Genomic DNA, 72,089 nt, shown 5'->3' on the forward strand with positions numbered 1-72,089 from the left:
GGGTATGGTCATTTTTCAAATCTAATTATTCCTCTATATTTTCAAATTCTATTATTTTCGAAGAAAAAAAATCACCCAATCGGGCTAGCAAAAAAAAAAATTACAAGTACCGGGCAATTACAACCCGGCCCTATACAGTTGTTGGAATATTCCATTTCAGTGGGCGTTCATTATAGTTCGAGCAACCCACAAGTCCCAAAAATATCGATCGAGTACACCGCATTCCGACCAACATTTCTAGCAGGGCAATCACACAAAATCGACAATTGCCCAAGAAAATCCCACAAGTAAGAACTGACGACCAAGGCTCCACCCTCTATGACTTCTTTTATTTCACCATTGCGTGGTTTGACTTATAAACAACTCAAAATCCTGTAGTGCACTTGATGTGGGACTAAAGTCCCAAGCACCGGCGACTTAAGACCTTTTTCAGCATTGCATTTTCACCGGCTCCCACCAGCATTCCTGCCTTTTCAACACCCCGTGATCATGACTCTGGCAGTGGTTTTAAAAAAAAGGCCGTGACTATTCTCTGACATAGAAGATTCTCCCGCCAATCCTTTTTGATAGCTATGAAAAGATCCCAACTCCGCATTGTATTTCTTGGCTCGTCGCAGATTTTCTAGCCCAAATTTGTCTTTCCCGATGGACAAATAAACCCCACCCTCCGTGGACAAGCGATGACCACGAAAAATGCCACATATCCTGGTCCAGACACATGGACCCACACCCGAGCCCATCGCCACGTAGGAAACAAGTCTACAACATGGCCTCAAACCCTTCTAACATGTCTACTCACCTGTACAATCAGCATGCATGTTGATTGTCACAAGGAACACTGTACCTTTTTCACATCATCGATCATACATCCTAGTCAGCTGCCACATCACCTAGGCATTTTTCACTAATGTCAGTTGGACACAAGGTTAAATTTGACAGTTGTTTGATCGTCATTTCCAAGCATTTTATAACTGTTGCGATAGTCATTTCACCATCAAATTTAAGCTCGCAATTTTCTACCTAGACCCCTCTCCATATGTCTTTTTGATTTGGCAGCCCGACTTTGAGAGGCCATAACTCGGTCATCTAGACTCCAAATCAAGTGCTTTTTTTTTGGGTAAAATTTCTTGAACTTTTCAGTGGTGGTGTTCTTTTTTGGTTTTGGTGCAAAGATTTTTTAGAAATTACATTTTTTGGCGACTATGCCTGTTCAATCTTGCATTTTGCAACTTCAAACACTCCATACTGTCTCATTTGGACACTTTTTCAGGTTTTTTTTTTGAAAAAAGCATTATTTTTTGTCTACTTTCCAAATCTGCAGTTAGATTATAGGGTTGTGTGAGCAAAAATCTCACTTTCAAAATTAGGGCTTTTTCTGCATTGTAATGCTTTGATTACTTTTCAAAATTGTTGTACATCTAAGCTACAATACTTAGTTCTAGATTTAGGCCTCAAAAGGCAATTGTTAAAAGCAAAATTAGAAGTCCACTTTGTTCATTTTAACAAGTGGCCTATTATACACGCACTACATATAAAGTGCCAAAAGCATCTTTTTTTGGTGGGGGGGGTCTTTTGATTGAGTGAAAAGAGGGGGTGTGTAATATTTTTTATGTCTCTCTTGTGTGCTCTTTTCATTTTCCACATCATGGGTTCACCTAAAGGTCTAGTTCTAACCTTGTTAAAAGAAAAATTAGAAGTCCACTTTGTTCATTTTGACAAGTGGCCTATTGTACACAGACTACATATAAAGTGTCAAAAACATCTTCTTCTTCTCTTCTTCTTTTGGGGGGGGGGGGGAGGTGGAGTGGTCTTTTGATTGAGTGAAAAGAGGGGGTGTGTACTATTTTTTGTGTCTCTCTTGTGTGCTCTTTTCATTTTTTGCACCATGGGTTCACCTAAAGGTCCACTTCTAACTTCATGCAATTATTCTACATGGAAAGGTATTATATGTAGTAGATTAATGGCAAAAGGTCTCAATCTTTATGTTGATGGTACAATTCCAAAACCCATTGATGCTAAAAAACTCATTGATTGGAAAATTATAGACAATTGGGCTTTAGGAATTATCAGAAGTTGTGTACACAGAGATCTCTTCTTCTACATTGCCAGTTTCACAAAATCCAAACCTACTTGGGACAAACTTGAATCATTGTATAGTAAGGTGGATGAGGAAAAGGGTTTTTAGATTGAGGACGATCTACTTCTCTTGGATCCAAAGAACTTTGACACAATTCAAGATTACATCAACAAAGCCAATGAGTATAGGGCACTATTTAGATTGTGGAAATCTCATGAAGGATGAAAAGTCAATTCATTACATCCTAAAGAGGCTACCTTCAGTGTATGCTTTCTTTGTTTCGAGTTATAACACTCACAAGTTGACCATGGGAAGTGCTTTTCATAAGCCTACATTTGATGCATTTGCAGAGATGTTGATTGTTGAACAATCTCACTTGATAGATTTGGGACTTCTCACGACGTCAAAGACCAAAGCATTGGTGGCTAGTGATGAGCACCAATCAAATCAAGGAGGAAGAAGTTCTAACAACAACAACAAGAAGTAGTGGAAGCAGAAATCACAATCTGAAACACAACAATCCTCGTCACAACAAGGCAATTCTTCTTCCAACAAGAAGGGAAGTAATGAAAAGAAGGACAAAAAATTTTGTGCATATTGCAAGAAACCGAATAATGATGAGCATCATTGCAAGACTAACGGAATCGATGAGTTGGAAAACCTACTCAAGAAGAACAAAATTCAAGTGCCAAGTACTTCCAAGGGTTCAACTCCAACCTCTTCAAAGGGAAAAGGGCAAGCACTTATGGCAAATACAAGTTCTTCATTGGAATGTATACTTGACTCAGGTGCCTCCTATCATATGGGTTCTTCAAAGGGAGACTTTTCTTCATTGAAGCAGTCATAGGTATTGCACATCTTTGTGGGAGATATACCAAAATGGAAGTTGAAGGAAAAGGACATGTGGAGATGGAAAATGGGGAATTCAAGGATGTTCTCTATGTTCCAAACCCTAGCTCTAATCTCCTCTCAATTTACCAAATCATTCGCCTTGGAGATGGCAACAAAGTTGAGTTCCTTCCAGATTCAGTGATGGTGCGAAGTCTATAAGATGATTCATTGGTTGTAGTGGAGAAATTCAATCATGACAAGAGGCTTTATTCCTTCTCTCATTTTGTGCCTAAGTCTCCTTCTCAAGCCTTGTTAACTCAATCTAATTCACACATCAAACTATGGCATGAGCGGTTTGGTCACCTTGCCTTCCACTATCTTTAGCAACTTTTCTCAAAACACATGGTCAAAGGTCTACCTAACATCAAATTTTCTAAGGGTGAGTGTTCATCATGTTCAGTGGATATGCATCTCAAGGAGAAGTATGATACAAGGAAGTCTTCTAGAGTACCAGTTGTTCTTTAGTTGGTTCACATGGTTTTAGCAGGTCCTTTTGTAGTGACTTCAGTCAGCCAAGGCCATTACATCCTTACTTTTGTTGATGATTTTTCACACTTCACATGGGTCTACTTCCTTCATCACAAGAATGAAGTGGTTGATAAGCTTCAAGCCTTTAAGATTCATGTTGAATGGAAATCAAGGAAAGCCATCAAGGTTCTACGGATGGATAATGAAAGAAGATATGTAGACAGAAGACTTAAAGACTTTTGCAAACTTGAGGGAATTGATCTTTAGAATTCACCAGCATTCAGTCCACACAAGATAGATGTTGTAGCTATGAGGATTAAGACTCTTAAGTCCATGGAAAGTTGCACGATTAAAGCCAAGTCTCTTGATCCAACACTTGAATTTGAAGCCATTGGTAGTGCTACTCACATACTTAATAGGTCTCCTCATAATGCCCTAGATGGGAAGACTCCTTTTGAAGCATGGTGTGGCAGCAAACTAGTTGTGAGTCACTTCAAAGTCTTCGGTTGTCTAGCATGGGAAAACATATCTTCCAGGGGATGCAAAACACCAGCACCTGGGCCTTATACTTTCATTGGGTATGAAGACAGTGTTAAGGCTTACAAACTCATGGATCTAGAGACTCATGAGTCTTTTGTGGAGAAGGATGTACACTTTGAGGAAAGTTCACCCAGCTTATCCTCTAATCCCCTCCACACTTCATACACTGTGGAAACTAATAGTGACACCAACAATAGTGCTTCAATAGATTCAAAAATGTGGGGTTCTATCGACAGTTGCAGTGAGAGGTCACGACATTAGTATAGTCCACATGCATACATTGCCATGGTGATAGGTCTAGCATAGTAGGTTACACTTTGTCTTCCAACTCCAGCAGTAGTTGATGACTACATGATAGACATTGTAGGTTTTTTTGTGGAGTCGCACATAGCAAACTTGGGAGACATCCTTGATGATTTACATCTTCTCTTTGATGAAGATGATCCTTCTACAGTTGTTGTGAGGGCTCACTCTGACCCTCATGTCCATTCTCTACATGATTGATCTTTACAAGTTGATGTGATTGTGGATCCTTATGAACAGCAGTTGTCGGAGGTCTCTTTATCAATTGAGGAGATAGATGGTTCATTGGGACAGGTTCTACAGACATCCTTGCCAGATCTACATTCATTCTTTTCAGCACTGTTGGAAGGGATGAACATCAACATTGACATAGGGACACTTGAGCAGGTTTTAGGGCCACCATACATCTACAGGATTGTACCTTTGCCTTTGTTTCTTACAAAGGGGAGGAACATCATTCAGCATTCTTGGACTAGCTTCTTCCTTGGAGTAGCAATCACTGGTCGGCATTCTTCATTAAGGGGGGACTACCTTGTCTCTCTTCCTCTTCTTTCTTATGGTGGGGGGGGACTTTTTCCTCTTATGAGGTCTTGTTCTTCTCATTCTTCACTATTGTATATACTTTATGTATGTCATAATGGGGGTGTCTTGATTACTCCATCCATCCATGCATCTACTCTTTTTATCTCTTTTTGGGGGAGGGTTTTTCCCATGAGGTTTTCCCTCTTTCTCTACTTTATGAGAGATTGCATTTCAATATGTACATGGGTACCTAACATGACTTAGTAGCCGAGACCCATCTTGCATTTCATCCTAGTTTTCGTAAGCTTAAGAGCATTCCCCTAAGTTGCACTTAAAGGCAGGTGTTGGTGTAAATATGTATTTACTATTTACACTTACTTAAGTTTACTTAGGTTAATGCATCATTCTGTTATTTTGCATTATTTTATTATTTATTTTGTGAGACACTTAGGAGTTTGCGTACCTTTATGAGTTGTCATGTTGACAACATAGAAGTATGCAACTCTAATTCAGCACATGGTGTCTACAACATAAATTTGTGTGTTACACCCTTGTAGGCTTATCCTCTCATCATCGCACTTACTTATGTGCTTAATGGAGGATAACCCATATTTGGTGGACATGAGCCTGGTTGTATGACTTATCATGATGTTGATTCCTAGGCATTCTAGATGCATCTCAGAGGTCTTTATATACAGGCACTCCTAGTGTACTTTCATTATATTGAATCGAATACATATCGATATTCTGATCATACTCTTTCTAGTCTACAATTGTGCTTGTGTTTGAGTTCTTTGTTCTTGGATAAACTTTTCCCTAAGGCAAATTCTTACACCTTCTTACCATTGAAACTATTTTAAGCCTCTAACTAGGAAGACTTGTTATAAGTATTTGAAATCCTCTAACAAGGTATCTCTCAGAAGGGGATCAAAATTGTTGAGATAATGGGTGTTGCACACATTGCATAATATTGTTATTTTATTATTTTATTATGTAATGTTGTACCTAGATGGACGTGCAACATGTAAAGATTCCCATGGAATATTCTTGATGAGTTGTATTGTAACATTGTGAAAATATTTCATGTAATTATTTAATATTGGGAAAAAAAAAGAATTAAATGCCCAATATTAAATGTGGGGTCAGTGGGTTAGGTAGCACATGGTTTTAGCACATGGTTTATGTAATACCACTTGGTGGTTTTTTGTGGGACTTGCTACTATATAAGCAGCCACAAGGGTAGTTGTTGTAGACAAGAGAGATAGAGAGTGACAAGGAGAAGACAAAAGGCAAGAGTTGAGCGAGACAAGGCTTGACAGGTTAGCCAAGGGAGCATTTGTGAAAGTTGGAAGCATGGCATGGGATGTGCGGATTCATGCTTGTTCACATAGTTTGCTCGGTTGTGGCTATGGCCATGAAGGCTTCCATGGTTGTATGGCAATGGTATTTTTTGCTGAATAATACATGGTGATGGATGCTTTTGGAGGTTGGGTTTTTCCCTCAATGAGGGTTTCCCAGGGTATATCTTGTGTCACATTTTGTGGGTATGTTTTCTATTCTCTTGGATGTGGATTTTAATTCCGTGTTTATTTCAGATCTATGATGGGTTATGTGGAAACGGTTATATTCTTTATTGCCAAGTTTCCTTACAAGTGGTATCAGAGCTATGGTTTTATTATTGTAACCCTAGATTGAATCCATGGGAATGCATGAGAGGATAAAAGAAAAGGGCAAGATATATGAATGATTTATTGCAAATCTAAGAATTTTGGATTTGCTGTTATGATGGGATGTTAAAAGATTTGGGCATGTGAAATTGTTGGACAAAAGAGTTTTTTGGATGTTTCAATTAAATGAGGGTTTTGGGGGTAGCTTGCAGAAATGACCTCCTGGGTAAAAACAGACCTCACCATTGGATCCAAGTCGACATTTCCATAAATTTTGATATATAATATGCCCTAGTTTGGCCATGTTCAGAAGAAATGAAAGAGTTTTTTGGTTTCAACCCATGATGGCCGTCAAATTTAATCCCGTCGGAATTTTTGTCACTGAAAAAATAAAAAATGAAAAATCGCAATGAAAATGGTAAAAAGACTGTCTTAGTAAAATGGCCATAACTTTCTCTCAGAATATCGGATTTCAGAGTTCTTGTAGGTGTTGGAAAGCTAATTCAGAGCACTACAAGATGGTGTAGGTTTGGTTCTATGATTTTGAGATTTTGTCAGGTTTTAAGAGCTCTAAAGTCAGATGTTGTTTATTTTGAGCACGGATTAGGGCATAACTTGGGCATACGGAGTCAGATTTTGGACTTTGAGTAGTCAACGGAAAGCTCTTGGAGAGCTCTACACATTGGTTTAGATTTGGTGCAGGTTTGGCATGATTTATTTGTTGTTATATTTATCTGAACAGTTTATAGATATATTTTGACTATGGTAACATTGTGAGTTTATGGCATTGAAAATTTAAGATTTGATGTCATTGTATACTCAGTTCATATTTCGAATTGGTCTCATGATGATATGGTTATCAGTGTTTGGATTTGGATATGTATGATGACTTGTTGGGTCTACAAGTTGTGTAGTGTTGTAAGCGGTCTATACTTACAAGTTGCATTTATAGCTTGGTTATGGGTTGTCTTTGCCCATTGATCTTTCATTATTGATGCATATTCAGATTGGTGGCTTGGATTTGGGTTGTCTATGCCCTAAGTCACATGATTGACTATTTTCTTCATGTAGAAGGGATGAGATGTTGTTACCAGGTACAGTCATGGTGGAGGATTGTGGTTGACTATTTTATGCTGACAGGTTGGACACTTTGAGAGCCAGATGCTCGGTTCATGGATGTAATCATGGTGTCATAGATTTTGGCATGACATGATTGGATATACAGGTACATCCTTGATGTTCATTAGCTTGGATTTATGATTCAGTTATGGTGGTATATCTTCTTGGTTGAGGATCATGGTTATTTAATTTCTTTTGAAGAGCTCATGATGTGCACTTTGAGTTCTTTTATGGTTTGATGCCTTGGTTGATTCTCATGGTTAGAGGATGGTTCTTTCATCATTATGTCATGGATAGCTTGGATACACGATTTAGTGGAAGCTTGTGATAGTGATGGGGTGACAGTGCAGGATTAGTTCCTGGTTTGGTTTATATCTTCTTGGTTTGGAGAGGATGGATTTTATGATGCCATAGGTGACTTGGTACCACGGTTGAGTGGGAGTTTTGTTGGCATTGATATATTTATTGAGTGTTTGCAGATGTTGGAGGTTTGTCTTAGATCCTGTTGCTGCAGAAGCGTCTTTGACATTTGCATGGTGCACTTGTTATCTTCATGGTGTTTGAAGATGGTTAGATCTTGAGGACTCATGGAGTTCTTGGTTATCTTCATGGTATGTGGAGATGGTTCTTCATGGTATGTGGAGATGGTTTTCTTCATGGTGTGTGGAGATGGTTGCATCTTGAGGACTCACAGGGTTCTTGGCAAAGGTGTGGTTTATGCTTTTATTTGGCATGTTATCCTTGGTATGAGGATGGTTTCATTATTATGTCATGGTATACTCTTGATACGCGTTTAGAGTTGTGACATGTTATGGTGTGTTCATGTGGAGCATGTTATCTCTTTAGTTGAGATGATAAGATCATGTTGTCATGTTTATGTTCCTGAGGCCATGGTTGGAACTTTGACATTGATCTTGGTTTAGTTTCTTGGTATTGAGTACACTGATCATAAGCTGGATACTTCATGATATTGCTATGTTGCATTTGGAGTTGGCATGGATTGATTGGTTACAGGTGCTCATGGATACTTAGAGACGGTGGTGACGCTGATTTCTCTTGAATTAGAGAAGTATTTGTTGGGACGGTTGATGGTTTCAACAGGAAGTCCGAGGGCAGTCACCTGATATGGACTTGAGAGGAGATTGTTCTTAGATGAGTCTTGGTTGGAGACTTGGGTATCTTGATGAACATTTTCATTCCCCACTCTTGGTCTACTCGGCGGTTTGCTACTTGAGAGGTATAGCCCATGATTTTCTCTCAGTTGCATTATATTTATGCTTGTCTTTCATGGATATGGATCTTGAGCTATGGTACATGAGTTAGTTCTGGAGGGTTCATTTGAGAGATGGTTTAGCATTGGTTATCTCCATGTGCATATGTTGTTATGCTGGTTGAATTTGGGAGATGGTTTTATATTGGGCATATTCCTTGGATTAGGAATGGTTATTCCTTGGTTTAGGAATGGTTTTATTGAGTTTGATCTTCTTGTGAGAGGCTTACATCCATGATTAGATATATGGTATGGTTTGGGTGTTGTTGAGGCTTCTTGTTGGGGTTTTATGGAGGAGATCATACTTGCACAGTTTACATCTAGAGGTGTGTGTAGAAGGACATGATACATGTTATGATTTGCATGGTTTCTTTGGTCTTGGTTATCTTCCTGGATGTTCAGTTTTTCCTACATTGGATTTGAGATTGGTTAGAGATTGTGATCACTGGTTTGTGTTCATGTTTGTCATGTGAGAGATGACATGGTTATTTCTTTCTCTTTCCTCTGTTGGTTATGGTGAACTTGGGAGAGCATTGGAGACTTGTTATGAGAGTTATTCTTGCAGGATATTAGTTTATGTATTGTGGATGTCCTTGATGCTACATGGATTCACTTCTTTGAGATGTTGTGAGTGGACTGGTTATAGATTTGACATTATCTTTTGCAGTGGGAGCTTCTTGGTATATATGTGGCAGGTATTGCTCTTAAGGCTTATGATTGCAGGTTATAGATTGGATATGTCGGTGATATGAGATTCACTTGTTATACCTTTTGGAGGTATGGATAGTTGGATGGGTTTGGCACTTTGCTATGGGTGTTATTTCAGCTATGGATATTTTGACAACTACGGATACATGTGATTACCTTTGGATCAGGTTATTGGTGCTTGGAATTTTAGTTGGTACAGGATTTTATGATCATCTAATGCGACAGGTTGGGTGGTTTTCTCTTTGGATGGCTTCTATGTATGTCCAGTGGCAGTGGCATAATAGGAGGTGAGATCATTCATGTTTGAGATGCTGGATACTTCGATTTTGTTGCAGGTACCAGGATGGAGCACTTGGTGTATTTTGATCCATGATGGTGGATGTGCTGGGAGGGATTGTTCCCTTGTTCATTTATGTGGCTACGGATTGACCCTATGCAATGTATACAACAAGTGGGAGATTGTTGAGATAATGGGTGTTGCACACATTGCATAATATTGTTATTTAATTATTTTATTATGTAATGTTGTACCTAGATGGACGTGCAACATGTAAAAATTCCCATGAAATATTCTTGATGAGTTGTATTGTAACATTGTGAAAATATTTCATGTAATTATTTAATATTGGGGAAAAAAAAGAATTAAATGCCCAATATTAAATGTGGGGTCAGTGGGTTAGGTAGCACATGGTTTTAGCACATGGTTTATGTAATACCACTTGGTGGTTTTTTGTGGGACTTGCTACTATATAAGCAGCCACAAGGGTAGTTGTTGTAGACAAGAGAGATAGAGAGTGACAAGGAGAAGACAAAAGGCAAGAGTTGAGCGAGACAAAGCTTGACAGGTTAGCCAAGGGAGCATTTGTGAAGGTTGGAAGCATGGCATGGGATGTGTGGATTCATGCTTGTTCACATAGTTTGCTCGGTTGTGGCTATGGCCATGAAGGCTTCCATGGTTGTATGGCAATGGTATTTTTTGCTGAATAATACATGGTGATGGATGCTTTTGGAGGCTGGGTTTTTCCCTCAATGAGGGTTTCCCAGAGTATATCTTGTGTCACATTTTGTGGGTATGTTTTCTATTCTCTTGCATGTGGATTTTAATTCCGTGTTTATTTCAGATCTATGATGGGTTATGTGGAAACGGTTATATTCTTTATTGCCAAGTTTCCTTACAAAAATCCTCTAATGAGGTAACCTTAATAGGTTGTTGTAATCCTAACATATTATGTTCACTCCTAATAGGATGAGTTCTCAAAAGGAACAAAAGTAAGCCTTTAATAGGGGCCCCTTTTACTTGCAAGTAAATGCTAGTGGGTATATTACTTCCATTGTGGTTTTCACCCTCACACTTGGGGTTTCCACATAAAAAAGATTGTGTCATTGAAATTTTTTTGCGTGATCTTTTATGATTCTATTGTATTGCATTCATTATTGTTTTACTTGTTAAAATAATTGTAACAAGGTTAGTAGAAAAGGTTGTTGTTATAACAGGTATAAAATGTCATACTGATTCACCCCCCCCCCGTCACTCTCAATACCGGTTAGGACCAACAAGATGTTGACACTTTCCCCTAGTGTGTTTATGTTAATTAAAGACTTTCAAGTCAAGTCAAGTCCAAGTATTTGATTTCATTTTTTAAAAGATGTTAGAAAAGTAAAATTAGATAGGGATATGTGTTCTAGGTCCTTTCTAAGTTTAAAGGGTCATTTCAAGTATCTTCTTCTATCTTTTTCTCTACAATAGATGCTCTTAATTTTGAATTTAAATACACACTTATCAAAAATTGAGTGATAGATTCACAAAGGAACAATCTAAGTTACTCTATGTGGAACAAAGCAAACATCTAAGGTTCAAGAAGATAAATCTTCAAAGCCTTATACAAATAATCTACTTCAAAAAGTGAGAGAAACCACTATGTAAAAGAAAACAAATTGACAATAATGTCATTGTTACTTCAAAGTCAAGTGAATGTCCTTCCAAGATAAAGAAAAAAAATAGTGATCCGTGTTCTTTTTATTGAATAATAGGTTATGAAATAATACATAATTTTCAAAGGATAGAAGCCTTGGAAGAGGTCATGCATAAACACATAACTCTCATACATGCAACTAAGGCTTGGATTCATCCATGCATAGTTGGGTATTTCACTCAAGAGCATCTTATCAAATGACGAATTCACACCATCTACTTGTACACTTTTCTAAGATTTCTATCTATCCAATTGTCATTGATATCACTATATATATATATATATATATATATATATATATATATATATATATATATATATATATATATATATATATGTTGGGGTTAGCTATTCTATTATTAGTAGATTGTTACATTAAGGATGTGCTTTATGTTATTAAGACCTCGGTTAATATTTTCTCCATGTACCACAGCTTATAGTTTTGGGATGACACAATTGTTTATTTCTCCAAACATTGTGTGGTTATTGGAAAGATGCATAGTCCTAATAAATATGTTGCTAGATAGAGTTGATCACACATCTATACTGTATAGTTTTCCTAGTTTTGAATCATCTCTTGTGATTATAATTCTCCTAGTAAATCTAACAGTCGTAACCTTAAGTTTTATGTTTTTAGTTAAAGTTTATTAGAGAAAAAAGCATGTACAACTTTATTCTAGTTCTTGCAATTATTCTAAAGCATTTGACTTGACTTATTATAGTTATTTTATCATGTTGATGTTCATTCAATTTTATTTTTTGTTATTATGTTTCGTTTATTAATTATTATAGTAGAAGAACAAGGGTATATTTTCTTAAGAGTGGATATGGAGTTTTCAATCATTTTACATAGTTTAAGACTCTTGTAGACCATTAGACCCATAAAAATATCAAGCTTTTGAGTATTGATAATGTCAATGAGTTTTGTTCAATATATTTGATAGATTCTACAAAAATAATGATGTAATAAGATATATAAGACAACTATGTATATCATGCACAAAAATGAAGTTGTAGAAATAATGACCAAGACATTGATCAAGAAGGTTAGATTCTTAGTGGACTTGGGATAAAACAACTTTTTGGGTAGAAGCAATTTTTAGAACTTATTGTCGAGTAAATAAGTCTTGTCCACTAAACTATATTATTGAGGCAATCATGAAGGTGTGTTTAGGAAAATATATATTTTATTGATTAATACATATTAAAGTCCTTGGTTGGAGGCATATGATCTTGTCACTTGTGTCTAGGGAGAAGAGGTCAAAGTTGGTGAACTAGATTTTAAACTTTATTTGAATCAATTATGGTGGTATGAAAGGAAACAAGCTTTGGGATTCTATGGCGGAGAGATTTTTGTATAGAATAATTATTTAGCATTAAGTGTTAGATTTAGAGAATTTAAACCTTCTTTCAATGTTTTATAGTTAGAAAAGGACAAGAATAAAGATACAAGCTAACTACTTACAAAATTTAAGAAAGTTGTACCATAGGCCTAGAAAGGGCCTAATAGAGAGCTTATTTAGTGGAGAGTTTTTGAGAAGAGGTAGAACCTACACATTAGTCATTGAAGAGGTCTATTTGATGAAGACAAAAAATAGCATACAAACTCATGTTTGGAGATGTGTCTTTTCTTTGATTGCTAATTGATAATCCTAGTACTATAAAGGAAACTACACAAGAATAATGTGAAGTCATAGAAAGAAGCTAATAAAGAGAGAGATTTTTATTGACAAATGGCACATGAGACGTAGTGCCTGTTTAAAGTTGAAAAACCTCATTGCATGTAAATGTGTGCTGAAAAAGAAAATTGTTTTAAATGGTAATGATGAGAAGTATAAAGTAAGACTAATCACAAAAGGATATTTTCAAGTTGAGATGATTAATTATGGTGAGATTTTCTTCTAATTTGCTAAAATGACATCCATTTACATTATATTATCTTTTGTAGTAGCATTCAATCATAGAGGTGAGTAGATGGATGTGAACGAATTATTTGGAGGACAATATTTATATGTCATGGTTCAACATTATATTAAAAAAGGCACCAAAATAGCATATTTTGCAAGTTGAAGAAATCTTTGTATGGTCTAATGCAACCTCTTATGATTTGTTATCTAAGATATGATTCTTTTATGTTGGGATTTTATTTTTTAAGGTCTAAATTGGATGATTGCATCTATTAGAAGATGGTGTTAGTCCCAACTGATAATGTAACTGAGAATGCTATTATTGTACATGTAAAGGAGTTATGTCAATTGTTATGTTGTCATTTATGTCAAGTCTTAGTTGGCTTGACATTATGTTAAATCAATAGAGTGTTATCATTTGATTAATGAAGAGGATTTGAAGAAAGTGTGATGATGACAGAGTTGATAAGTATTGGTACTTAATGGGCACTTGAAAGAGGCAGACCCTAATAGTGTAATGTTGGTTTTATTATTTTGTAATCGTGTAAAGTTGTAATGAAGTTCATGTATTCACCAAGATACACCAGTTACACCAGGTGTAAGAAGGGATGCAATAAAGTATTAATCGAGCGCCTAGCAAAGTAAAGATGGAGTTTAGTGTTAACCGAGCGTACTGTTACTCAAGTAAAGTGGTAATGTGCATCATGAGCTAGAACAACAAGTTAAAAAATATGAGATTTGAGGCTAACTTATGATGAAAATAAAGAATGTTTGAGAAGTTCAAAGACTAAAGTCAAAGTTTATTACAAGATCTACGGCTGAAAATATGATGAAGATATGATGAAGGAGATTTAAGCAAGATGAAGATGAGCATAAAGTTCAAGGAAGTAATATTTTCCAAGTGTCTAAATACAATGAATCGAAGATCTACGATCGTGATTAAGCAACAAAATCTAGAAGGATCTGGAAGGTCGTAGTTAACTATCTAAGGAGATGATGGAGACTATTTTTTATTGTTGATTGAATGTTGATTAAGTATGAATTACAATTGACACTGATGAACAAGATAAACCAAGCAGAATAGAGGAAGGAAGATTAAGCGGAGGAAGTGCAAGGTGAAAGAGAAAGAGTGTGAATCAACCAGACAAAGATCAAAAGGAAGAAGACCGAGTGAAATAGAGATTTGATAAAGCAAGGTAGTGCTAAACCTAAATAAATCATTTGATTATTACTTTGTTGCCATTGTAGTAGAGAGAATCTCTTAATTGATTAGACCTAACCAATCTATGAAATCTTATAAGGTAAGATTGATTATTGATGGTTGTAAGTCCTTTAAAGCATGTCACTCTTTAGAAATGTCAAGGAGTGAGAAGGTCTAGATTATCTTTGGTTAAAAACCTCTAACTAGGTCACACTAAAAATGTGCATGTAAACCTTTTGCAAAGTTGGCTCCTAATAGATCTCACTTCAAAAGAGTGAATTATTTGGGTTGTCAGTCCTTTGTGCTTTTTCCCTCCATAGGGTTTCCACATTAAAATTTATGTGTTGAATTGTGTGATTGCTTACGTGTTACAAAGTTTATTTCATGTTTTATGTTTCATATTGCAACTCAATATAAGCTAAATAATTATTCTAATATTCGGTATAGTCATAAACAGCGAGTTAACAGTTTAAAGTAAAAAGACTATAAGTGTGAATTGAGATGTTGAATGTGGTTATCGAGTTAGTGTTGTGAACGTATATAAAGTTTAATTTGGTGCTTAATTATTTTTTAAGAATTGTGGGATAACTAGATATAACTGATTTACTCCCCACCCCCTAGTTATCTAACAGATGGATAGTAATTGCTTCCTAATTATTGTATTATATTTCAATGACTTGTTTGTAGAATAGAAAGGGTATGATTTGTGAGTTGAAGTCTTACCTTTCAACATGTAATTTGAGATTTAATTCTTAGGGGTAGAAAAAATAATCCCAAGGATGGAGATTAGAAGATATAGATCTAGAAAAATATTTAGTTGGGCCACAATAAGTATGTGAAATTAATTTTGAAGTGAACATGTCAACTTGTAGACCACTATGTGTTCTTATTTTGGTGTGGACAAAGTTATAAGTGAGATAGAGGATATGGCCAACTTAGCTTATGATAATATAGTTGGGATTTTGATTATTCCACAGTCTACAAATGACCCAATATTACTTATTAGGTGAGAGTCCTTAGTTATTTTATGGATAATTCTAGATGAGTGTATTGGAATGTGGTATAGAGGATCTTACGACATTTGCAATGTACATCAAAGTGCTCCATATTCTATCATGATAAGTTTGTAGGAGACTAACACTTAATGAGTCTCTATGGAATCATTATTGGTCTGAAGATGTTAACAAAAAAGAGATCCACCAATGGATTAGTTTCAACATGTTTGGTCGTGACTTCAATTGAATGAGAAAATGAATCTATATGTACTATATTTTACATTACAAAATTAGGCTTTGTGGTGTCTACTCATGCATGTGAGAAATACATATGGATTAAGACAGTGTATTCAATTGTTGTAATGGAGATATAAGCTATTACAATTCTATGTAACAATTATAGTGTCATAGCCGCCACTTGTAGGTGAGTTGGTATGTGCTTTGAGGTTTACTTCCTTGAGGTCATAGGTTCAACTACCTTTCGTAGTGGAGATTGGCTGTAGGCTAGTTTCCCTTACGGGACTTTCGTGCCAATTACCTACTCTGTTGGCCTTGGGTATAGGACTGGACTTTTCCCCCAAAGTTTTAGAGTTCAAAATTTGAAATGAAGACTCTCACTCCTCCCGTGAAGACTCTTGCCCAGGCTTTGGTGTTTGTCGCTCTAGCTTCTACAATGACTCAGAAGCCTCCCGTTCAGACTATTGCTCATGCCCTAGTTGCTCCCGCCATCACTACTCAGGCTTTTGCCCTTGGTGTCATTGATTCCTTTCGCCCTTCGGTTGCAACTATTGCGGTTTGAGTTGGTCATGCACTCATTGCTCCAACTATTCATGTTGTGAATGTTTCTCTTGTTCAATCTGCTCTCTCGTATGTGGATGTGGCTACTTATGAGGTAGATAATATTGCTCCTATGAGGAAGGGGATCCGTTCGACTGTGCCTTCTGTTAGTCAGTCGGTTGAGCCTATTCTTGTAAGTAATCCACTTGTGCTTCATCTTGAACAAGATATTGTTGATGAGATCAATACATATATGGTGGATTACTCTTCTACGACTGCTATTTTTCGTTTTAGAGGTTTTTGGCCCTCTCTTTCGAATTTGCATGCTTAGATCTCCAAATATTGGGAACCAATCATTTTGGATGTAGTGCAGATTTACCCTATAGCAAGGAGTTTTTTATTGTGAAATTTGCTAATGCTGATGATAGAAATGTCATCCTGTGTCGTGGTTTCTCTTGGGAGGAAAGGTTTCCCCTGATGGCCAAACCTTGGTACCCGGCATTTAATCCGACTACTGAAACCTTTAATAAGATGCCTCTTTGGGTGCGGTTGTCAAATCTTCCCCTTCACTTTTGGCAGGATTCCGTCTTGGAGGCTGTGGGGGATGCTATTGGGGATTTCATATTGGTTGATTCGATTTCTTCCAATGTTTATAGGAAAACGTATGCTCACATCCTTGTGGAGATGGATGTCTCCAAGGGGCTCCCAGTATTGTTGAAGTTGGCTTCTCCAATGGTTCTTAGATTTGGCTTCTTGATTATGAGGGTATTCCTTTTAGATGTAGGAAATGTCATAAGGTCGGCCATCTTGCTACGTGATGCTCCTCTGACAAGGTTAGATCAAAGAAATCACCTTCTTGGTGGTTGGGATTGAGGATGATCACTATATAGTTCAGAAAGTATCCACAGATGTGGATGGGTCGAAAAGCTCTTCTCATACTGACACTTTGGCTGAGGATTTTGTTGTTGTTTCTGATGATTTGAATGTTGTCCCTACGATGAATTTGAAGCAGATTTTTGTTTCTGACCTGTCGCTTCTTGTTATTTTTGTCGATTTAATTGTTGTCCCTTTGGCAGCTTTGAGTCTAAATGTTGATGCTATCCCTTTTTCTATTGCTGACTCTGTCCAAAACACCGTTGCTGGTGCTTCTCCTGTTGCGAGGGTTTTGGGGGTTAGTGGGGATTGGCAAAAGGTTGTTGGGAAGGTGGAGGATGATTAGACATCAATAAAAAGGAAAATCCTCCAAACCTTCATTTGATATGTCTTTACGTTCACAAAAGACTGGACCAAAATGTAAATCTTGATGGTTTATGGCTTCTTGGGTTGTTTGCCCTTTTGTTAGGAACTCTGGTGTGTCCCTCTAGTTTGTCAGGTGGTTTTCCGCAATTGTTTTAAGATCCTCATAGTTATATCTTTCTTGTCCTTTGTAAAAGGTTTTGGGTCCTTTCAAAACCTTTTTTGACTTAATCAAAACAATTATAGTGTCATCTATTTAGCAAAGAAGCTTCTTGTTCGTGCAAGGATGAAGTACATTGATGCACAATACCATTTTGTTTGTGACATGGTACATGGTAGGGATTTGAAGTGATGTTGGATGATGTTGATACTTTGACACATGTAAATCCCTTAATTAAGCCTATGAAAAATAAGTTCAAAAGATATAGAGAGTCAATTTGCCTCATGGTCCCTGACAACTTGAAATTTCAATGTTGGCAAGGTTCATTTTCGCCAGTATACAATGCTTAAAATGTGGGAGAATGTTAGGCAAATATGTCTCAACTTTCCATTCTTTTGGTTAAACTATTTATAATTTTATATGCATCCACTATTGTCCTTATGTGGGAGAATATAGTCCATTTGAAGGTCTATATGATACACTACCATGAGGCAATTTTAATTGAGTGACCACAATTAATTGTTGGGGCACCAACATGAAGTGGGTCATACCATCATTAAAACATAATATTCTTCATATTGACACATGTTACACTTATCTACTCATCTTTAAAAATCCTATCAAAATACAAAGACCCACAAAATAATATAAATAATAATAAAATCTATAATAAATGTATCTTTTTAAAAGTGATCTTTTGTTTTTAATGATTAAGATGTACTAAAATCCACATCAAACTATACTCTTGATCAAATATTTCAACAAAATAATACAGAAATTTTGAAAAATGTACCAAGATCACTATTACATAACTTTTTTTCCTAATAATTATGGTAAACATGAGGCATTTTAATTGAGTGAAACAATTAATTATAGGAGCACCAGTACGAAGTGGGTCATTCAAATAGCATATAATGTTCATATTAACACATATTACACTTATCTCCTCATCTAAAAAACATCCTATCAAAATACAAAAATCCATAAATAATATAAATAATAATAAAATCTATAATAAATATATTCTTTTAAAAGTTCTCTTTTGTTTTGAATGATTAAAGATGTACTAAAACTCACACCAAACTATACTCTTGCTCAAATAATTCCTGAAAATAAAACACAAACTAAATGAAAATTTGAAAAATGTACTAAGAAAACTTTTTCCCCTAATAATTATGATGGGTTTTCCATGTCTTGTTTTTGTACAAATTCCTTCCCAATTATCTTCCTTTGCAGACAAGGACAATGTAAATGAGAGTAGAAAGGACGACAAGAAGGGTCGTTACATTGATTAAATAATAATAATAATAATTACATGGCATGATTAATATACCGTGAGTAAATTCTTATTCCCCAAAAAAGAAGGGAAAATTTTGAAAAAAATAAAAATGTAATTCCCCATGTATTCATATTTAAGAGGTCTGCAGTATAAAACAAAGATGGGAAGACATTCGCATGATGGTTGCATGCAACTTTCCAGCTGATGTCAGAGACGTCGTGATTTACCAGGCGAGCGCATATATTAAATGTATATCCATCAAGTCGTCAGACATATATTAATTGAGTATCCGTCCCAAACCGAACTGTTCACGGGCTGCTGAAGCTTTTCGCTTTGACCGTGATGTGTATAGAAGCTCTCAAACATTTTCCACACGCTTCCCCACAACAAAGCGCGTCTCCATCGAGTTGTTTTTTATTACGTACGTCCCTTTGTTTACTTACCGTCTTGTCTTAATCCCCAGGATTCACCTAGGTTATATAGATTTCACCATTTCCTTCATTCATGGTCCTCTTTTTTTAAAATTTAATTAGCCTCAAAATGTCTGCTGCTGATTTCGATCAAATCTGTTAATACAATGCAAAACATTATACCTTCATGGAAAAAAATAAATAAATAAATAAGATTCAGTGTGTATATGGCAGGCAATTTGAACTTGGTTTTCATTAAGCTTGTCAAACAATGTGAAAAATAATAGATTCTTGACTTCTTTTCAGGGTCTTTTCTTTTATCTCCTCTCTTGTTATTATAGATTCTAGGGGAAGTTGATTATAAATTCTTAGTGCAATGCAAAAATTAATGAATTTATCTCGTTTTCTCTTGACAATGGATTTTTAAGATTATCCAAATTCTCTTGTCGATTATAAATTCTTGAAGCAATGCAAAATAATGTATTATTCTCTTCTTCTCTTGACAACAAAGTTTTGAGATGATCTAAGTTCTTCTCTTGACAATAGATTTTTGAGATAGATCTAAATTCTCTCTTGCAGAGATGCAAAATAATGGATTAATCTCCTCTTCTCTTGACAATAGATTTTTGAGATTATGCGAAAATAATGTTTTTTTTTTTTCTCTTCTTGAGGATGATCTTTGAGACAATGCAAAAATGATGGATTCTTCTCGAAACGATGCAAAAATGAAGGATTCTTCTTGAGCCGATACAAAAATATAGATTCTTCTCTTCTTAATGTCCAATTCTTGTAATGATGTGAAGAGAACAGATTTTTCTCCTCTGTTCTTCATGATGAATTCTTGTTCATTCATTAAAAAACAATGTAATATTCTCCTTTCTTCTTGAAAATGAATGCTTGAAACAATGGAAAATGATAAATAACTTTTCTCTCCTCTTTCCAATGATGATTATCAAAATGTGCTTCAAAAGACAACACAAAAATACTCCATTTAAAAGTAAATTTTAAATGAAAGTTTTTCTACAAGTACTTGATTATTTTATCAGCCTCAAAGCATGTTTCTATTCAATCTATTTAAAAGTCAATTTTGAAATGAAACTTTAGCTACTTCCTCTTCTTCGCGATGATAGATCATACTCTCACATTTTTCATCATGATGATGGATTTCTAAAATGTGATTGAGACATAGATGTATACAAAAAATAAACATGCACAAATGATTCCAAAAATCAAATTTTTTCCATGAGAGCTACTGTATAATTACTTCTACTATTTTATTTCTCCGACACAAGAATTTACAGGACCTCGCATGGTAGCTTAATTAATCGAAGTACAGTAAAATGAATAGTAGTATCTAAAATCTTAACTGAGTAAGAAGAATCTACCTACTGGTGTTGTGCAAAAATACAGTACAGCGCCATGGAGCATAAACAAATAATAATAAGCTCCATTGCCCTGTCATGTATTTTTAGTAAGCATCAAGGGTTTCCATTAATGGATGAACATAGAACATACATCATCAATCCAGCCTGTCTATATACTTCGACTCTTTGTATTTTGTGTGTATACAAAACTCAAATCTTGCAGAATTAGGCCTAATTACCTGTTGTGAAGAGGATCAGGGCAGTTGGGTACTCTCCGTTTACTGTCGTAGAAATTGCTGTCGACTGACGAGGAAGCAGGAGGGGAGTTTTCTGTCTGTTTCTTACTGTGCAATTCGTTGTAGAGCTGCTGGTATTCATGGCGGTCGCTGTGCCATTGCCTCACATTGTTCATATCTCTAATTCCCATGGCTGTGCCGTTTAGAATGCACAACTGTGCCGCCACCAGCAATACAATGATCAGCAGCTTGCTTTTACACCATGCCATCTTCATAAACGCTGCTAAAACTACCATTTTTCTGATCCCAGACAAGAAAGAAAGAGTTGCAGATGATTTTAGATCATATTTCATGGCATTCAAGCCATGAACCATCTAGATACTTGTGATCTCAACTGAAAGAGAAAGAAACAAATTTGTTGTCCTTAATTTGCATCACATTTCATGGCCTTCAAACCACCATTGAAGCACCTCTGATCCCAACTCAACAAAAACAGAGTTTCTGATGATGTTAGATCAAATTTGTCCTCGACTTTGCATCACATTTCATGGCCTTCAAAGTGCCACGGAAGCACCTCTGATGCCAACTCAACAAAAACAGAGTAGCTGATGAAGTTAGATCGTATTAATGGCCTCAAAGCCAGGATCCAAATGCTTCTGATCAAAACTGAAATAAGAAGAAACGATTTTGTCTATGGTTTTGCATCACATTTCATGGTCTTCAAACCGCCATGGAAACAGCTCTGATCCCAAATCAACTAAACGAGTTGCAGATGGTGTTAGATCATATACTTCGTTGCCTTCAAGCCAGGAAACAAGTAGTTCTGATCTCAAATGAAAGAAGAAGAAACGAATTTGTTTGTGATTTTGCATCACATTTCATGAGCTTCAAACCACCATTGAAACACCTCCGATCCCAACTCAACAAAACAGGGTTGCTGATGACCTTAGATCACATTTCATGGTCTTCAAGCCATGAACCAAATGTTTCGGATCTCAACTGAAAGAAAAAGAAACAATTTTGCCTATGATTTTGCATCACATTTCATGGCCTTCAAACTGCCATGAAAACAACTCAAATGCTCAAAAAGCTGCTGATAATTACACTGCCTTCAAGAGCTACAAACCCATAAATACAAACAAACAACCTTGTTTCAAAATATACAGCCCAAGACAACAGTTCTTCACCGCCAAGAAGTCTACAGAGAAATCTTTGTTCTAATTTATTCCCCTTCAAGACCTTGTTAAATCAAATCAATTATCCACAATCCACTCACATACCCAATAATCAATCCTCAAAGTCTCTGTTCTAGTTTCTTCCTACTCAAAACCTTATTCAATTGAATCAATCATCCACTCACATACCCAGCAATGAATCCTCTATCAAATTCACCATTGTCCGCCATAAAATTCAGGATCAATTCTCTGAAAGTTCCCAAAAAAATCTATCCCAAAGTAAAAGACAGGAAGTATCCAAAAGCTCACAAAACCCCAGCACTGTGCCGTACTGGAGCCCACTGAGAAGAAACAAAAAGCCACAAACCTTTTTATGAGCTCTCCTGCCTTACAAACTCAATCCCCAACAAGAGGCCATTGCTGTCACAACAAGACCAGAAGAGGAGGAGGGGAGGTTAATATCAGTGGATAATGCCCTGAGTTTTACAGAGTGCCACCATTGTTGTTGATATTTATTAATGGCAAAACTTGTTTTTAATCAGGGCCGTATATGACTTGTTGGCCTTCTGGGCCTACGCCCACGTGATGGAACCCTCATTAATTGCACTTACATCTTTGCCTGGCGGTTTTACCGCTCTCTGGCCGCCCAAAACCCTAATATACAATCACCATTATTTTCCCATCCCAATCCCCACATCCAAGTCAATACCTTGAAACATACAGTTTTGATTCTCTCAATACCTTCCAATCTCTCTTCAAAACCTACTTTTGTTTTTGATCCTCCCCATGAATATCAAAACATTTGTTATGATTTAGTTGACTTGTTTGTTGTCTCTAGCGTTGGTTGTTTTTTAATCTAGTGTGGGGAGAAGGAAAATAAACATGTAATTTGAATAGAGGCGTTAAAGAGGAAGGCCTAAAATCAATGGTCACCGACAAGTGCCTTGTAATCAACAGTATGTAATAGTGAAAAACATGGCAGAGATGAAGACAGACAGAGAAGAAGGGCTCGTTTTTTTCCTTTTGGGCATGCGTGATCATTAATTAGTTGTACTCAAAAATGCCTATATTACATTAATGAAAGACCAAACTACTGATCATGACTGTACTCCAACTACTAGTCCAGCGTGGGATCCGCTTGACCGTCTCCCAACGTATTTATTCATCAAGCCTCAAAACACCCACCAATGGTTTATTTTTTAATGTTGAAATTGATTTTTCTTTCAGAATTTGTATTCCGTATTGAATGTGTTTTGATTATATTTTCTTATGTTCTTTCTTGATTAGCAATCAATTATTTTACATTTTTTTAAGTAGTCTTCTCCCACTTGATCAGCAGTCAACTATTATACATTTTCTTAAGCTCTTTCTTATTTAAAGAGATCAAATTTCCACAATCTATTGCATAAATGTATTGATATGTTTCTGGATTAGATTGTGTAAAGATTTTTACATCTTTCTTACTTCTTGATCATCAATTGACCATTTACATCTCTTTAAGCTCTCTCGCACATCTTGATCAACAACCACTCATTTTACGTTTTCCTAACCTCTCTCCATATTGATCACCAATCAACTATTACACATTTTCTTAAGCTCTCTCTAGCGTCTTGATCAGCAATTGACCATTTACATGTGTTTGAGCTCTCTCTCAAGTCTTGATCAGCAACCAATCATTTTACAATCCTTAAACTCTCTCTTGCATCTTGATTATGTTCTTCCTTACAACTTGATCGGCAACCAATCATTTTACATTTTCTTAACCTCTCTCTCCCGTATTGATCAACAATCAACTATTTCACTTCTCCTTAAGCTGTTACTTGTGTCTTGATTAGCAATTGACCATTTACATCTCCTTAAGCTCTCTTTCACGCCTTGATCAACGATCAGTCATTTTGCATCTTCTTAAGCTCTCTCTCGTGTCTCGATCAACTAACCACTCACATCTCCTTAAACTCTCTCTCGTGTCTCGATCAACAACTAACCATTCACATTTCTTTAAACTCTCTCTCCCTTCTTGAATAGAAACCATTCATTAAACATCTTCTAGAACTCTCTTTGACTTATAACCATATTTTACATATCTTTAAGCTACCTCTAACATGTTCAACAATCAATCATTTTACATCATCTCTCGTATCTTGATCAACAATCAACCATTTCACATGATCTCCTTAAACTCTCTTATTTATTCTAATTACGATTTACAGAATATGACCCAAAACTTAGATGGAAGAATTTTATAGACGACCAACGCAGTAATCTGAAGTACTACTAATATGAATTTAAAAACACAAACCAATGAACTTTGTGCTGGAAAGTTTGAATTTTGATTTAGTATATGTATTTTTCTGGGGTGGTGTTTCATCATTAGCTGGACTTTGAACTAGTTGGGAGATTTCTCCTCGGGAAAACAGCAATTAACTTTGTATTTTGGGAAGCCAACTTTTGCCTTGTTTGATGGGCATAAGAAAGTGAATGCTATAAATGGGCACTAATCTGAGGTCTGATTTGTTTCACAAATGGCGAGGCATTAAACTATTAAAGTAAAGAGAGGGCGTGGAAGCACGAGAGCATGTTGTGGGCAGACCTACAACATCTCCCTGTAATGGGCAGGATGTTTGGAAAACAAACAGTTCGATTTAGCCTATGGTTTCTCACAAAACTAGTTCTAAATATGTATATGGAATAGTTTACATGAACTGTTTCTCCCATTTTAGTAGGGACCATCCTGAAAACCAAGAAATTGGGTGTCCCCACCCATCAAGGACCATAGTCCATCTCCATGACCTGTTAAATCAAGGACCATAGCCCATCACTTATGAGAGTTTATTCTATTGAAGATTGTATGTTTAGCTATCCTTGCACAAGTACAAATTTTTAGGTTGGAGTCTTTAATTTATTTAATAGTTAAAAATTATATCGTTTAAAAGGAACTTTTGGCTATTTATATTAGGTGTCCCCATCCACCAAGAACCATAGCACCATCTACATCTTTTTCTTACTTAAATCAAGGATGATACTCTTTCTATGTCAAAAGTTGATGGAATTTTTCTTGTAATTCATTAAAAGCTTTTAGCTATGAGATTCAAAAGTCTCTAATTGAAATCTTAATTTTAATTTATAAAAGATTTTATATCTTCTATTAAAAACTTTTAACAATTGATACAAAAGAATGAATCTTTTTTTATTGAACTATGTTGAATATGATAACAAAACTAGTATTCAACATCAAATGCAAAAAGAGAATAATAGATTGTGATAATAATAATTAACCAAATTCAATACTATCAGCTAAATATAGCAAGTACATATTGTTAAATGTGATTATGAAAGTTGGTTTCCAAAAGATTTAGATTGTGATAATAATTAGTGCTTCAAATATATAAATCTGCAGTTATGGACTATAATTTAGATAGATTTGAATATGAACGATGAATAATATATCAATGAAAAATGAACTCCAAGTATATGCACCGATAAATTTTATTGTATTTATCTTCAAGTTTGATCTTCCTTGGTATATATATGTTTACATGTTCAGAGGATAAGAGTCATAGTTTATTCATCAACATGTCTTTTATACATACATCTTCATTACCTTAACGTAACTAAACACAATATAACAAATACAAACCCAATGATTGGCGGCTATAATGATAATACAAATGCATCATGATCAATAGCTATAATATGAAGCCTAGTCCAAAGTAATAAATATCGTATGAAGCCCAATCTTGTAATAGAAAATGCTAATAATATGTTATTTGTCATGTATCTCAATCAATATGATTTGATCATTTCGGAGCATAATGTAAATCTGTAGTAATATACTTGGAACATATTCGATATGATTTTATGGATAATCAATTTGCTTCAACAATCAGATCAATATCATGACATAATTTCAACTATTAAGTATGTATGTATGTGTATTGATATACACATATACATGCATATGATCATATTGTTATCCATATTTATTTCAATGCTCCCTCTAAGCTAGGGAAGATGAAGACTTGACCAAGTAACCAATGATATCACCAAGTACTCATGATATCAAAAGATGTGGTATGCTTATTAAGAGCGTCAAGTCACATGATATTCTTCATAACACATCTTCATTATGGTATATACATTGACATCATCTCATGATGTTACCACAATAGATCATGGTATATCCACGGATACACTTATCCACCGTGATTATCTCATAAGGATCATAATGATCTTTAACTGATATCAAGCCTCGTGATATCTATCAAAATGTCCAAGAGATACTAACTATCATGACATGTCAACGAATATCAAGTCACATGATAGTGAGACTAATCATTGTAAATTTGTCACCTTACAATGTCAAATACAAGTCACATTATCAGAAAGATCGTCACCTTTCAATAATGTGTAGAGGGAGGCCATAAAGTCATGGAGTCACACACATGACAAAAGAGTTTACACATTGAACATCTTTTAAAAATATGTGTATTAGTACAAATAAACAATTGAGACTCAATCTCATAAATAACTTGCATTTCAACCATACCAAGTTTCTTCCTAAAGTGTTCAACTTTTACTTTGGAGAGAGGCTTGGTGAGAATATTTTTTGATTGATCACTTGTACTAATATACTCCAACTAGATCACATTCCTTTCTACCATGTCTCTCACATAGTGGTAGGAAATCTTTACATGTTTTGATCTATCATAGAACATTGGATTCACTGAAAGCTTAATACAACTCTAGTTACATCATAGTGGATAATTGTAGGATCCAAGGGCTCACCAAAAAATCCCAAAAGCAATTTCCAAAGCCATATTGCTTCTCTTTCTCCCGTAAAGGTTGCAATAATTTAGCTTATGTTGATCTTTGTGCCACTGAAGATTATTTCCTGATGATCTAAGAGATCATAATCGATCCTTAATTAAAGCAACATCTTGATGTCCTTTTCCAGTCGATTACACTTCTAACCTAATCTAAATCAGAGCATCCATGTAGATTTGTCTACATTTTTGTACTCAAGACCATATCCAATAGTACCTTGAAGGTATCTCAATATATAATTTGCAACGACAAGGTGTATTTCCATTGCTTTACACATAAACTGGCATAGAGCATTCACTGCATAGCAAATATCTGGTCTAGTGTTGACCAAGTACATCAATAATCCAATTATCTATCTATAGAGAGTAGGATCTGCAAATTTTGACTCTGTTGCAACTTCCTTCAATTTGTGTAAGTTGGTTTCCATAGGTGTAGACATGGGTCTACAATTTAACATCTCAAATCTCTTCAAATTATCAATAGTATAATTTTCTTAATTGAGAATGATACCACGTGAGTTCTACCAGACTTCCAACCCAAGGAAGTAATGTAAAATACCAAGTATTTCATATCAAATTCTAAGGTCAAGTCCTCACGTTGAGTAATAGATTATCTTCTCATGTGATTAGCAGATCATCAACATATAAAATAAGTATTAAATATCACCATTAATTACCTTAAATAGATATTTTGGATCTACATCATTCTTGGAAAATCCTAGTCTCATAAGATATAGATTAATCATTTCATACCAAGCTCTAGGGGCTTGTTTGAGTCCATCTAAGGCTTTCTTTAATTTGCATACATGGGAATCTGCATTATATATCACAAATCCTTCAAGTTTCTCTAAATAGACTTCTTCTTCAATGGTTTCATTCAAGAATGCATTTTTTACATCCACTTGATGGATCTACCATCCTTAAGCTACTTCAATAGTTATTACTGCTCTCACATAGGTGTACCAAGCAACAAGTGCAAATGTTTCTTAATACGTTTCTTCATAATCAATACCCTCCTTTTGTGATAAACCTCAGGCACCAAAATGAACTTTATGTTTTTCTATATTATTGTCAACATCATGTTTAGTTTTGAAGTGTTATTTGGAAGATACAACATATTTCTCTTTTGGTCTTGGTACTATGTCCCATACATCATTTTTTAAAATGGATTGATACTCTTCCGTCATAGCATATTTCCATACTCTATGCTTGAGAGCTTTTGTAACACTAGTTGGTTTTGAACTAATGATCTCACTCATTAAGACAACGTAGTTGGAGAATCTATTGGGTCTCTTACTTTCTCTAAAATTTCCTTTGGGTGTTGCAGGATTCTCAGGTTCCTCAAGCATCTTTTTGGCCCAAAGTGATCTCTTTTTTGTCGTTTTTATTAGGATCCTCTTCTGGAGCAGTTTGGTTTTCATTTATGGTTTTTTTCCAAAGACTCCTTCTAAATCTTAGGGATAGATTTTCCTCTATGTCTTGAAGGGAATCTTGAATTTCTATTTCATGAGGACTCTTTGATCTTTTAAAAGCAATGTCTTCCTCAAAGATGACATCGTTGTTAAGTTCAATTTTTTTCTATCCATGTATGTATATTCTATAAGCTTTTGAGGTTTCACTATAACCCACAAATGTCCCTTCCTTTTCACCAGGTTCTAACTTAGACCTCTCTTCTTTAGGCACGTGAATGTAGACACAACAGCTAAAATTCCTTAAGTGACTTATTGCAGGTTTTACACTAGTGAATGCTTCTTCAAGAGTTTTGTTATCTAGATGTGAATGAGGACATCTATTTTGAATGTAGACTTTTTTCCTTATAGAAGCTTCTACCCAAAATGAATTTTTTATGTTTTGGTCATACAACATTGCTCTAGAAGCTTCTACAATAGTTCTATTCTTTCTCTCAACAACACCATTTTTTGGTGGATTTTAAGGTATAGTAAACTCTCTATTAATCCCTACATTTATATAGAATTCCTTAAAAAAAATGAAGTGCATTGCTTTCCATTATTTGTTCTCAGTACTTTATTTTCTTCTTGGTCAAATTTTCGGTGAGATCTTTTTGAACTCCTTAACCCTTTTAAAGATTTCCTCCAACTCTTTACGCTTGAGAAAATATATCTAGGTCTTTATAGAAAAATCATCTACAAAGATTACACAATATAAGAAACCTCCCATGGATGGTACAAACACGGGTCCAATAAGTTAGAATGAACTAGTTCTAATACTTTTTTGGTTTTGCTAAAACTATTTTGGAAGGTCCCCTTTGTGCGCTTCCTAGGGCATGCTCCTTCATGAAGTTTTTTAAGTTTGTGCAACTCTATAACCATTTTTTTCCACTAAAGGTAGGGTATGGAAATGAATATGACCTAACCCTCTATGCCAAATCTCATTAGAGTTAGGGGTCTTGTCAATAAGGGCTTGATTTATGTCTATGTAGAGTTTGTAAGGATATCATTGCCCTATGCCTATAGTTTGTGATTTCTTTTTTGTGGGGTTCTTTGGCCATGCCAGAACTTTTCCATCCATAAAGGCAACCCTATATCCATGTCCAACAAGGAAGAAATGGATACTAGGTTCCTCTTTATTCTAGGAACAAACAATACTCTAGTGAGTTGAAGAGAGATGCTAGATTTCAAATTTATGGTGCAAGTTTGTACCTCCTTTAGTGGATGTGTTGAATCATCCCAATAGTTACTTCTCCATCAGTTTCTTCTACCATAGTAACAAGTGTTTTGTAAATCTTGTGATGTGACTTGATGAACCACTATCAGTCACCCAGGTATTGCATTTGTTTGATACTTGGTTTGATAATGCGGAGTAGAAGACAAATTTCTCATAATCATGTTTTATATTGGCCTTTCGAACTTTAGCAAAAGATGCTTTTTGTTTTGTTCTATCAAGGCAATTTATTGCATAGTGTCCATACTAATCACATCTTAAACATTTTATTTGGGAAAGGTATTTCCTCCTTTGGGACAATCCCTTACCATGGGTATACTTCTTTCTTTTGAAATTTTTCTTCTTACCTTTCTTATGAGAACTTGTGTTTAACAGATGAATATCCTCATCTATAGAATTTTTTTTGTTTCCTCTAGTCATCAATCTAGATTCTTCTTGTAGACAATCTATTCTTGGTCCGTCAAACATAGAGAGTTTTGACCTTGGATTGATTCCTTGAATAAATGACTCCCATGAAGTTGGTAATCCACCTAGAGCTATTAATGTTAATTCCTTGCTATCAATTTGATTTCCAACTATTGAGAGTTGATGTCTTAATTCAATAATTCTCATGAAATATGCAGTAATGGGGTCTCCTTTACATGATTAAGTTGCATATTTAAAGAAAGAATTCTACTGGACTATTAATGTTAATTCCTTGCTATCAATTTGATTTCCAACTATTGAGAGTTTATGTCTTAATTCAATAATTCTCATGAAATATGCAATAATGGGGTCTCCCTTAATCATTTTTACATGATTAAGTTGCATCTTTAAAGCAAGAACTCTACTAGTGTTGTTTATTTCAAATTTTCTCAAGAGATTTGAACATAAGGTATACAATATTTTGTTTTGACAAGACAGGTTTGATATGGTCCCTGACTACATCTACCAGAATTTTCATGGCCTTTTTTATTCACAATTCATTTTCTCAGGATCATTCTCTAGTTTTGTTTTGTTTTCTTTCGCAGATGAATCTAATTAATTTTCTTTCAATATCATCATGATTCTAAATTTCCATGATGTAAAATTTGTTGCGCCTTCAAGACAATCCTCAAATCTGATTACACTTGACATTATGAAGAATGGAATGTGATTTCAATTTCAAAAGAGATAATATTTGAATTTTGAGTAATCTCAAATCTCAAATTTAATTGGATCTTCCTTAGCAAGACTTTAATACCATGTTCAATATGATTAAATTTATTTTAGAAGGAATTGATTATGAAAGTCACTCTCCAAAATATTTATGTTGTGATAATTATCAGTCCTTCAAATATGTGTGTGTGTGCGTGTGTGTGTGTGTGGAGTTATGGATTGTAATTCAAATAGTCTTGAATATGAACAATGAATATATCTTAATGAATATACATTGATGAAGATCAAAATCCAGATAGTATGCATTGATAAATTTTATTGTATACATCTTCAAGTTTGATCTTCATTGGTATAAATGTTTACATGTTAAGAGGAGGCATGTTGATGAATAGACATGCCTCCTCATACGAGACATAGTCTATTCATCAACATATCTTTTATACATACCTCTTCATTACCTTAACATAACCGAGTGTTATCTGTGGTTATGCAAACACAATATAATAAATGCAAACCCAATGATTGGCAGCTATAATGATAATACAAATGCATCGTGATTGGAGGCTACAATATGAAGCTCTATCTACACTAATAAATAACAATTGATGGTTGTTAGTATGAAGTCGGATCTTTCAATACAAAATGTTAATAATATATGATATGTCTTGTATCTCAATCAGTATGATTTGATCATTTTGGAGCACGATGTAAATCTATTGTGACATACTTGGAACATATTCGATCAGATATTATGGATGATCATGATCAATTTGCTTCAACCATAATATCAATATCATGAGATGATTTCAACTATTAAGTATGTATTATATGTATTAATATACACAATGTATATTGATACATATACATGTAATTGATCATATTGTTATCCATATTTATCTAACCGAAGCTACCAATTTCAACATACAAGTTCAAGTCTTTAGGTTGAAGCCTCTTTAACTAAGAAAAAAGACTATACCTCTTCTTTATAAAAAGTTTTTATTATAATTTTATTCTATGGAAGATTGTATATTATTCATAAAGAAATTTTAGCTATCTAGTACAAAACAACAAGCCTTTAATTTGAAACCTTATGTATATTTTATATCATTCATAAATAACTTCTATCTAATGAAAAAAATAAGGGTCTTTAGATTGAAGCCTCCTACCTAAGAGTTAATAATTGAAGATTATCCATTCAAGTCCAAATTTATTTTAGGCACAATCTCTACCTCGTCCATTATAGTGTTAAGCACTTGCACTGAGTTCTTTGTTTGGTTTGGAGTCAACTATTATTGATTTATATTTTGAGAATAGTGGTTTCCAAGGATTGATCTATTGCAATCTTGTTTGGGCATTTAGCAAACATTATCTTTAAGTGATGCACACTTCGCACTATTTGTTTTTATTATTATCAGTTTCTATTTGAAAGTAAGTTTTAAATTAATACATCTATTATGTTTTATTAGTTAGTAACAAATGAATCAATGAGATACAAGAATTACAAGAGTATGACCAAATATATTTATGTATATATTTTTATCATAGTTTAAAATGTCAAAATTAATTTATCTATTTATTCATTTTTCGTAGGTAACAAATTGATTATTTTATTAATAATTATAAAGCTAATTTTACATAATAAAATAAAATTCATAACACCCACCATTAACCACCATCAATTATCCACACATATAAACAATGGGTTGTTTTGAACCAAACTAGCAATCTTTATCCCTCGCCCTAAACTAACATTGCCTTGACAATTACAAAGACAATATGTCATTATCAACTACGACATTTGCTAGCTTCTAGCCTCTAACCTACTAACCCATCACAATTACAATCACCCTAGCATTTAGATTGTATGAGCGAAACCATGAAAAAAAACATCAAAGGAATAAAGAGGTACCTAGGCATTGGTGTTTTTGCTAGTGCTTTGCTCTAATTCCTCTCATTCATTCAATTGCCTTGTGTCCCATCATAACCAACCACTCATTGTTTGTGTACACTCCTTGGTGAGTGTCTCTTCTAAGGTGCCTTGACCTCTTTAATTCCAGCATTCCTCTTCATCTTTACAATCTCTACATCTAATTGTCGATAGACCACCAATTTGAGACCTATCCAGCCCTGACAAGCTTCTCTAAAGCATTCTTTGTGTTTCCCCTCATCAAATTGCCAAACAAATTGTGTGAATTTGGTATCTTCTACCTTCTCCACATGCACTAGGTTATCATTGAAATTCATCCTCATACTTGGTGCAACCCTTGCAAGAATTGAATTCATCTCTATAAGAAACTATTTAGGTACAATGACTTCTATAATCATATATGCATTCTCCACGGACTCCCCAACTACACTAGTTTTATAGTTAATGTCAGGATTGAGGTTGGATTTAGGAATATGGTTAGTTTTATAGTTTAAGTCGAGGATTTTAATTATAATTGCAATTAAGATACTAGTTTATATTTATGTTATTATTACGATTAAGGTTATTAACTTATTGTGTTACGATCTTGTTTAGAATTATGATTATGATTAGAATTATGATTTAATGTTTCTAATAAGGTTCATGATTAATATAGAATAATGGTTAATATCATTCACTATATATTATGCCAACCGGCCTTATAAGTTGTATTAATGTATTCGATAGAAAATACCAACTTTTCCAGTAATTGACCTTCAATATCTCTTTTGTGCCTTAAGGTGTGATTGCTAATTTAATTTTGTACATTTTCATTCAAATTTGACCCCTTTCATCCAAGATTATACCTTTTCTCTATCCAAATTTCTTATTATAACTTAACAAGGCATTACACTCAACGAGACTTGATCCTTGGAGCTTATGCTTATTCATAAGTGTTATAATTCATTTTTTATGTTTTTTTATCTAGATTTAGCTTTGAGACAACTTTTTATTGATTTATATTTTTAGAATAATAATCTGCAAGAATTCATCTTTTATGATCACATTTGGTCCATTTCAAGAATTTATCTTTCATGATCATGTTTGGTCCATTTAGCAGCTATCATATTTATGTCATGCCCACATTCCACTATTTATTTTTATTTCTATCATTTCCAACTAAAGGTAGATTTACTAATGCATCTATCATGCTTTATTAGATGGCAACAAATGAATCAATGAAATGTAAGATTATAATAGTGATGTAATGGAACTTTTAACCCTTTCCAATAATCATAAGTAAAAGCCAAAAACAAAATAAGATTTAGCATTCAATATTGCTTCATTATTATCCAAACTACCGACAAATTTACTAGATTTTTCAACTAGTCCACGACTTCTCAAAAAACATTGTCAAACTGATGACTTTGATTGCTTAAAAATCAATTAATTCAAATTTCATTAGAAAAGCACATTCCCCCGAAAATTTGATAGTCAAGGTTTTAGGATATGGTAATATGAAACCTTAGATAAGCTAAAGTGCTTGAGAACATGAATCTAGGGCCTTAAACTATCCAATCCAACTTATTTGAACACATTAGGATTAGGTAATACCATGTCAAACATTTTTGTACTACGATCCTACACATGTAATGCAAGAAGCCTTGTGATGATCAAAATAGATCACGAGAACTTGTTTTCATGACAACATTTACAACTATTTTGTAAACAATCTTCCCATGTCATGAACACCTCACAACAATAACCAAATATCACACACATCATTGTAAACTTGATGTCAATGACAACTTTTTCTAATAAATGCATAGAGAAAGGAAGGGTACATAAAGGAGTGTACGAGAGGCGTCTACAAAGAGATTGTGAGGAGTGCTAAACATGGAGGTGATATTATTAGAAAAGAATAAAAAGATGAAATGTATAAAAGCACCATTGGTGAGGTGCGTCACATAAAGGGAGTTATATAGCAATTAATATCATGCAAAAGTGAAGACAATTACATTGTAATAGATAACATAAGAAAGGGAGAAGATAATTTGTTAATAAAGAAAATAAGTGCAAAGAGGTAAAGAGAGGTTGTGGAGGGAATAAGGGGCACAATAACAATTTTTATAATAAGACTAAAACCCAATAGATGTGTTGTAAAATCATTTTTAAGGGGAGAGGAATAATTTAAAGGTGGTCTTTGAATCTATTAATTTACATAATTTAATACTTCATATGTCTAACAAGCTTAGATTTTTTTATATTTAAAAGAATAATAAATAAAGCGTGATCTAGTGATTTAGGACAACCTTTGAATCTAAATGTAAAAGATACATAGTAATACTTCACATGTCCACAAGCTTACATATTTTTATGTTTTAGAGAATAATATAGAAAGCATGATCTAGTAATTTCTTTGTTGAGATAATTCTTTCTTCGATCAAAATACAATTGAAATAAAAACTTAAACCTATTGGTTGGAAACAAAGACAACCTAGCAAAGCCCTAACACTATAAAATAATTCATTAAATGAGAACTTTTAACCAATATCTTATTTATATTTTTAAAAAACAATAATAAGTAAATTTTCTATATATTTTTATAGCGACATGAAGAAGAGTTAATTATTAATTAAAGCTTATATTCAATTATTTAGTAGTTCATGTAGCAACCACCATAGGTTTAGGCTTATAGCATAAGTTGTAGCAAACTCCCTAGTGGTTTTCTTTAATTCCTTTTCAATTTAAATAGTTGATTTTAAATTCAATAATTTTCTAATTATATTTAACATCCCAGAACACATTTGATCCTTCAATCATACATAGTACTAAAATAATCTCAAGAACACAACTATTGCATATAATACATGGTTGATAAATGTACCCTTTTGTGAAAGATTGTGAATGATAATTTATCAATAAATGTAACCATCGTGGATGACAATTACTTGTACAGGATTAATTTTGCTTGTCAAGAAAAATACAATTGAAATAAAAACTTTTCAAATTCTTTGTTGAGATAATTCTTTCTTCAATCAAAATACAATTGAAATAAAAACTAAAACCTATTGGTTGGAAACAAAGACAACCTATCAAAGCCCTAACAGTATAAAATAATTCATTAAATGTGAACTTTTAACCAATATCTTATTTATATTTTTTTTAAAGTAATAAAAAAAAAATTCTATATATTTTTATAATGATGTGAAGAAGAAATAATTATTAATTAAGGCTTATATTCAGTTATTTAGTAGTCCATGTAGCAACCATCATAGGTTTAGGCTTATAGCATAAGTTGTAGCAAACTCCCTTATGGTTTTCTTTAATTCCTTTTCAATTTAAATAGTTGATTTTTAATTCAATAATTTTCTAATTATATTTAACATCCCGGAACGCATTTGACCCTTCAATCATACGTAGTACTAAAATCATCTCAACAACACAACTATGGTGTACAATACATGGTTGATAAATGTACCCTTTTGTGAAAGATTGTGACTGATAATTTATCAATAAATGTAACCATCGTGAATGACAATTACTTGTAAAGGATTAATTTTGCTTGTCAAGAAAATGTGCAGAACTTAATCCCTCCATATTATTTATTTGTAAAACGCGCCATAACATTTGGCATTGTTGCCAAGGATAGTGCCTTGTGATTAAATGTTTCATTATTCAGAACAACTTTTACTTTTTATAAATATCACACGTCAAATATCAAATATCACATGTAGATCCTCTTACGTATGTGTATTTCAATCAATATCGCTCACAAAGGCAAATACTTAGTTGTGAAAACAAAAAGGGTAAGACAAACAAGTGGAGCCCAAATTCTCGATGCACATTACCTCAAATACAGTCCACAAATCGGCAATGAAAAAACACCTATTAGTCTTTCCTTCCACAGATGTTTAATAAACTAATTGCTTAATTATATTTATCCACATAACTGCCGATGAGGTACACTGCAATGACGATAAGTACAAACATTCTTTGAATGGACGACTCACAATTCTATACGAGCAGAAGTACAAGCAAACTCTTACCAGAGGAGAATCACCAGCTCAGAATTTACAAATACATAAGTGAGTGAGATTGTTTGAAGATTTTTGAGAGCCAAAGAGATTAAAGCCTATTTCTATTTGATCTCCCTGAAAAGCTACTGTGCTTCAAAAGCTGATTTTTAGAAAAATGAGTCTCAAGTTTAATGATCCAATCTTCTTGCAAATTATTGATCTTCTTCTGTTTGATGAGTTCATGTGAACTCCCAGGTATATTTGTAATTCAGATACTTGGCTTTCTTGGCATAGTCATTGGGATTGGGGTCAACACATGATGCATCGTAGATCATGGAGAAATGCATCTGCCCAAGGTCCATGGTGTCTATTTTGGCTGTAACTGAGCCAGGTGTGCGATAACAGAGCATGTAGTAGATTGGCAAAAAATACGGGATTGGGATAAGCTAGTGAATCCCTCCTTCGTATGGAGTGCCTCAAGCAACAGAGGCGGGCATCAGGAGGCCCTTATAGGATGGAGTCTTTGAAAGAGTTTATGCATTTCTCCAAGAGGAGAAAATGATTCAGTCAACAACTACTGAGGAGGCAGGAAAGAAGGCAATTTATGGTCTGGAGAACAACTGGGACAATGGCCCTACAGTGAAACCAAGGGCATCACCGCATTTGAAGTATGCCCGCCAAGCCTTTAATGACTCAGCCTCTTGAGCTTTATTTCATCAAATCGCACAAAGGTCTCCTTAGTGTAGGGAGTCATATGATCAGAGCACTCTTTATCAGAATGTAAAAGTGAGGTTTTAACCAATAGGACCATTCAGATGCGGGCTTAGTTTTTGTTGATTTCCAGACTGGTTTTGGTGCAGACCAAGTTTTTGTTCATTTTCAGGCTGCATTTGTCCAAAGAGTTTATTAACTTGGCAAAAGCTTTGAAAGGCCTAGAATCCAATGAATAGCGTGTACTGTCTATGCACAAGTATTTGTGTGGTGGGTATAACATCAGTATTTCAAGCTGCTTCTTTTCTGGAGTATTTTCTCGTATCAATGGCATTGAATTACCTCCCAGACAAAAAAAATAGTATAGCACAAACAGCAAAAAATTAGAATGTATATATATCACATCAAAATAGTGTTACAGACCAGAAGAGCATCTGCACGAAGCCAAATCATTTCCTGTCAAAATGTAAATTACCTTTAGTTTTCCAAGATTATGGAGAAAAATATACTTGGAAACATTACAAAACATGTTGTCAAAGATAAGAGGAAACAATTATGCGGGTTAAAAGTCTGACCCATTGGTAGATGTATGTTCCAATGTGACGTTTAAAACATTGGGTTCCATTGTTGTTCAATGTTTATTAATAATTTGTAACAAAAAAATCCATTTTCCCACCCAGACTGTCAACAAGGGAAGCAAACAACGTAGAATAGGAAGTTTCACAAGACCAAAAAATTTCAGTAAGTACCAGGCAGAACTTGACCTGCACCATGTTGAGAATCATTCAAATTTGGACAAGATTCCTTTATGCTTAAAGTATGCATAGATTCAAGAAGCTTAAGTGAATACAATTTGAAAATGATTAACAACTATAAAGAGTTAATAATCAAAACTGTGAACCTGCACAAGAAGTTCTCGACTAATATCAGCAACAAAGCTCTCAACATTCAATAAGTACCATTACAGGTCATGTATCCAATTCTTCAATGGAAATGGACACAGGATGTTTTTCATAGGGTAAATAATTCATGACAGAGAGAGAAGAAAAGATAGGCAAAATGAAGAGGCTTGAGAGTTACCTGACTAGTTTTAACAGATATAACCAAACGCCTAAGAGTGGGTTAGTATGAGATAAAAGAGACATTTACACAAATAAAATTTAACCAAATAAGCATATATATGGAAAAGGTTAAAAACGTGCAAAGTTGATAAACAATACATAAGAAATTGTTTCCAATCAAATTGGGTTCTTTGGTTTTGGGAAACCAATGCCAGTGGATAAGTCCTGTTTTGGTTCTCGGCAACATTTCTTGCATGCAACTTGAGTTCCTCACCAAGATCCATCTAGTCATTAGTGCTGTTACCAGCTGTCGTCAACTGCTGATAGGCACTACACAAGAAATTGTTTCCAATTAATGGGGTTCTTTGGTTTTGGGAAACCAATGCCAGTGGATAAATCCTGTTTTGGTTCTTGGCAACATTTCTTGCATGCGACTTTGAGTTCTTCACCAAGATCCATCTAGTTATTAGTGCTGTTACCAGTCATTAGTACTGTTACCATAGTGCTGTTACCAGATGTCCTAGACTGCTGATAAGCACTAAGATCACCAATTTGGGCTTGCACTATGAGTGTGTTACCAGGTCTTCTTGGCAATCACCCAAGTTTTCAAAATCATAATGTATCATTCCAACCCCATTTGAAAACATATTACAGTATCAACTTGTATCTTGGGACTCATCATATGAATTAGAAAGGCATAAAGCTGAAACACAACTATTTCCATAAAATTAAGTAATCAGGAGTGTCAATCCATCTTAAAACTAAACAATTACAAGGAATTTTCTATTAGAAAAATTACCAACATAACTAAATCCTTAGAATTCTCCAAGGATGGTCATGAAATTTTCAAATTTATTAAAATTTACCTTTTTGCCACCATGTGTTGGTCAAACGAAGCTTACTTTGGCTCAAATTTTCATCCTATCGTAACACTACATGTTTTAACCCTACAAGATTCAATCATGATACAGAAGGATCCAGAAACTCTGGATTTTCAGAATTACAAATCAATATTGTATTTCAAATTATGTTTACCATTAGTGTCAGCTATGTATAGAGTACCTTGTCATCTTCACTGCAAACAGCTTTTCCATTTTCTTGAAAGATCCATACAGTGAATCAGACCCAAACTTCCAAAACACCAAAGACCAATCCAAATGTGCTCATTGTTTGAGAATATATTTTTAAAGACCACTTTTCTATAAGATGTTATATGTGTTTAAAAACCAAATGCTGAATTCAACCAAAATTTCAAAAACTAACTTGTAAACCACTCCAAACAAATATGCCGACTGTCTTATCAAAACTAATGTTTCAAGTAAAAGACAAAAGTTCCAAGACACAAAAACATAACCAAGTAGATAAGCATGCAAATTAAACATCAAACTCTGTCAAAATCGAAGTTGTATAATAGCAGCCCCACATTTGAAGCTTCTCATATACTCCAAATTCAAAATAATACTATTTAATGGAATATATAAAATAGTCTGAACCTATGCTGAGATGAAACATGTTGAGATGAACATAATTTTCAACATATTTGTTTTGAGGAAAGTAATCTACTGCTCTTCTTCAGAACCTGAGACAGAGCCAACTCCATTGGGCTTGTTGTGCTTCCTAGCATACCTCTGATTCCTTAAAAATTTAGGGTCCATCTGCAACAAAAACATAACTTGTATAATTAATCAATTCAATCAAAATATGTAAGAGCGCCTGTAATAGATAAAAGGAACACCAAACATTACAAGACCTCCATAAGCATCATACCCCTTTTCTCGAAGTGTATTTCTGCTTTTTTGGTTTCTTAATACCATTCTTGTGAGCCTTGAATGACTGATTGTGGGCTGTGTGATTCTTTGACTTCGCCATTTCCTGCAGTGGTCAAATCTTTTTAATCTCAAAGGTAAAATAAAACAAATGATAACATAAGCTATCCAAATTTCAAAATAACAATTTATAAACTCATATGTCAAACAATTCCTTTAAAATATGAAATTTGTAATTATGAGGCCACATGATGGATCATCTAAAAATGCCACCAGTTGTTTGCTGTCTTAACATTATTGCTCTTACCCAATTGGTATTCTAATAGCATAAATGTGGGAAAGACATGATTTTCACAATGAACACTTTTTGCTACAAATTTCTCTACTATATGCCATTCAAAGGAGTTGCTCATAACATGAACATTGAATTTACAAGTTCCAGATGAAATAGTAATGGACATACTGCATCTGCTATATTGATATTTAATTATAGCACAGTCAGATGTAAAAATAAGTCTCTTGATGGACAAAAGGTACACACTATAGTAGTTGTAATCAACTAGATTATCAATAGCTAACATGATGAGTTTTCATGAAGAAACATGGGTGCATAACTAGTGTTCGTGTGCATCTTGAGAAATGTGGAGGGAATTGTAGCGTGGAGGCACAACTTAAGCTAAAGCAAGTCAAATCTTATAAAAAGATAAGCATAAACAAAGCACTATTCCATTTACACAGCATCATAAATGTATAAATAGAATTCAAATTTTTAATTACCTGACTTAAGAGTTCTAGTTATAAAAAGTTAAAACAGAGGGAAAATGAAGTTCTAAAATAAACAGATTAAAAATAATTAACTTACCATTTTACGTAAAAAATAGTGCATATGTATATAAGAAATTTGACATTACACAGTATAGAAAATTTTAATTTATGGGGCCTATAGAATCTAGTTTGCTTTCACCTCAAATGGTTTATACACAAACAAGTAAATGGCCCTGAAATAGTAAAACATTTGGTCATGCAGTATGGATTACCATTTAAGAGCCACGAGCCTTAACGATTAATACTTCAATTCCTCTCAACGTATATATTCAAAGAAAATCCTGATTGTACTTTAAAACCCAACTTCTAAAATAAATTTATTCAAGGTAACACTTAGAGAAAACTTGAATCTAAACCAAGATTATTTGGTTTCCTTTGCTTTATTACTGTTTAAAAAGTTACTATTTGTACAACTATAAAAAAAAAGCACAGCAAATGGAGCTGTTTGTGATTATTAATGAATACAAATCGGTTTTTCAAGTGTAAGGCCCATAATATAGCAATCAAGACCTACAAAGTAGACAATTAAAAGTGTTCAAAACCACATATTAGAGAAAAACTATACAAACATAATCCCAATTGCCTCCTTCAATCCATTGGAACACAAGACTGCTAGTAGAGTTAACATCACTTTCTTTAATACAACTGTACTACCCAAAAAAAGTTCACTCTTAAAAACTAGCAAATTTGTCTATCAGATTGATGTCAGACTAATAAACATGAAAGAACAAAGCAAGTACCAAGTGCTACTTAATTATGCCTGTGAGTTTGGACGAATACTAATCTTTCCAAAGCAGTCTCACTAACATTACTTTGTGCTCAATCCAAGCTAAATGCAAATACAGAAAATCCAAACCAACACACTTGACAGTACTCCCTATCATTATGTATCTTGTTTTGATAATACAGGGATATTAGTATTTTTGGAATCAAAGAAGTGTCAGGAGTCATCTAGTTCGCAATAGTCAAAGTGGACAATGTCATAATATACATTTACATCATGGGATCTGTATTCCTGCTACAAAAAGCTTTAAACAACTATCTGAAACTTTAGGTAAGTGCATATTACATGCAGGATTTACCAACTAAGTTGACAGAAAAAGACTCGCAGTCAACTACATGTGAGAAATGCGCTATAAAATAATTCTGTAATGAATCTTAAGTTTCCGTTTGATTTTGTGGAATTGTAGAAATCGAGACTTGATTTCTAAAAATCATGTTTTAGCCAAATCAAGGTTTTGCACTTGAACTGTTTGTTTCACTCGGAAGATGAGTGGGAAGTTACATTTTTATGCATAAGCTAAGCTCGGAGTTGGAAGCAGACTCCAAAAAATAGTCCAATCTAATTTTTTTACACTCTTCAAAAAGTGTAACCAGATTTTGATTTTCAATTCCTAGATGCTAGTAGGAAGTCTAATAACCCGGTCTTGAGACAAACTGAGAAGTCTGTTATTCTAATTACATTTTGTCAATTTTGAAACAAACACAAAAAAATTCAAATCCCGATTATGAACAAGCCAACTCCTATCATCCTCCACGAAACAATCGAACTCTAAATGATACGAAGAGAGGGAAAGTATTTAGACACTTCAAAACAATAGAGATCCTGAAAGTGCCAAATAAGCTAATGAAAATTTCCCAAACCGAGAAACATTCTAACAGAATCATAAAATTACACTGTACAATTTGTCTCAATCATAAGTATTATCCTGCTAAAAATATATGCTATGCAGAGAACACACCATGAATCTAATAAGCACAGCCCTAAAAATTCAAATATGGGCAGTTTGTTATTTTACAAAAGAGTTAACCATAGGTTTAATTGTGTACGGCCTTTAGCCAACAGGTTGATCGAAAATGATAAAAATAAGTGGCCCCTGCACTCAAATTCCACATAAAAAGATAAACAAGTGATGAAATTGAGTAAATATTCATCAAAAATTATAGGTGCCCGGGAAAAAATCTTTAATCAGGGGTAATCAAGACAAAAGTTGCCACACAAAAAAAGAATAACCAAATAGAACAGAAAGTTGTGCCCTTCATGTAGAATCACACTCATGTAGCTGCAACTGCAATCTTAAGCACAATCTTAAGGCAAGCAAAACACTAGAGCACAAGGAGTGACTGAAGAACTTTACTGAAATATCCAAAAAATCAAAAAAAAAACTACCAAAGATGCTAGTCTTTTGCCATTATCTTGAAAACAGCTACAACAAATATCAAACGCCCTACCGTTAAATACAGCGATTATAATCGATTTACATTGGATCTGCCGCAACCTAAAATAGTATAACACATCAAAATAAACATTTAAAAATTACAGAGTAGTGAAAATTTTCGTGAAGTACACCCAACCAGAAAATCGTGAGCACAAACTTGATATTTTCCAGAAAACTAAACATACCCAGCGGCCGCTTCAAACAGCCAAATCGATGATCGAAAACGCAAAAAACGATACAGTCGTCAAACTTAGATCTACTCTATACAAATCACATCATTTACCTCTCGATCAAATGAATCTACTGAAAATAGAAGCTTCGGAGAAGGACTTACTCTGATCAGCTGCACTCACTCGGATAATCTTGCTCCTTCGACCACCAATGACCGCGGAAAAGAGTATACGAGAGATATGAAACCCTAAAATCGACTTTAAAACCCTAATCCTTGCACGTAGGGTTAGATTATATCAGTTGCTATGATTGTCGGTGTGAATTATATGCTCGTCTTCTTAATTATGAATTGTGCATAACCTAGAGAAAAAAACTTTTATATTCATTTATTTACTTTATTTATCGTAATTGTGAAATTTGCGTGACAATTTTAAATTTTTAGTTCCTGCCGTATGGCAGGATACTATAGCATCCAAGTGGATGCAAATTTTCAATAAGTTTTGACCAATTGAAATGTTTTATTTATGCATTCCAATCTAGTTTCATAATGTTTTTGAATTCAGGCCATTATTTTAATTTATAAGAACATGTTAAATTCGAATTTCTCATTAACTGTTGTGGTGAACAGTAGGGTATTGAGCTTTTTCCATTCTATTAAAAAATGAATTTGTGGCAGTGGTGACGGATGGATGGAACATAGCAATAGTGATTTCATTAATATTATTCACCTATCTTTGAACAATATCTGGCCAATTTTGACAACATTTGATCTAACATTAAATAAGCGTATTGTCAATGACATTTTTTTCTTTGTAGTTTTTATTGCTTGGCTTTATGTTTCGTCAATTGTCTTATATGAACCACTATGCTCAGCCAATTCCCAGATCTAAATCTTTAGGAAATCCACCGTATTTTGATTTGGATTTATACTGTGCACTGTATAGGTGTCATATTGTCAACGAAGATGTCAGTTTTGGGAGAAAATGTGGTCAGAATTCTTTGGTCTGTCTTTTACTCATTGTCTTGGGGAATGTTTTCCGGCTGTCTGTCGACTGCATTTAATTGGATTCTTGAATTCTGGTCATCTAAAGTTCCTATTTATTAGTAATTGTTGATTTCGGAGGCATCGGGAAAATTGGACAGTCCCTTCTGGGTGCTTCTAAGAAGTAGTTTTGTTGCAGAAAACAGGTATGTTTTTCTCCTTCTGTAATGTATTTTGCTTAGGATTTTTTTGAATAGAATTTTAGGACTTTTGTAAGGAAAAGGAGATCTTATTTGATGTATTCAATTTTTCATTCCTTCATTCATGATTTGAAGCATTTTTCATTCTTTTCGGAGATCTCAGTATGTAATTTTTAAATCAGTATCTTCACTGTCTCTTTTGCTTAGAGACTTCTGAATTTTTACTCTGTTACCATCTTTCTTGATTTTATTTGCCTTTTCATCAATGTCTACTTCATGAGAAGATTTTCTGTTTTTTCTTTCCCTTACCATTTTTCCTCTCTGCGTCTTCTATTAATCTCCTGCTGTTGTCGTTGCCTCATCCAGCACTAGCAGGCGTGCATCTGTCACCATGGCCTTCACAATGGCTATCCTCTACTTTTGAGAGGGTCATGAGTGCATAATAATAGAAAATTAGAAATGAAAGTAACAAAAGTAGAAGGAGATTTCTGCAACAGTATATAAAAGAAAACTAAACCATACCTATCAATCCTAACAGCCCACAACTCAGAATTAAGAAGCTTTTCTCTCGCAATCTTCTTCGTCTTTCTTCTGTTTGTTCTGGCGTCTGTGTTAAAAGTGTCTGTTAGTAATTGTGAGGAGCCGAGCCTGAAGAAATCAAAGTGACTCGAATAATTGGCCAATGCTTACAATTACTCCTACACTACTTAAAAAGTAGAAACATGGAGAGCTACAGATTAAAATACTGTGGCATAGTGTAAAATATTATCAGTTTTTGGCTGACTATAACAAATATCGAGTTCAAAAGAAAAATATTATCAGTATTGGGAGCTATTGAGAGTTTTTGGAAGTTGCTGAGGTTTATTGGCTGTCTACTCAAATGTATTCAGAACATTGAGCTTTAATACTTCCGTGTGGGCTTTGATTGTACTACTTAGGTTCATTGAATACTATACTCCGGATGACCTAAGAGTGCTAAAAGGGATTTTTTCCCTAAAATTTTCAAGCTTCGGTAGTATTATAGTTGCGAGATTCTGAACGAGTCATAATTATAGAATCCTTTATTCTGAGTAATTACCAATCTGAAATGGTTTGTCTTTCGGCTCTCTGAGTTCTGAGGAGTGTGGATTTTTACAAGACTCTTTTTGTTTGAGAGTTCTCTAAAGAAACAGTAAACAAAACTGTTATTTGAAGTGGCGGAGTCTTCTACTTCTTTTTGGCTAAATTTGTGCTTTGATGGATACAACTTTTTTGGTTTATTGGCATTGCTACAATTCAATTCTCACAACTAATCGGCAATACTCTTGATATACAACGAACCTTCCTTGGGAGAAAATAGAAAAGGAAGAATTTCGTTTCCACTCAAAAGATCTCATTTGGAGAGTAGATTATTTTGTCGGTTTTGAATTGGCCATTTTAAGAAGTTGGTATCTGTTTGGTAAAGCCATTAAAAGTTATGTCACAAGAATATTCACAAAGAAGACTTCTTTAAGCTTTTATTAAAGCACCTGGCTTTGTCTTTCCAAAAATATTGCTGTAGAATTAACCTAAATGTTATGTGAGATTTTGTTCAATTTGTCATACAGTGGAAAATGAGGTGCAGATGTTGATAAGTCAATGTTCACAAATCATATATTTTGAAATATACTGAAAAAATCTCTAGCAATAATTAGAAAATATCATTGTAATCTATTCCTGTGAAAACCTTAGAGGCCTAGTTCTATGTATCTGGTCAAAATCTCAATTGATTAATATGGGGGAGACTTTACATGCCACTGGCAATCCAATCTGTTGGAATGCATATGCTCTAAATTTTAGTGGGAGTATAGTACAATATCTTTGTGCAGTACATGTATAGTCCAATATTCAGATACAGCTGAATAAAATAAAATATTGCATTGATTTAGATCTTACACCATTCTTGCAATAAATCTGTTAACGCTTGTAGCAGAAATTCCATGTACCAATGTGTGATATTCTTCCTTAACAAAGTAGTGCCTTTACTCTTATGGTAATGAGCGTTGTTGGAATAGTTCACAACTTTGCATCTTTTTTCAAGTCAGGACCCTACTTGCACCATGCATATTGACAAGTTTGATTGTTCACCTCCATCTTTTCTGGAGTTGAATTCAATGAATTTTACTTCAAGTGGGAAAGAGTTCTTAATCAATTTCAATTACCACACATAATTTTATTCTTTTCTTAAAATTGTCTATAATTTGGTTTACAGATTTCACTAAAAGCTTGCCTATGGGTTGCATTAAGAATTTTGCAAGATGCTATTGTAATCTAATTTCTCTGTAAGTGTTAAATGCGTAAGGTGTGTTGAAAGTGACCTTTTTAAGTCGATGATTGGAACTATTGTTTTGTTAATGGCTATTGCCTGAAAACCCAATTTTAGATGAAGTAATTTTATCTTGCTATTAGCATTACCCTCATGTGCACAGTGTAGTGCTTGCCCCTAGTTCGCATTTTCGTTATTTTTGTCGAACTCTTTTAGGCTAATTTTATGTTTAATGATTAGTAGTTTTGTTTGGTGATTATCAGATATTGTCTTAGATTCAGTTGATTTTTATTCTATATTTCATATATGCATGATGATTATACACTATTTTCAGATATTGATGGTTTATTATCGCATGTGTTTTCTTACGGATACTTACCCCATACTTGCATGTGTATGGTGTGCATGTTTATTTTCTTTATGTATGGCGTTTCTGATGTGGTTAAGGAAGGGAGTCGTAGTCACCTGCTAGTCGGGATCTACACGATGCACCACTTCCTGCCATTGCCTGTTTAGCTTAGAATATTGTGTCTGTACATGCGTGGATTTTATGTAGGTTGCAAGTACCGGGTATCGACTTCCCTGAATTGCCAGGATGAGCGTACCCTATCGCATTATCTCAATGGTAAGAGAGGGGAGATAAATTCTTGAGTCCAAATCCTAAACCTTTAAGCCATTTGCCCTAATTGAAAACTAGGACAAGTATTTGAGTCAGTACCCTTCGAATGAGTCGAATGACGTTAACTCGTGATCATAACCCTTTAGTTTGATCTAGTATGTATTTTTCTATGATGGGTTTTCGTATGTTTCTTTATGAGTCCTTGGTGTATTTTCTATTAATTAAGTTTAATTTAAAAGATTAATTAATGATTTAATTTAATAGAAGGTTATTATGAAATTTTAATATTTAATTATTTTTAATTAAATTGAGAAATTAATTAAATGAAAGGAATTAAATTTGGAGATAAAAGCTTTAAGTCTAAATTTAGAACGTGATAATATTTAGTTAATTTAATAATAATATATTTAGAGTTCATTTTTAAATAAATGCTAAATATTATTATTATTTGAGTTAATAAATATTTTTATCAATTTAGTTTCTAAAATAATTTAAAAAGTGAAAATATAATTATTTAATAAAAGATTCTAGTTCGCATGACTTATGCATAAGATTAAATAAAAGAAATTTATTAAAAGATAAAATAAGTGAAAATAATAATGTTACTTTAATTTCATAAAGTGCGCATGGGATTAAAAGTAATAAAGATTAAAAATAGAAGTCAAGAGAAAAATTAAATAAAGTTATTTATTAATTCATTTAACATGCATTAAAAGATAAAAACAAAGATTAATAAAAAGATAATACGGAGTTAAGGGTTGTAAGCACAAAGTTCTCCTACGGTGAATGTAAGTTAGTTCCCCGATCCAAGGGGAGAGAACCCTTTATTATCAATGAAAGGTTCATTTTTGAGGAGAGAGAATTTCGAGAGAGGAATTTGGGGATAGATTTTGGAGACAAATTTTGAGAACGAATTTTGGAGAGACGAATTGGACTCAAATTTTGGAAGCGAATCTTCTCACAATTCTCAGTTGGTTTCATGTTAGCATCAGGTTCAGGTACGATCTTGTTTTTGTGATCACTAATTGAATTATGCGATTTGATATTCCTGTCTACTTCGTGATTATGAGAACTTATTTTCTCAAATGTGTGAATTCTTCATTCTGGATCTTTTGCTGTTCGATTTCATCTGTAAATCTAGATTGGAAAACCATTTAGAAAACCTCGTTCGTAGGTAAAAAGGGAATTTGGATCAAATTGGGATTTGTGTTTAATTAATAGACTTAAAGAATTTAAATTTGGCAGGAGTTTGAATCATTGAAAATGAAAATCTTATATTGAAAATTCGAATAATTGAAAGTGTTTCCTCTATTAGACTATATTTGCAATTATATTTTTAATTTTTAATTTTTTTTTAAAAAAATATTAATTAATAATAATAATATGCATTTTATTACTCTTGAAGGTGAATGATTTGAAAAGTCTTAAATTAAAAATTAAAATTAAAAAAAAACATATTAAAAAAAAAAAAGATTAAATATGATTTGGGAGGAGGTGGGTTCCACGCCCCCCCCCCATTTACCTTTTTCTTGACCCTGTATTCAGTGGCTCATAGGATTGCTATAAATCGCGTACTGTATTTGCGACTTTATTAAGTCATATTTGTTTGTTTAAAAAGCCGCATGGCTATAATTCAAAAAAAAATGGCAACTTTATAAATGTGTTAAGTTTCATTAAAAATTTTGGTTATTATATTTATTATAAACAATGTTTTTATTTTAAGTAAAGTTATTAATAAAACTTTATTAAAATTTATTTTAATAATAGTAAAGTAAGACACGGTTAAGTTTTTATTAATACTTTACATAAAGTAAGATATACTAAAGTTTTTTATAAACTTTTATATGTTTTTTTAATTAAAAAAAAAATTAAAGTAAGATACGTGTGAAGTTTTTTTATAAACTTTTAATAATATTTTAATTTAAGTAATTTGTTAATAGTTTTATATATATGTTAATTATTATTCTAATTTATAATGTTTATTAATAACATATATTAATAATTTATTAACATTAATTAATTAATTAATTAATACTTATTTATAAATTTAATAATTAATAAATATGATTAATTAATGATTAATTGATATTATTTATTAAAGAATTTTGTTAATGGTTATTGATATTAATTAATTATTAATTATTAAATAATTAATAATTAATAATTTAGAAAGGAAAATGGATATTGGAACTAATTGCAATTAATGATAAAATCATGAAAATTATATTAATTATTTAAAAATTTGATTATTAATGAAATTGAGATTATTTTTATTTAATAATCAATTATTATTATTATAATTTAATAAATAATTATTAATACTTTTAAGTCATGATGCAATTTCTTTTAGGAACGAGACAGGGTTTAATTGAACGGGTTAATTGAGGAACTCATAGTAACACTAGAAACTTAAACTTTATTGTTCTACTTAACTACGTGTTTTCAAATCCAAACTGTTAGACTATTATGTTTTCCATGTTCTATCTATGCTTTGGGAGTTTTGGGGTTGTTTAGTTGACCAGTCTTAGGTTGTTACCAGAGGCTCGGGGGTTATGTGAATGTGATGTTATGATGATTTGTTCTCGATCTTTTCAAACCAACCAAGGTAATGTGATAGTATGCTCTATGATGAGATGTATTTACTGTTGTTATTGCTTTCTAGTTTCCTTGCGTGAAGCTGAAGTGTATGTATTTGAGATACCTAACTTAACCATTTTGAGTCTCGATCAGTTATACTTGAGTTACTTCCAGTCGCTTTGAGAGGACTAAAGTGTATGATTTGTTCTTGATGATGTCATTGTGTGACATGTTTTGACTTGACCATTTTGGAGTCTTCGATCAGTATTGTGATTTATTTTGGGACACTTTCTGGTTGCTCATTAGAGAACCATTGGATATTGTGATTTATCATTGATGCCTTCAGTTGCTGATAGAGAACTGTTGTGATCATAAGATTATTATTTGATGCTTGTTAGTTGCTCATGAAGAATTGATGTAATTTTTGTGGCTTATCTTTTATGATGTTTTTCAGTCGCTTGTATAGGACTGAGGTGGTTTTATTATGATTCTTTGATTTGTGATTTCATGAGCCTAGGGTAGGTTATCTATGTGTAGTGTCGGGAAGTGGCTTGCAATGGGGATCGGGGCCCTAAGAGGCTGCCTGGAGTAACCCATTGTAAGTTGTTTTAATAAGTGAAAATATTTACACTAAATGGGGATTAAAATGAACCTAATAAGATAATTGTATGTTCTCTCCCATGCCTTGAGTGCTAGTACAGGCTAGGATGGGGTAGAGAGAATGCTTGGTTACGATCTTGCACTCCATAGTATGCCTCGTTAGTACGAGAGGATACTAGTGGCCGCAGGATCAGTAGGGACCCGGGATTCCTAAGGGATTGCTCGGGTAACTTCTACGTGATTTTTGCGATGACACTTTCCCGCTTGCATAGTAGATTCCTACATGTCTCTGTTGTGCCTCTGGGTCTAGATGTTGATCTATGTGTTGGAACCTTTGAGTTAGTATACTTTGAGGATTTCCTGGACTTAGAGAGTACTTGTGATTATGTGATTTGATATCCTGTTTGGGACTTGAGACTATCTCCTCAGCGCGGTGGGAGTGGACCATTTAGGTTCCACATGGTCGGGTGGTAGTGCTTTTCACTCTTACCATTTGAGATCCGTCTGTTGCTACCGTGGCTGGAGCTTCTTGGTATGATTGTTTATCATGTTGTAGATGATGTTGTTTACTATGTTTTATTCTAGTATGTAGATTTCTTTATGCATACGTTGTAGCATGTTTTAGGTGTGATATCCCTATTACTATAGTACCGAAGATCTTATCGGTGACTTGGGATGTTACGCGTGGGGGATGGCTAGGATCCATGATGGTCTAATGATGCTATTGACGGTTGGGAGGAACCACACACTTAGATTAGTTGTGTTTTATGATTGATGGATAGTTGTATTTCATGTTGGATGTTTATATCTTTATGGTGGATAGATGTATCATGTATGTTATTAGATTCATTTACCTTATTGTGCTTGTATCATGGATTCGATGAGGATGAAGTATCTTTATTATTTCTACATATGTATATTCTTTTAGCCTTTCATACCTTGTGACATGTACAGTGGATGATTGAGCATTCTGAATTAATTTGCCAAGAGGCATTCAGAACAAATGTATATTAAATGGACATTGGACTTTCTTATTATTCTTTCATGTGGATGTGGTAGTTGTTAGACTTAGAATTAATTAAATTTAAATGTGACTCGATGTCTTGGGATCCTTAAGGAATGTAACTTGTCATGTATGTTTGTTGATGATTACATGTTATTGCTTCCGCTACTATGTGTTTGATGTGTACGTTATACTTCTTGTTTTTTAAATAAATAAAAATATTTAGCAAACTTAGTAAAACTTTAGGTTAATTCTTTTGGATCCCTTGGCGGGGCGTTACACACAGTCCCCCTCCTCTCCAACCCACAAGATGGCGGTGATGAGATTCCTGACCATCTCATCAGTCCATTTCATGCGATGCCAAGGAGAGGTATCCTTCTCCTTTTTATCGCACTTGGAACCATCTGTCCCACCCTCTGTAAAACTCGGCTCGTCCTCCTCGCTCTGAGAGGGCTTACACCTACTAGAGCTTCTACCTAGACTCTTGACATCATGACCAAAATAGTGATGTTGTTGCTACTGCTGTTGCGGATGCATGTGACTAGTTTCCTGTCCACCTGCAGAGGCCATATGGGGAAGAAGCTACATAGGACTACCACCGAAAGGTCGGGGCTGATGAGAAAAATGCTGCAGTTGCAAGGGATCAGCCATTGAAGGACTTCCAGACAGGCTTTTCTCTTCATTCTCATTGTCCGTGCAAGGGTGGGACTTAGGCTTTTTGGTTCATAACTCAAACAATCATCAAGAGCCTCATGATCATGATGGTCATCTGTCAGTCAAGCTTTTACTGGTGGCCTTGAGATCTCCCTCATTTTGGCAAGAAAGAAGCCAAATACATTAGAGTAGTTGGCTCGTCTCTATAAAAGTTGTATTGTTTATTTTTCTAATTGGTTGTACTTGTATCTCATTTGTTGACTTATGGGTGTTCATTCCGTTGTATCATAGATTTTACACAATATTTTGAGGTGTATATCATTGAGAACATTGAAGCATGTGTACAAAACAAACTTGGCTGTCAATATTGAATGGCTGATAGCCAGTTTCGATCTCTACAGCAGACTTTAATTTTTGTATGAGTTGTTAGTTTCTTATTTGTTTTAAGCCTCTTATTTAAAGCTATTTTCCAAGAATCATTTCTAAGTGGTTCAGTCTAAGAGAGGTCTAGATCCAGGCTCTACTATTTCTGGTCTCTATTTGTATTTCAGTGTGTCATGGGTGTAGATTGTGCAGATTTTGGGTCACAGGGATGTTCATGGAAAATCTAGGTGACATGGTTCACAGCCACCACTTGTGTCCTCAATCATAGGCCTGAACAACTCATGCCCATCTCTCATTCTTGCAGCATGATGCATTATCATCATTCCAGAGTGTTGCAACCCACGATCAGACTCCAAAGGAATTCTATTCCCATTATGATACGCACACATCTCCCTATAAAAAAGATGCTTCGATCTCAAGCTTTTCCTCACATCATCCTTGGCCTTGTCAGAGAGATGCCCCATCTTATCAAGAAGGGAAGGGTTATTGTGGTTGTCTCCATATGGGAGTGTGTTCTTTGCTTTTTCCTCTCTGCATCTTCTATTAATCTCCTCCTCTTCCGCTGTAATAAACTAAGGTCCTCATCAATTACCTTAATCAAAAGCATGTTTGAAGCACCACCCACGGATTCTTCTGGTCAATACCACCAAAATTTAGCTTAACGCAGTTTATTGGTTGCATTGTTCTCTTTTTGTCTGCTTTGGAAATGGATATATCAAAAGATTTTGTAATCTCAAAGCAGTTTCTTAATATAACAGTGTATTAAGGGTTATTTTATTTAGATTTGATAAGCTTAACTGAGATATGCTTTCAGAGCAAGCCTCCTTGTCCTATATTTGGCCATGGTTCCTTTCTTTTCTGTTGAAACTTCTCATTCTATTGTTTTGTTTCAACCATACTTTCTAGACAATAAAACCTAAAACCATATTCAATAATTCCAGTAAGATAATAAGAACTACTAGACATTACTAGGCTTGAATAGAATTGTTGAAATAGAGCAAGAATGCCCATTTTAGATTAGAACTATTAAGAAATCTATTCCAATTGCTATCATGTGGCCATAGCGGAGAGCTCGGTGAGAGCTGAATTTATCATGACGTTAACCTTTTCTTTGAAGCTGTGAAGTTTTGGATTTCCCTATCCTGTTCCAGTTAAAGGTAGAGGGATTAGTGGTAAGGTGAAGCTTACTATACCCTACCATAACAAGTTAACATAATAGAGCCATGTCCATTTTAGATCCCACCCAAAGAGATCCTCTTCTTTGCTATAAAAAAGCTTGAAGCCTTGGAGGAGAGTGTCGACCTCCCAGACTTCCTTTCAAAGCATTCCATGGTTTGTTGAAGGCAATGATTTAAGAATGAAAATTCGAGTAAACCCAATTCTGTGTAGGAAATAAGAATTTAGGACGAAACATATATTGTTTCACACCATACTTAGGCTCTTTTAAGACTTTATTAAAGTTTACTGGTCTATGTTTTTAACATAAATCATTAGTAAGTTTATTTGCAGAAAGTGTGCAGTGTATACAACATTTGCCATAACAAAACTCTAGGTGGTACTAAAGATTAATATTTAATGTCCTTTGCAGACAGTTGAACACAGTGTTCGATGAAGTAAGCTTAGGGTATTCGTACAATTAAAAATTAAAGGAAACTAAAAATATATATCTTAGCTTATTTAATTGCAAAATATATGTCATTTCATTTTTTGATTTCAATTTAAATTTGGAGAAATATTTCTTATAATGTAAAGAAATATTAAGCTATTTGTAATTATAGCGTGTTGTGTTTACTGTAACTGAAAGGAATGTATATTAGCATTACGAAAATATATTAGAAAATAGTTGTTCTAAAATATTTTGAGAAAACACATATAATTGATGATTATAATTTGTGAAAATATTAAAAGACAATAAATTATAAATGACAACTTAAATTGTGACTTTTTGAAATAACATAACACATGGATTTATTTAGTAAATAACACATGGATTTATTTAGTATTTTCCAAAACTACTCGAGTTTGTAACGTGCATTTTATAATTTTGTTTGAATTTTAAAATTTTAGGTCAACCATGTGACTTCTCTTAAAAGTGTTTATTCATTTTGAATATGTGACAGATATTGTGTTATCAAAATGTCTGAACGAATTTATATTCCAAGTCTGGGTCCTCAGTGGGATTGTCCAATCATTGGTGTAATTTAGTCTACAACTTTGGAGCATGTATTTGTCATAGAATGCACAAATGTTGAGAAAGCATTACGCAATGTACTTGGTGCAGAATTCTTGGAAAATAAATCTGGGAGAACAACTTATGCAGATATTGTTTCTAAATTCCTCACCAATTGCATGGATCTTTTAGAAAATTCTAAAATTGTAAAGAAAATGGCAAATGCATATGTGAAGCCTTGTTTCAAACCTCTTGAAGACTATGATGCATACATTAATGCATATGTTATAGAGACGAGTACTAGCCTCATAGGTGGCTTGTTCTCTCTTGAATCTTTGAGCTCTTGTGATGTTACGACTTGTGTTTATTATTCCCTGAAAATTGCAATAAGTAGTAAGTACAAACCTCTAGTAGACCATGCATTACTTGCTCACCAAACTCATTTCTGTGAGCTTAGTGCATCAAGAATCTCAGATGTTTGCAATGCAATGATACTTCTGCAACTACATATTTCTCCTCCTGTAATTTCACCTTATGTAAGCACCATTTGTTCAACAAAACCTCTACCTGCTGGGGATGTTATATAACCTATTACACATTCATCCATACGGAATTGTAGTAGATGAGCATATTATCCATATATGTACATAGTAAAGAACATATGCAATGGATAAATGAAAATGTTTCATAACTTTTGCAACAAAAATACATATAATTATCTTGTTATGGATGCATCATATTTATTTTCATTTAGATTATCACAATGTATAAGTCATAAACCAAATTAATCGAATATTGAAAAAGTGATATGAGCCATATTTGTACTATATTTTTTTACAAGTTAATATTATTTAGTACATATTCCACTTCATTTTCAAATATTGTATAATGCATTCCATGATTGAAAATTTTATAGAAAGTTTGTTATTCTTTATATATTGTACAATTTTTGGTTTAGTAATCTTTATGAAAATAAATATAATACATTTGTAAGAAATGATTTTGTGAACTATGTAATTAATTGTTCTTCTCTATCTATTTCTCAAGTGCAAAGGTCGTGAAAGAGACATTGAAGGTTGTCAAACTAGAAGAACGTCTCAGAAACAATTGATAATTAACTGGTATGTTTCCATCCTTTTCTGCTCACAAAATAACACAAGTACTACAAGAAACATGTAATTTAGATTTAGTTTCAAAAATGAGAACTGAAGTAGTGAATAAATAAAAGGAGATTAGGATAAAAAAATTTATAAGTTGAAAATTGTACTATCACATGTCAGTGAATTAAAATGCATTTATAATTTGTGGTTTCTCAAATATTTGCAATGCATTTATATTCCTTGAATTAAACCAAAACTTGATCAATTTAATGTAGATTTCATCTTTTCTCTTATCATCTCTGTTCTTGCCCTCATCATTATTTTCCCCATATTTTCTCTTTTCCATCTTTTGTTGGTCACTATTTCTCTTTTTGTTCTCATAGTTCTTTTCTTTAGCATTATGTTTACCCTTCTTATCGTCTTCCTTTTTTTTGTCTTTCTCCTTATTCTTGTCTTCCTTTTGCTTGCTAATTGTTTTTCCCTTTTTAGCATCCTTGTCCTTTTCCTTTCGTCACTTATCCTTATCCACACTCTTATCCTTTTTAGCGTCCTTCTCCTTTTTCTCGTCTTGCTTTTCCTTATCCACAACCTAATTTTGTTTTTGATGCATTGCATTTATTTTTATTTAGATTATCACAATGTATAAGTCATAAACTAAATTAATTAAAAATTAAACCACAACTTGATCATTCTGAAAATTTCAAAATGAATATTGAACAAGTGATATAAGCCATATTTGTACTATTTTTTTTTTTTAAAGTGAATATTATTTAGTACACATTCCTCTTCATTTTGAAATATTCTATAATGCCATTCTATGATTCAAATATTTATATTTTATACAATTTTTTCGTTCAGTAATCTTTATCAAAATAAATATAATAGATTTGTAAGGAATGATTATGTGAATTATGTAATTAATTGTTCTCCTCTATTTGTTTTTCAAGTGCAAAGGTTGTAAAAGAGACACTAAAGGTTGTGAAAGTAGAACAACGTCTCAGAAACAATTGATAAGTAACTGGTATGTTTCCATCCTTTTTTGCTTACAAAATAACACAAGTATTACGAAAAACATATAATTTAGATTTAGTCTTAAAAATGAGAACTTAATTAGTCAATAAATAACAGGAGATGGGTAGAATTTATTTTACAAGTTGAAAATTGTACTATCATATGTCATTGAATTAAAATGCATTTATAATTTGTGGTTTCTCAAATATTTACAATGTATACGGTCCTCCTACATCATCTTACTCTTTATTGTACATATCTGAAAATTTTGTGCTATCTATGTATAGAAACCTACACATTAATTAGATGCATATGAATTTCCCACCAAGAATATCTCTAAAAAAATGGAAAACATTGAACTTAAGTTATATCTTAGAATTCAATTATTTGTAGAAAAAACTAAGAAATGTTGCTCATTTTCAACAGGTTTTCCTCTATCCACATTGCATCAGTATGAATACTATAAATGCATCTACTATAACATACCCTCGAACAGATGAATTCTCTGAAATTCCACAACTTTGTATCCTTGAAAGAATCCAACAACTTCCAAGTGAATTCCGAAGAAAAATATTGGAAAGCTATTTTTATGACAACCATGCTCCAATGTTTCGATATCGTGGATGGGGAAACATTGGGCCGATAGAAGAGACCAATGAAATTCATGTTTTGTCTCCATTCATGACAAATGGAGAATTAATTTACCTAAAATATCTGGTGCGAATATATAGGGAAGCTCAAATAATAATTCGTTGTCAAGATATTTTAATTCATTTCCCTCACAAAAATCATAGTGTTGAAGAATTGACTGCCATTTTCAATCCAACATCTAAAATGCTATTTTGTCAGCTATCACCATTTAGGGCAAGTAATGAAAGTGACACACTTATGTACATAATAAACCTTATCATCTCATATCGAACTCTTTCACTTGAATGGATTATAAGATATGATAATATAGAGCTTGTAGGACAGTGGTATGATGATGATAGAGGACATCTAGCAACTAAAACCATAAAGCATCATTACTCATACCATTATTTGTTTGAATTTTCAAATAGTGACATGTCACTTGGCATTCATCTTGTAGCAGATATTGGAAGATGGCACATCCCAAATGGATGAATTAAGTATTACATCATGACAATTGACAGAAGCAAATACTTATGATGTATAAGATTAGCCTCCATTTCTGAAAAGTTGAAAAAATATAGAGCAATATGTATCTGCTCATTGGCATGTCAATAATGTCTGCATATCTAAGTTTACCTAACTATGTCTTTTACTATTACAAACTTATAGCAATTTCATGAATTGCACTTAACGTGGAAGGATAATAATCTCTTCAGTTTGGAAGGTTGTCATCTTTTTAAAAAATATAAATTTCTTCATTAGAAATCCAATTGCAATTTTCTCATTCAATAGAGTTCCAACAATGTCTTGTTATAATTAAAGCAAAAGCATTCAAAGTTCCAATGTAGACATAGTCATCATTGAGCCATAATATGCTTTTCAATGGCCAGTTGAAGTGAATATATTCATGTGGAAGGATTGACACATTTGAGGGACACATCTATTTTCTATAAATTTCAATTTCACATCGAGAGCCATTGAAGTTGTTCAAAAGTCACTGTGTGAAACTCTCAGCAAACAATGGAACTTCTTGAAATAGTATTGGGAGTTGAATTTTTCTCTCTCTTGGTTCTATTTTTCACTGTGAATGAAACACCTACTTTCATTTATTTGTTGACTTTGAATGTAGTACTCTTCTATGTAATTCTCTATTTATTTGAGAAATATATGTAATGTCCATTGCGAAGAAGAATTTCATAGACAATAAAGTAAATATTATTACATTCAAATGTAGTTAATGTTGATGATGTCATGACATGACTACATCACCCAATCTAATGAATAAGTGTATCCTATAATTAAAGTAATTTAAAATTATCAAATATAATGATATATACATTGTCATTATTTGTTTATAATGTGTCTTTGATATTAAAGCATAATTATATTCATTCATGTCTTATATATGCTATTCATAAAGAATTCCCTTTTTAGTAACAAAGTAATCTTCTACTTGTTATAATATAGGGTGCTAACAATGTTTCAAAATAATGACTTCTCCCTGTTTCATCTGTTCAAATAATCATGTTTATGTAAATTGTTTATTCTCTTCATAGAAGCAATCAAAACCATGACTACTTTGATGCAAATACCAATTGTTGATTTAGATAATGAAGAAACATCAACTTTTGAAAAAATCAAGCAGACTTGTTGCAAAAGAAGGAAATGTTCCAAGCATAAAAAGTACAAGGGTGTGAGGAGACGACCTTGGGGTAGCTATGGTGCAGAAATAACAAATCCAAAGACTAAAGATCGAAAATGGCTTGGAACATTTCAAACTCCTGAGGAAGCTGCAAATGCATATAGAGAAGCAGCTCTCTCCACGAAAGGTGTAACAGATTGTATAGATTGTCATATACATTTTTTGGGAGCAAATAGTGAAGCAATTCACAGTGCTGATATAATGACAATGACAAAATCTCTTTCTCAAAGTAAGCATATCTCAAAAAACATGGAAAGTCATGTCTGTGGAGAGTTGACTGATATCTCTCAAGGAAAAAAATTCCACTCACCATGCCTTGATGATATTGCATTTGACAATATAGTGGCTTCTGATGCAGAATATTTACTAACATCTACATAAATGAATCACTGTCAATCTTGGAATTGTCAACATTTACAATGTCCAACAAAATTATCTAACTCATATGAACCCAACTGTTGCACACAATATAGTTATCCTCAACAACAACCATTATACACCATAGATACCCAGAATCCACAACAAATATAACAACAAGAAACCATATGCCAGCCATATAGTACTTCAACCATGCACAAAGTTGTTACCACAAAGCCAACATTAACATACAGTTCCAATGTTGGAGATACAAATTTTGACCAAGCAACTATCGGAATTGTCAAATCTGAAGACTTAGAATGGATGAAAGTACATGGTAGCATTGGTATGTCCTCAAACCTATTGCTATATTTTATATTAATAGATTAATTGATTAGCATTTGTAAATGTAAAAAAATAGTTACTACAATCAAAATATTGGCTCTGTACATATCCTCATTTCTGCTAGCTACTTTATCTAACTATATCGTTCCACAATCTAATGTAGGAAATGATACTATGGCAAGGCCTGCAAGACAAGCAAGACTACCATGGAACCCAACTAGCCCAATCATCCAGAAAAATACATACAATTATGACTTGAGTTCAATGAACATTGAACATAGTATGCACCATAGAAGCGGGTCTACCTATGCAGCAAACAAACAAAGAATTAGCTCAACATCTGGTGATTTGCATGCCTCAAAAAATCTTGACAATAAACACCTTGCATTGTATGACAAAATTAATTTGGAAATGAATGTCATAAAGTGCAAGGTATCAAAAATTGAGAGCATTGTAACTAATATTGAAAACTATCTATTTAATACTCTCAATCGAAGTAGCCAACCACTATGAAATGTCTTGAGACATTTATATGAAAGGTCTTGTTATTTAACAATTTAAAGCTTCAACAGAGATTATTTGGAGTTTACAAATCAATATTCATAAAAAGTATAAATGTTTGTGTAAAAGTGTGCAAAAAATACTATTCCGATGTCTTTGACATAAAATTTATTTAGAAATGTTATTACTTTGTTACTTAGATTATCAAATTTATTCAATTATTAGCCAATCTTATAACTAGTCACTATTTTCCAACATTTAAAGAAATATTTCTTGAAAAATAATTCAAAAATAGTGCCTTGTATTCTTAGATTATCAAAATTTGTAGAATATTACAATTACTAATAGTGTAATAGATCATGTGTAAATGAGTGAATTTGTAAAATACTATTGTCCATAATTCAAAACATTCTATATATCTAGTACTATTGGTTGAAATAGTATAATAGCAATGTTCAAATGATAGCAATTTTTGAGTAAACTAACAAAATTTTCTACAAAAAATATTCTATTTATAAAGTGACCCAATATAAATGAAACATTAATGTAAACATTGATTCCTAATAAATGCAGGATGCCAACCTATAGCATATGGTGTACAATCAAAATGTAGCACATAAGTATCAACATACTACATTTGAAACAAACAAAAAACTACAACTTGCAATTTAACAATTAAAAAAAATAAAAATCAAACTCATTAGTAAAAGACTTCATTATATGAACAAATTGAACAATCAAACATCTACAAATAATGCAGCGAGACCAAAACAAATGTAACTGTAATGTACATTCAACTCACATTGACAAAACTCTTCTAAAGCATGGCTTATATAGGCCTCACAACTTCAAATACAATATCGGTGATTGTTTATTTGATACATTTGAATATCTACTAAAATTTCAACATACATCAAATGAAATTCGTAATGGAACAATAGATTTCTCCATTGCTTGCCTCCAAAATGGAGATGAGGAAGCTATCAATTCCTATAACCATGAACTCCACCCTCAAAGCCTGAGAGAGCTTCACAATGTAGAAGACATTACAACTTATTTGCAAAGAATGCGTTTATCCGCAAAACCATCAAATAAGACAAAGCAAAATGGTTTGTGGGGGGATATATTTTGCATACATTGGATATCAAAGTGGCTCAATATTCGTATATGTTTTTGGTCTGCATCTTATGGAAAACGATATTTAGATTTTAACAACCAACTTGATTCTACTCCATTCAATATCCTGTTTCATGATGCAAATCCTTTGTCAGGGCACTTTGAACCATTGCTAACCAATGCAATCTTAGAACAAAAACAACATAATATCAAATTGCATAAATTAAAAAAAATGATAAGAAACAATGGCAAGACACCACTCAAAGAAAGAAAGCGAAAGAAAGAAACATTAAAGAATTATAATATGTCTACCAATGATAAGCATAATACTGCAAAAAATCAACACAATATAACATTGCGTGCAGTGAAAAGATTAATTAGAAATAAAGCTTGCAACATTAATCGACAAACAATTACAAACGAAAACAATAATATTTTCTCAACCAATAACCAAAATAATATAAAACCACAAACTCAATACAAAAGAACAATAAATAGTAAAAGGAAATCAACTAAGACAACTTTGACACCAATTGATAAATTTTTTTCCACAATAGAAGACACACCAAAACATCCTTGCACAATTTGTCAAATGCTCCATTTCAAGAAAGATATAAAACAATACAAAGAGGAACATAGAGTTGTATACCACAATTTGACAAAATCTTACATACCACTGCTTACCGAGTACATATGTAAAATATGCAACGATTCTCTCAATAAAAAAAAATACCTAAATATGCAGTTCCTCACAACATATGCAAAAATAAGCCATTACCAACTGTACAAAAAATGACACAACTAGAGGAACGTCTAGTTTCACTAAGAATTGAATTTGCACAAATTTGGGAATTAGGATATAAAAAGTCTCAACTTGGACTAAGTGGTTCCATCATAAATGTCCCTGTAAACATATACAATATTCAAAATGCTCTACCACTATCACTATCAAACACAACAACAATTGCAATGGCTCTTAACAGACAATTACAATATAAAAATGCATTTCAAAAAGGCATGGTACGACCATATATAATAATGCAAGCTCTATTCGATTTAAGCAAAACAACCCTTTACCAAATGCAAAATGTACAAATAAATGAAAAGTGGATAGAAACATTAGATATCAACAATGAAGACAATGGTTGTGAAAACAAAAGTTGTTTTGAAAGTGAAAGTGAAAGTGATCTTCAATATGACAATCCAACTGATTCTTTAATACATGGATACACAGACTCTACATGCATCCACAATATGGATGACAAAATCATTCAAATTGCACCTGCTAAGAATTGTTATCCTATTGGTATTTTCAAAGACAAGTATGCAGAAGAAATGAATTTTCCAACCCTCTTCTTTGGTGAGCCACGCAATAATGACATAATGGACAAATTTAGTTATCAAAAATTATCACAGTGGGAATTACTTCATTACGAGCAAGATTTTTCACTTCATACAACAAATCTTTTCTTCAAAGTCATAAAAATAATTATACATCAGGTCTTATCGACACTATGGATACGAATTAGAAAAGGACAATTAAAAGGACGCAAGTTACTCGCAAAAGATGTAAAGCAAAAACCAAATTTGGAAAAAGTTTTAAGATCAGACATTGGATATGTAGATTTCAAAAGAATTCGAATATCCCCAGACTATATGCATCAATTGAAAAAAAACATATTTGCTATGATTCGACAACTTGGTCCACCTAAATTTTTTTTCACTTTTACAAGTGCGGAAGAGAATTGGGAGCCCCTAATGTCGACTCTCCAATATTTACAAAAATTACGTCAACAAAAAATAAAAATAAACAACACATTTCAATGCAACGACACCGACAAAATAATACTTGTGAAAAAAGACCCAATAACATGTGCAAGGTACTATCGACATAGGATTAATGCTTTAAGAAAACTACTATTTCTAGAAAATTCACTATTTGGAAAAGTTGTAGACTATTTTTCGGTGACTGAATTTCAAAATAGGGGAAATGAACATGAGCACATGTTAATTTGGATCGAAAATGCACCTATCTATGGAAAGCAAACAAACGATGAAATAGTAGACTCTGTGAACATGCACATCACATGCAATACTGATAACTTAGAAGCACAATATGCTAATTTGCATAAACATCACCATACAAGACAATGCAAAAGAACTTTGTACAAAAAATGTAGATATAATTTCCCAATTCCACCTATGCCAAATACAATGATTTTGGACCCATTGTCTGATAAAGATGCTACTATTAATAGAACTGCCAATCAAATTTTTCAATCTTTGGAAAAAAGAGACTTCGATAGCTCCTTCACATTTCAAATGTTACTTGATGAATTGCAAATAATAGAGAGTGAGTACATCATTCTACTACGATCAACAATAGACAAGCCAACTATATTCCTTCAAAGAAATCCTTCCCAAATATGGAACAATAGTTTCTACAAACAAATGCCAAAACTATGGAGAGCTAACACAGATGCCCAATTTGTGTTAAACGCATATGCTGCTGCCATGTATTGTAGTTCATATATGGTAAAGGTTGACAAGTCTATGACACGTGCATTCAAAAGAATAAGAGATGATCACCAAAGTGAAAATATAGATGCGGTTAAAATGATAACAAATTAGGAAATGCTTTACTAAATTTGCAACAAATGTCAGCACAACAAGCTGCACATTTAGTTCTATCACTTCCCCTTAATAAGAGTTCACGAAAATGTGTTTTCATTGATACAAGATCAGACAATGAGCGAGTATTTGTACTCAAATCTGCCTCAGAATTAAACCAAGAAGCAGATAACTCAGAAAATGTAATAGCAAAATCATTAATAGACCATTATAAAAATTGCCATGATAGTGTACAAAACATATGCCTAGCTGAGTATATCTCTAACTATAATGTTAGAGGAAAAAATAAAAAACTAAAACAAAAAGAAAATATTATACGCTTTATTAGTTACAATAAACACAATTACTTAGAAAACTATTGCAGAGAACAACTACTTCTTTTCATACCATTTACAAATAAAGAATCTCAACTAAAAGAAAATTTCAAAACTTGGGAAAGTGCATATACTTTTCATGAAAATATAATAAGACAAAATAGTTCAAAATTCTACTACAAATTAAATCAAGCATGGGGTGACATTGATAAAGAAGCTATAGAAATCAATAATCGATTATTAGAAAACAATCACAATAATAAAACAAATAAAATAACTGTCATAGATGACATATATGACATTCATGACGATATTCAAATTGAAAAATATAACAAAATTACAAATACAAAATATGTAGGTTTCAAAATAGGAAAACACCCGGAAATAATTGATAATGATGAATACTTTAAAATTCGACAAATGCTAAATACAGAACAACAGGCAATAGTAAAAGACATTGTTTGCAAAAAGGTCACAAATAAAACACCACTTCACTTATTCCTTACTGGCGGAGCAGGCACTGGTAAGACCTTTACGGCAAAGATGATCTATCAAGCACTCTTGCGTATATATAACAACACAATTAACAACAACCCAGATAAACCAAAGGGAATAGTTGTAGCTTATACAGGAAAAGCAGCATACAACATCGGTGGATGACTATACACTCTGCATTTCATATTCCTTTCAATAAATCAGAATTTCTTCCACTAAATAGTGACACACTAGACAAAATGTCCAAACATTATGAACAACTCAAAGTTATATTGATTGACGAAATATCTTTAGTAGGTTCAACATTCCTACGCTATATAGACAAACGACTAAGAGAAATAATGCGCACACCAACCTCTTATTTTGGCAATTTGGACACAATTTTTTGTGGTGACCTATATCAAGCCCAACTAGTTCTTGACTCTTCAGTATTTGAAAATAGAACTACAAACAAAGACTTAATGCCTTACAACTTTTGGAATGATAACATCAAATGTTACACATTGCATAGCACAATGCGTCAAAAGGATCAAAATTTTATACATATACTTAATAGAATTCGATTGGCAAAACAAACAATAGATGATATAACATATCTAAACCAACAATGCCTACGGCCAATACCAAATGACCCAACACTTCCTTTCCTTTTCTATAGAAAAAATGACGTATATGTACACAACCAAAAAATGTTAGCAAATATGTCTGGAGAAGTTATTGTTCTAAGGGTCGTAGATGAATACAAGGACAACATAAATGGCATAAGACTCTACAACCATACGGCAACCCTCCCAAATGAAATACAACTAAAATGAAACATGTTGATAGAGTTATACTCAAAAAACTACAATACAACTGATGGATTAGTCAATGGTTCAGATGGAATATTCAAAGATTGCACAAACCACAACAATTTAGAAATTGTTTGGATCAAATTTAACGATTCTAATATTGGAAATCTCCAAAAAATAAAATATGCACAATACTACAACCAAAGTATTGAGAAAGCATGGATCCCTATTGTACAAATTGCAAGACCAATCCAAAAAATCTCAACAAGCAAAAAAATTACTATTAGAAAATAATTTCCAATACAATTAGCATCTGCACGCACAATTCATAGATCTCAAGGATTGACAATGGAAAGATTAGCTTTTGATCCAACAAGTATAAGACAACATGGAATAACATATACTACATTATCACATACAAAAACAATAGAAAACCTATATCTTGTGAAACCACTCACTCAAAAACATTTTCATGTAAAACCAAAAATAAACATGCAAATGGAACGCCTACAAACAAGTGCCTGTTGGAAACTTGAAAATGAGGCTTCATGCACAAATAATATTGAACATTTACTATTGTGCACATTAAACACACAAAGTCTACATGCTCATGAGAATAATTTATTCAATGATATTGAAATTATGTCTTCAGACATTATATGTTTACAAGAAATTCACATAAATTCAATAAAGCAAAATTTAGTTCTAAAAGACTTCACTATTCATGTCAACCATGGAATACATGGTATTATGACATTAGTAAGAAACAATATCAATGTAACAACATCATCAACTCACACATCAAAACATGTAGAAGCAATCACATTAACCATAACAAAATCTACCAATATATTGAATATTTGCAATATCTATTCAAGGCCAAATACTCCCTTCATAGATATTAAAAATGTGTTAGACACTCTAACTTCCAAAATGCATCCAACTGCACTCACTTATATTCTAGGAGATTTTAACATTGACATGTTAGCTAATACAAAAAATACAAAAGAGATAAATAATCATATGCAACAAATGAAATACACATTTCTGCTTCAACATAGACATAGCATGAATAAGCCACTCATAGATCACATTTGGTCAAATACAACATATCCATAAAACAGAGGCATATTGGTCAGATCATTTCTCTACATTTCTTAAAATACATTTACCTGACACAATGACTATAAAAAAATGACATTTTCGTCATTCTATCATAAAACTTTAAATACAAATTTACTCACAAGATTCATTTTCTACATTCAAAACAATTCCACATAACAAATTTTATTAACCACTATATGAACAATAAACTTTAAATTTCAATAATTGCATTCTACAAATTATGAAAAATGTCTATGGTAAGAAAAAATTTGATGCACTAAAGCAATTTCTCGTATCCACAATTTATGCACAGAAATCAATAGATGCAAACAAAAGAGTAGGAAAGGCTACACAAATGAGGCAAGAACAATCTACAAAAAGGTAACATCTACTTGCTTTCATGAATTTTATAATTCTATATGCACATGGAAAATGCACTAACATACATGTCAATGCAGGACAAAAGTGAAAACTATTGGCTCCATTACAATAGAAGAGTTGAATGCAAGAAAAGGAGGCAACATATTTAAAGGAGATGTTTTGGTTGTCTACAAATTCAACCTGGACAAAGTCAACAAAACACGAGAAGTGCTACGAGCAGATCTGATAGATCATAAAGCAGAAATGACAATAACAGTCAGTGTCAATCCAAACTTAGTACAACAATATGAAGACAAAATAATCCCAGGCATGGGTGTTTGTATTACCGGATTTGACATTCAACCAAAATCAGACTTTGATAGAGGTGATTGCGACTGCATTATTGTACTAAAGGAAACAAGCACAGTGGAAACAATCAATCGCATATGCAATGACTACAATTTCATCCCCAACACTACAATAAGGAGCCTACTGAATAGCACAAGCAACTACCCAATTGGAACAATAGGTGCATTGGTGTTTGCAACAAAAAAGCAAGGCGATCTCAACATTCTAGAAATAAAGGATGGTCAATCTGAGGAAGACAAAGCACAGGTAAGAATTAATGGCAATTATTTCTCAAACTGTACTTATTCTAATCAATAAAGCATTCAATATGCAAATAATCCACGTAATCATTTCAACTCCATATATGTATATTTTATGCAGCTAGAAATCCATCCAAATTTCCTTCAGCACTACACCTCAGTAGAAGAACATCTTGCTCAAAATGAAACACCAACATTGCTTTTTAGAAATATTGTAACAAAGACAGACAAAAAGCATACACTTCGTACAGGGCTCTCCACATTTATTTGCAAGCTAAATGACAAAATGACATTGCAAATGTTACATGACATAATGTAGAAAAATAGAGAGATGACGTATAAGCAATATGAAAATCTAACAATTGTCTCTATTAAATGTGACCAAGACTTACACCCTGCACTTTGCAACAGGAACATGGAAAATTGAAAATTGCAAATCCATTCTCTAATCCATTTGTTGCATTTTGTCCACACTGCCACCACAAATTTGAAGGATATGGAATCCTTGATGAAGAAACTACACACTGCATTGGATGCAAGAAAGATGTCAACTATCTGCACAAGTTACACTTGAAGACATTACTTCTTATTGAAAATAAACAACCAATCCAATGCTTCATTGACAACACATTAATTGAACAGTTAATCCCACGACTCCACAACATCAAGTATGAGGAATATATGCAACAGAAATCCAATGTCATCTTCATGCTTAGAGAGCTTTGCATTGAAGGCACTTTCACCTTGACCCAGGCCAATGCAATTATGCATGTCAACCTGAAGCAGAACACACAGGCAAGTCATAAAGTAAGTTAACAAATACATTTTAAGAAAATCACAAATAGGAATTAGTAGAAATATGTTTTATATGTCAACAACAACTATGTAAGATTATTTTGTGGGTGATATTGCAGGCTAAAGAAGAATGAATAAAGTACAGCCTACCATATGAAAAGAATCTCTGCTACAAAATGCTTGCAAGCCTCATAAACTACAATGTCAATGGTTACTCAAGTTTAACTCCTTTGTAATTCTGTAAAACATAAAACCTGTAAAATAAATAATTTTATTCTCAGGCTAGATTGGAGGTTTTCTTTTCCGTTCTTTCCTACCAGTGCCCATTTGAACGAAGATAAGCTATTGTAACTTTCTAGTTAAGTTAAATAAAATTAATGAAGGCCTTGGCCATTTATTGATAAATTTTATTTTTTTTAATTAGTAATTTGATACAATATAAAGTAGATGAAAAAATTATGCAACTATCTTCTCAATCTAATGCTCTAATACAAATAGTGACAAATCAAATAGCCCATTCAAGAACTTGCAAAAGAATTTGTATTGAATGCTTTTGACAATAACTACACTACCTAACACATCTTCAGCAAAAGGTCAAAGATGAAAATAACTAACGATAAAACAAAACATACAATTTACTTCACAAATACAACCAAAAACTCAAACAAAACATAGAGCTAAAATAGATAGCATTTTTGTTAGTACGAAAAGTTAGTAGGAAAAGTTATTTTATTCATGATAACGACATTTTGTTCATTAAAAAATATAAATACACATTTATTAACAAAGATTAGCTGTTATATGAGAAAGAGAAAATTAGAAATATGAAAATAAATACTGGTACATACAAATACAAAAAATAATAACAAGCTTCTAGTACATGTCATTGGGTATTACTACACTTTATCAGCTAGCAAAACAACTGTTACCATTATTTACAACTTCTTACAATGCAATAATGTAAACAATTATGAAGCATTGTAAGCCGAAATTTCCAATTTAAAGTTAATTTCCTCCCAACATAACCTAACTAAAAAATTGAAAAAAAAACATGCTTATTTATTAATTCAACTAAACAAATACAAACAAATCAAATATGTGGCCAATTGAAAAAGATATTTTATTTCAACACTATAAACTTCCAATCACAACACAACAAGGCAGGAACTAGACACTTTGCGTCCTTGTTTATTATGGAATTTCGTAATAATATACCTGCCATTATTTTTAGAAAAAAGATGATCATTTGTGTTCATTATTCACTTCAATATTTATTCTATTATTCTATTGTAATTAATATTAAATTATTAATAAGATATGATCATTGTATATATTTTTTAATGTTTTCTTAGTGTCAAATATTTTTTTCTTATGAATAATAAAAATAATGTTATCATTTAGAGATACATAGATATCCAAATGACAATGATATGCATTTATTATTTTTACCTAAAATAAAATAATATAATATATTATTATTTAATATGTTTATCCCTTTGTTCAAAAAGATCAAATCTTGTTATTAAGGTTAAGAAGAAGCGTCTATTGATAAGTAGGAGATAATTTCCACAGCAAGTCAAATTGTGATATCACTATCAGGATTTAACTGTGTGATTTTGAGTCAAACTCATTGACCCATATTTCATGAGTACTGATTCAACATGAATCCATCTCTCATGAGAATAAATGGAACACTTAACACTTATTAGATCTAGGTGATGCTCACAAGGGTGAAGCATCGAGGCTTCTTGGGAGGTCACCCATCCTAGGACTACTCCAACCTAAACGCACTTAACTAAGGAGTTTTCTCCATGGTTAAACCCAAAGTTTGCAACCCCTTTTGCAAAACTTTCACCAAGTGTTGTGCCTTATGAACCGCTTGTGTGCTAGAAAATATAACCTGTTAGGAGCATGGGTTAACAAACAAACATTAGCTAAAAACATTGAAATTACATCAAAGATTCATTAAAATGAAAAGAACAAACACTAACTAATGCTTGCTTAGGTTTTGCAACCCTAAGCAGCTAACAAACCCAATCTTCCAACCACCTCTACAACTCAACAAAGGCACCCATAAGAGGCCTTGTTGGTGTGTTAAGATGGGGGTATGTTTGGTGTGCTCTCCCAAACACAACAAAAGTATGAATCTCTTGAATGATTATGCAAATGTGAGTGCAAATGCAATATGAACCTAGACTAAATGAGATGAGGAATACCTCAAGAAATGGCTATGGAGAAAGCCATACTTGAGAGCATTCAAGGATAAAACTATGGAATGCAACTAAGAAACTAATGAGATGTGCAAGCTAAAATAAGATGGAGATGCCAATTCATGAAGAAACTAGATTAAAAATGCATGAAGCAAACTAAATCAGCTACCAAATTGATTAGTATGATCCTAGGAATCTCCATGAAAATCAAACTATAATGCAAACTCTTAGCATGAGAACTCAAAACTCAAAATGGCATGGTAACAATGCAAAAATGGGAGATGCCAATGCTTGAGACAAGCCCTCTATTTATAGGCTTGAGGGAGGGCTTGGTGAGGTGGCATCCATGTAGATGCCACATAAGGTGACATGCAAGCCATGCAAATGGTCAAGAATTCAAAGTTTGCTCACACATGTGTGAGAAAACTTGAGAATAAGAGTGGGAGACAAGAGTGTGTAGGCATTCCATCTCACACATGTGTGAGCACACTCTTAGGCTAATGAGGGGGATTAGGGAGATGATTAGGAATGATTAAGTGGGATTAGAGAAGAAGTAGGCTTAAAAGGATGAAAATGATAGGCTAGGCTCTAGGTTAGGCTTAAGATTAAATTAAATGAAATTTAATTTAATCATGGGTTTAGAGGAATTAATAGGATGTGAGGATTTAAATAAATAAAATTTATTTAAAAAGGGGAAAAGATGGAGGATCGTGTGTTAAATTAATTTAACACATTAAGGCTAGAAGTATTTAAATTAGATTTAAATACTTAAGAGAATGAACTCATTTAATTAATTAGTTTAATTAAATAAGTAGAGAAATGTGAGCAATATAATTAATTAATTAATAACTAATTACAATGTCACGAGCAAAATTAAAATTAATTAATATAGTGTTTAGGGATGATTTTAAGTGTCTACATTTTGCCCCTCTTTGATGTGATGTC

General features: G+C 33.3%; 2 protein-coding genes across 3 annotated transcripts; both read right to left on the reverse strand.

Moving 5' to 3' along the window:
- Positions 1-19,078: 19,078 nt before the first annotated feature.
- On the reverse strand, positions 19,079-23,098 carry CLE27 (CLAVATA3/ESR-RELATED 27). 2 transcript variants are annotated; one of them, XM_089812778.1, is made up of 3 exons: positions 21,107-23,098; positions 20,889-20,958; positions 19,079-19,659 (listed from the first exon to the last, which is right to left on the reverse strand). In XM_089812778.1, the coding sequence occupies exons 1-2, from the start codon at positions 21,475-21,477 to the stop codon at positions 20,889-20,891; spliced, it is 441 nt and encodes a 146-aa protein (XP_089668904.1). In that variant the 5' UTR covers positions 21,478-23,098; the 3' UTR covers positions 19,079-19,659. The 2 variants fall into 2 exon arrangements, with proteins under 2 accessions (XP_089668904.1, XP_089668905.1); XM_089812779.1 differs by lacking the exon at positions 20,889-20,958 and having other exon boundaries at positions 21,107-23,092.
- Positions 23,099-39,967: 16,869 nt separating this feature from the next.
- Positions 39,968-43,960, reverse strand: LOC149571203 (large ribosomal subunit protein eL29y-like). Its single transcript, XM_089812780.1, has 3 exons — positions 43,762-43,960; positions 40,385-40,489; positions 39,968-40,272 (listed from the first exon to the last, which is right to left on the reverse strand). Exons 2-3 carry the CDS (start codon positions 40,484-40,486, stop codon positions 40,177-40,179), a joined length of 198 nt encoding a protein of 65 aa, XP_089668906.1. The 5' UTR covers positions 40,487-40,489; positions 43,762-43,960; the 3' UTR covers positions 39,968-40,176.
- Between the last annotated feature and the right edge of the window lie 28,129 nt (positions 43,961-72,089).

This window comes from Cupressus sempervirens, chromosome 2 (genome assembly GCF_028749045.1).
Source record: "Cupressus sempervirens isolate cs-2001-9-10 chromosome 2, ASM2874904v1, whole genome shotgun sequence".
In the NCBI taxonomy this organism is placed as follows: Eukaryota; Viridiplantae; Streptophyta; class Pinopsida; order Cupressales; family Cupressaceae; genus Cupressus; species Cupressus sempervirens.

Bases quoted from the DNA above. Each gene is read 5' to 3' on its own strand.
- CLE27 (XM_089812778.1), bottom strand. From the start codon at position 21,477: ATGGTTCATGGCTTGAATGCCATGAAATATGATCTAAAATCATCTGCA. The intron at 20,959-21,106 runs GTAATTAGGCCT...AATACATGACAG, and splicing joins CCTGATCCTCTTCACAACAG to GGCAATGGAGCTTATTATTA.
- LOC149571203 (XM_089812780.1), bottom strand. From the start codon at position 40,486: ATGGCGAAGTCAAAGAATCACACAGCCCACAATCAGTCATTCAAGGCT. The intron at 40,273-40,384 runs GTATGATGCTTA...TTTTTGTTGCAG, and splicing joins AATACACTTCGAGAAAAGGG to ATGGACCCTAAATTTTTAAG.